We start from the raw sequence: 72,089 nt of genomic DNA on the forward strand, positions 1-72,089 counted from the left end.
TTCCCTAGATATGTATGTACTCCCATATATATATATATATATATATATATATATATATATATATATATATATATATATATATATATATATATATATATATATATAAGTAGATAGAGATATAAATATATTACAGTTACATTCATATTCATATTACATATAAGAAAGAATCGTGCAAGTGGAAAGAAGGTTTAAACCAATTATCACAGTATCAAATCAATATCAATCAATTAGACACTGTACTTACAATTATCATGTCTTAATTATGGATACATTTTCAACATAAATGTATAAAATATAATATTAATAACATAATTGTGCTAGTGGAGATGAAAGGTACTAAAAATAGAAAGCTTAAATCATATATCACGGATACAATTACTATTACACTTTTAGCACGGATATTATTTCGTGTTCCATTGTTAAACAGTGGCGGATAAAAGTACTCATAAAAATCCCAAAATTTTATATTAAGTATATTTATTTATTTTGGTCATTATGGTATAAAATTCGATCCTTAATTTGTTAAATAAAAATTACATCAATTGTCCCTCCCAATTCCGGGTAAAATATAAAAAGTGTTGAAACTTAACAAATAGTTCCTAAATACTTTTTTTAATAAGCCTAAAATTTATAGAACTCATTTTCGTATCACCGTTTATTTTAAAATTACCTAGTTTGAATTTAACTTGCTTAATATCAATCGAAACATCAAATGAGTATTAAAATCATTTAATATTTATTTATAATATACTTTATTTATATATAGAGTTATATTTTAAATAATAATTGTTATAATATCTTATTTTTATTTTTATTAATTTTTTAATAACAATAACATATAATACTTCAAATTATATTTTGAATTATTATTTATATATACATGCACACATATCTATTTACAATTAATTGTCCGTGAATCGTCGAGAGCAGTCAAAGGTCAATTGAATATATGGAACAGTTCGAACCTTTTGAGACTCAGTTAAATAGACTTTGCTTATTTTGTCGAAACCATATAAGAATAAAGTTTAAATTTGGTCGAAAATTTCTGGGTCGTCACAGTACCTACCCGTTAAAGAAATTTCGTTGAAATTTGGTTCGGATCGTCATGGTTGACAATAAGTATGTTTTCGTGACACATACGAGTTGATAAATGGAGTTTTATCATCATTGAGTAATATGGATAAAATAATTCGATTACTCGAAGAGTACAAGTGAAGCTATCACAAAAGAATGAAATGAGTAAGTGTAGGTTCGCATTAACCGGTGACGTAGTCACGGTTGATTTTCTGAATTGAAGGGATTTTAGAGGAAATCTTCGTAATAAGATTTGGTTCTTCGGTAATTAAGGAGATTAGGATTCTCTTTAGTTAAATGTGATAATCTGCCTTGATTGCTCTGTCTTATATTTCACTATAAATCCATTCTCTTCATTTCCTTTATATTTTGGAGTTCCATCCTTTTGTTTTCTCTTCCCGACTTTAAGTCAAGTGAAAAATAGTCCAGAATTCATAGATATGAATTTTAGAATGAATAGAGTTAATGTTCTAAGATAGATTTTGTAATAGCACGATCTTGATTGGTTAAATTACCAGAATTCAAGAGATAAGATAGAATTTGTCAAGAAAATTTATTCTTAATACGTTTGGAGATTGGGTAGAATGTAAGAGTCGTGTAAAATGGAACATGATGACGTTATGGTCTGTGAATCATCACGTTTCATTAGAAACTCGGCATGACTTACTGTAATATAATCACGTTGATCAAGTGTCATTATATTATACTAACTCATGCTTCAGTTCCCAACACTACTTCAATATCATTCATAATTCAAATTCGAATTTTTCAGAATTTTAAAAACCAAAACAGTTTCTTTTATGATATAACACAGATAGAGCGGAGAGATAGTTAATATCGGACGAGAATATTTATGAAGACATCTTCAGAAATATTGAGGATTTTTAATAAAGAAAGATACGAGGATATCTTAGAATTTCAGAATCAAATTGTGATGAAGAAATTCATTCACGATGATTTAGAGCGATTAAAGAGCAAGGTATTCGCTAAAGATTTCATCAGAAATAGAATCATCTGGATTCTTTATGTACAAGTTTAGTCCTTGTGATTTGTTCAGAGTCTCCTTCATGGTTTCCTCAATCCGTTTTCCAGTTCCAACTTTTTTGAGCTTTGTCAACATACTATTTTTATCATCAAACTTTCGACTGTTAAGGTCATTTATAGATTTTGCTGTTTCATTCAGCTTTTTCAACATTTAGAGTATTGATTTGTAGACTGGATGCTTTTCAGGATTTCAGAATGGAAGATCATGATTCAAAGAGATAAATGTTATATGTATACATATAACTGTTGATGTAGAAACGCTGCGAGATTTAAAATACTAATTGATGATTATCGGTAATTAGTATGGCAATTCTCATTATAGGATGCGGATAAATATACGATAAGGTTTTAATGAACAGATATACTGGTTTTTTTCGGAGAGGATTAAGTCAAAGATCAGTGAAGTTGTTGGTAAGTTTATGGCTAATGTGGCGGAATATAAACGATTCTCCAGTAACGATGGCGAAAGGTAAATTATATATCAAGGTTATAGTAGCGTTTATTCGAATGTAAAGTCGAAATTGATTTGCTGAAGCTGTGACAAAATTGGCTATTTTGGAAAGGGATTGCAAAGTTATTTTCGGTAATAATAACGCCAAAGGAGCTAGCACAGATACGTGTTAAACGTTTACTCAGGTTCCGAGTGTTTTCAAGTGCATAACTATATGCATCAATCTTTTCTTCTGTAGATGAAGTGCGGTTGATTCATCCTCTCGATTGAGGTGTTTTCAAGAATCATGAAAGGTTTGAACGTAGATTGTAATCGTCAAGATATAAATGAGGTTTAAGATGGAATCAAGTGGCAAACTTGAAAAATTGTTTAGTTTCATAAGTTATAATCAATATTTTAATTCATTTTTAATTGTCCAATGTTGGTAGTCCACAGTTTGTAGTTCACAGTTAGCAGTTCAATAATTCATATATAGTTTAATATATAATATTCGAATTAATTAATACGTATCGTGACCCATTGTATACATGTCTCAGACTCGATCACAACTCAAAGTATATATATTATTTTAGAATCAACCTCAACCCTGTATAGCTAACTCGATCATTACCGCATATAAAGTGTCTATGGTTATTCCAAATAATATATATAGATGCACCGATATGATATGTCAAAACCTTGTATACGTGTCCCTATATTTAAAGTGCGTAAAATAAATAACAGAAATTAAATAATGATAAATAAAATTGCGATAATATAAATTGCGATAATTAAATTGCGATAAATAAAATGTAATCAGTTAGCTAGGAACAGTTAGCTAGAACAGTTAGCGTGGATTCTTAACAAAATTTCTCATAGTTAATTTGTTTGTTTCTAACAAATTTTATTTTGTCCACTGTTTTCTTCATTATGCCACTTGTCGGATTCTGATAGGTCAAAATCCAAATATGAAATTGAATGAAAATGGTTATTCTGTGGTGAACGGATACGTGCATCGGTGGATGTAAGTAGGATAGTAAATGACTGTTGAATCAGATTTGAAAGAATGTACAGTGTAACTTATTAATGTGAAATCTAAATATTCCTCGGGTATAACCTACCCGTTAAAATATTTTCATCATTAACAGTTTGTACGAAAGAATTTTTAATTACAACCTTTATGAAAACATATATACATATATATTTTCTTCAGATGTAATCATGGATTTAATGAGTCAATATGATATTAGACTCATTTGATTTTCCGTTAGAATAAGAATATATAATCTCTAAAACATTAGAGATTACATAATCGCCATGTCGAACGAAGATAAATGATGTAAAACGTCATGTAGAACGATGATTATGTTTGAGGTACAGATCGTGATGTTGAGGCGTGTGTTGTTGATGGTACGGGTGCCGTTGTTAGTGGTTCTGTTGATGTCGGTGATGTTGCTGAAGCTGGTAAGTTTGGCACCATATTCTCCAAAGCTATTACTCGAGCGCGAAGCTCATTGACTTCTTCTATTACTCCGGGATGATTGGCGGTTGGAGCAAATAGATGAATAAGGTTTAGAATTGTGAATAGAATATAATCATGTCGAGCTACTCTGAAAATGAGAGGGAAAATAGTGTCTCGAACAGGTTCGCAGGTAAGTGCTTCAGGTTCATCGCCAAGAGGCCAATGTGGTGGATGGAAGGGATCACCTTCTTCTCGTCTCCATCAGCTAAGTCGATTACGAACTCATCAGATGAATTGGTGATGACTGATTTGTTGATCCATTCCGGTTATACTGCTTTCGGAGCTTGAGTGAAACTCCATATAGGAATAGCTATCGGAATAACTATCGGAATGGCTATCGGAATCTGAGGAATCAAACTGGTTGAGGGATTCATCTCTTACGATCAGATGAAGGATTTTTGATAAGAAATAAATTATAGGATGTAGATTAGTACCCTGCAATACATAATTTACATATGCATATATAATACTAAAATCCCATAAGTTACGGAGGAATCTACGAAAGTTATCAAGAAAAGTCTACAGTAACAGATACGCTAAGATATGAATTTTTATCTATACACTGTTCATGCAATCAATGCAGTAAGATGTGTCTAGACTAAGAATGATAAGCAGATAATTTCCGACAAGAAATGATAAGCAAAACTTTTGACATGCAGACACGGTCGAAGTCCAGACTCATTAATGCATCCTAACAACTACTAGTTAGACACACTAATGCAAGACCTGGTTCGCTAAGACCACCGCTCTGATACCAACTGAAATGACCCGTCCTAATCCATCTGGACGAATACATTACATTTAGTTACATCGTGAGGTACTTGACCTCTATATGATACATTTTACAAACATTGCATTCGTTTTTAAAAGACAAACTTTCATTACATCGACAGTTGACGGCATGCATACCATTTCATAATATATCCAACTATAATTGACTTAGTAATAATCTTGATGAACTCGACGACTCAAATGCAACGTCTTTTGAAATATGTCATGAATGACTCCAAGTAATATCTCTAATATGAGCAAATGCACAGCGGAAGATTTCTTTAATACCTGAGAATAAACATGCTTTAAAGTGTCAACCAAAAGGTTGATGAGTTCATTAGTTTATCATAAATAATCATTTCAGACAGTATAATAGACCACAAGATACTCATATTTCGAAAACAATCTGTGCAGGTCTGCTCACTGCTGGAAAATCATTCATACGATATATAAACACCTGGTAATCGACCTTAACAAGATTCATAGAATATCCCCCGCATACCGGCATTCCGCACGGTCATGTAAAAGCATACAAACAGGCTACTCTTTTAAATATGATGGTTGTGTACACCTCACAAATAGATCATATCTTTTAAAGCTGGCGGTTGTATACCTATTTCAAAGTACTAAAGCAGTTCAAATTCTCTGACTGGGCTTGTGAGTGCCCAGAGATCTATCTTTAGGATTCGTGTCAATTAGGAGCTCAGTTTCCTAATTCTTAGATTACCAGACTATAAAGGGGTGATATCCGGTGTACTCGTAACTCAATCGTAGAATGTTTTTAAGTACTTGTGTCTATTTCGTAAAACAGTTATAAAACAGCGCATGCATTCTCAGTCTCAAAAATATATATATTGCAAAAACATTTAAAATGGGAGTAATGAAACTCACTATACTGTATTTCGTAGTAAAAATACATATGACATCATTGAACAAGTGTAGGGTTGGCCTCGGATTCACGAACCTATATCATTTATATATATATTAACACACATAATTGTAATCGAACAAATTTATATATATATTTATTAATGATTACATCTTTATATTACTAACTTATATATTTCATTATTTAATTAACTATATTCATTTTATATATTTTAAATGAATAACTGTATTAGTATAGTTAAGTTATGTGTATTAAATATATTTTTATATAACTAATTTTTATGGTAATAAAAATAGTAATATTGCTAATAATAATATAGTTATAGTTATAATAATAATAATATTAGTAGTAAAAATGATAATAATAATATTACCATTAAAAATAATAATACTAACGTTAAAAATAATAATAATAATGATAATAAAAATAATACTGATAAAAATAATGATAATTCTAATAATAATAATAATAATAATAATAATAATAATAATAATAATAATAATAATAATAATAATAATAATAATAGTTTTAATGATAATAAAATAATAATTTTTGTAAAAAAATAATTTTAATGATACCTTTAATGAAATGATAATTTTAATAATAATAATAATAATAATAATAATAATAATAATAATAATAATAATAACAATAATAAAGAGTTTCACATATTTATATTTAATATTTTTAATGATCATGACCATAATCATAATTATCCTAGTATCTTAATAATATTATTATATCGTCATTTATATTATAATAGCTATAGCCATATTATATCGTTCTAAATTTTATGTCCTTAATCCATTTTGTAATATACTTATCATGTTATTGTATTAGTAAGCATATTGACCATAATTTTAATACTTTGATAATATTTAATAATAATAATAATAATAATTAATAATAAGAATAATAATAATAATTGTAGTAATATAAATAATACTACCTTTAAAGTAATAATCTCCAAAAAGGATGTCGTTGTCCGGGGTCGAACCCGAGACCTCTCGCCTAACGCCAAACACCCTCAACCATCCATCCGTTTCTATTTTTCTGATTTAATTACCATACTAAATATATTTAACTTGTATATCTCTGTTTCATCATCAACCCATGTTCATCATCAAAATAATCATCGAATCATCTTCCATGATTATCATCGACTCATCATCTTTAATCTCATCGTTACCATTATTATCATCTTAATATCCATCATCAACAACTTCATTATCATCATCAAATCATCATCATCATCATCGTCACATACTCCATTCATCATCATCCCATACGTAAATCATGAATCATCGTTATCATTATGATGCATCACCATAATCACAATCTAAATTGGACAGTGGACCAAATTCTTGAGCCCAGATAATGGCCCAATATCAACTATAAATGAATCAAGGATTAAATGAAGTCTAATAACCCAATAATATTATTCAACATGACAAGACCCAATATCTAAGATAAGCCCAAAGTGTTTTATGTCTTTGAATCGTGAATTTGGAAGCAGGATTAGCTCAGTATGTTGATGTTGACAGGAACCAAAAAAAATAACGTGTGCAAGAATTGAACATGGGACCTTTCTATTAGAGCAGCACAAGGGTAACCATCTAAGCTAACATGCATCTTCTCTTTATCATCATCGTTTCTCTCATCAAACACCAACATCATCATCGATCTTTATCATCCCCATCATTCTTTAATCTATTTTCCTTCTTATTTTAAGCAACAAGTGGGAACAAGTGGGAAAATTGGTTGGTAACTTTCGGCCAAAAGAAAAGAGAAGTGGCAACATCACTTTTTAAGTTGTAACATTAAATAATCAATCAAGTGGTAGTATAAATAAATCGAAAAACATGTAACTGTTTGGTTTGGTTGTGATGATTCTGGTTTAACTGTAACGATGAACAAGGAAAGTTTAGAAGTTCAAAGTGCAGCTGCACTTATTGGTAATGGTTCACGTACAGAAATAGTAACACGCTGAATGGTTTGCGATGGTGATTGGCGGCGGTCTTCAAACAGAAACAGAATAATTCGAGTAGAAGTATGCTGTGATGTGGTTGCAAACAGAAATCCATTGTAGCAGTTAGGTGTCTGTGGTGGTGGTTTATGAGTTCAAAGTGGTTAGGGTTTCACGAGGTAGAAAACAAAACAAGAAGAATATATAGCAATCGTTGTGATTAAATAATGGTGGAGACGGTTTAAGGTGATGGTTGTTTGATGAACAGGAACAATAGCAGTCATATATATGATTATGAGATGATAATAAATGATGGTGGTGTTGGAGAGGTTTCATCGAGCAGATTACTATTCGCAGGTGGGGATGAAAGGTACTGTACTTACAATTATCAATCAATTAGACACTGTACTTACAATTATCATGTCTTAATTCATGGATACATTTTCAACATAAATGTATAAAATATAATATTAATAACATAATTGTGCAAGTGGAGATGAAAGGTACTAAAAACAGAAAGATTAAATCATATATCACTGATTCAATTACTATTACACTTTTAGCACGGATATTATTTCGTGTTCCATTGTTAAACAGTGGAGGATAAAGGTGTAGTGACCCGAACTTTTCCATGTTTATATATATTAATTGAGATTGATATTTACATGATTAAATATTTCCAACATGTTAAGCAATCAAACTTGTTAAGACTTGATTAATTGAAATATGTTTCATATAGACAATTGACCACCCAAGTTGACCGGTGATTCACGAACGTTAAAACTTGTAAAAACTATATGATGACATATATATGGATATATATATAGTTAACATGATACTATGATAAGTAAACATATCATTAAGTATATTAACAATGAACTACATATGTAAAAACAAGACTACTAACTTAATGATTTTTAAACGAGACATATATGTAACGATTATCGTTGTAAAGACATTTAATGTATATATATCATATTAAGAGATATTCATACATGATAATATCATGATAATATAATAATTTAAAATCTCATTTGATATTATAAACATTGGGTTAACAACATTTAACAAGATCGTTAACCTAAAGGTTTCAAAACAACACTTACATGTAACGACTAACGATGACTTAACGACTCAGTTAAAATGTATATACATGTAGTGTTTTAATATGTATTTATACACTTTTTAAAGACTTCAATACACTTATCAAAATACTTCTACTTAACAAAAATGCTTACAATTACATCCTCATTCAGTTTCATCAACAATTCTACTCGTATGCACCCGTATTCGTACTCGTACAATACACAGCTTTTAGATATATGTACTATTGGTATATACACTCCAATGATCAGCTCTTAGCAGCCCATGTGAGTCACCTAACACATGTGGGAACCATCATTTGGCAACTAGCATGAAATATCTCATAAAATTACAAAAATATGAGTAATCATTCATGACTTATTTACATGAAAACAAAATTACATATCCTTTATATCTAATCCATACACCAAAGACCAAAAACACCTACAAACACTTTCATTCTTCAATTTTCTTCATCTAATTGATCTCTCTCAAGTTCTATCTTCAAGTTCTAAGTGTTCTTCATAAATTCCAAAAGTTCTAGTTTCATAAAATCAAGAATACTTTCAAGTTTGCTAGCTCACTTCCAATCTTGTAAGGTGATCATCCAACCTCAAGAAATCTTTGTTTCTTACAGTAGGTTATCATTCTAATACAAGGTAATAATCATATTCAAACTTTAGTTCAATTTCTATAACTATAACAATCTTATTTCAAGTGATGATCTTACTTGAACTTGTTTTCGTGTCATGATTCTGCTTCAAGAACTTCGAGCCATCCAAGGATCCATTGAAGCTAGATCCATTTTTCTCTTTTCCAGTAGGTTTACCCAAGGAACTTAAGGTAGTAATGATGTTTTTAACATCATTCGATTCATACATATAAAGCTATCTTATTCGAAGGTTTAAACTTGTAATCACTAGAACATAGTTTAGTTAATTCTAAACTTGTTCGCAAACAAAAGTTAATCCTTCTAACTTGACTTTTAAAATAAACTAAACACATGTTCTATATCTATATGATATGCTAACTTAATGATTTAAAACCTGGAAACACGAAATACACCGTAAAACCGGATTTACGCCGTCGTAGTAACACCGCGGGCTGTTTTGGGTTAGTTAATTAAAAACTATGATAAACTTTGATTTAAAAGTTGTTATTCTAAGAAAATGATTTTTATTATGAACATGAAACTATATCCAAAAATTATGGTTAAACTCAAAGTGGAAGTATGTTTTCTAAAATGGTCATCTAGACGTCGTTCTTTCGACTGAAATGACTACCTTTACAAAAACGACTTGTAACTTATTTTTCCGACTATAAACCTATACTTTTCTGTTTAGATTCATAAAATAGAGTTCAATATGAAACCATAGCAATTTGATTCACTCAAAACGGATTTAAAATGAAGAAGTTATGGGTAAAACAAGATTGGATAATTTTTCTCATTTTAGCTACGTGAAAATTGGTAACAAATCTATTCCAACCATAACTTAATCAACTTGTATTGTATATTATGTAATCTTGAGATACCATAGACACGTATACAATGTTTCGACCTATCATGTCGACACATCTATATATATTTCGGAACAACCATAGACACTCTATATGTGAATGTTGGAGTTAGCTATACAGGGTTGAGGTTGATTCCAAAATATATATAGTTTGAGTTGTGATCAATACTGAGATACGTATACACTGGGTCATGGATTGATTCAAGATAATATTTATCGATTTATTTCTGTACATCTAACTGTGGACAACTAGTTGTAGGTTACTAACGAGGACAGCTGACTTAATAAACTTAAAACATCAAAATATATTAAAAGTGTTGTAAATATATTTTTGAACATACTTTGATATATATATGTATATATTGTTATAGGTTCGTGAATCAACCAGTGGCCAAGTCTTACTTCTCGACGAAGTAAAAATCTGTGAAAGTGAGTTATAGTCCCACTTTTAAAATCTAATATTTTTGGGATGAGAATACATGCAGGTTTTATAAATGATTTACAAAATAGACACAAGTACGTGAAACTACATTCTATGGTTGAATTATCGAAATCGAATATGCCCCTTTTTATTAAGTCTGGTAATCTAAGAATTAGGGAACAGACACCCTAATTGACGCGAATCCTAAAGATAGATCTATTGGGCCTAACAAACCCCCTCCAAAGTACCGGATGCTTTAGTACTTCGAAATTTATATCATATCCGAAGGGTGTCCCGGAAATGATGGGGATATTCTTATATATGCATCTTGTTATTGTCGGTTACCAGGTGTTCACCATATGAATGATTTTTATCTCTATGTATGGGATGTGTATTGAAATATGAAATCTTGTGGTCTATTGTTACGATTTGATATATATAGGTTAAACCTATAACTCACCAACATTTTTTGTTGACGTTTAAAGCATGTTTATTCTCAGGTGAATATTAAGAGCTTCCGCTGTTGCATACTAAAATAAGGACAAGATTTGGAGTCCATGTTTGTATGATATTGTGTAAAAACTGCATTCAAGAAACTGATTTCGATGTAACATATTTGTATTGTAAACCATTATGTAATGGTCGTGTGTAAACAGGATATTTTAGATTATCATTATTTGATAATCTACGTAAAGCTTTTTAAACCTTTATTTATGAAATAAAGGTTATGGTTTGTTTTAAAAATGAATGCAGTCTTTGAAAAACGTCTCATATAGAGGTCAAAACCTCGCAACGAAATCAATTAATATGGAACGTTTTTAATCAATAAGAACGGGACATTTCAGTTGGTATCCGAGCGTTGGTCTTAGAGAACCAGAAAATTTGCATTAGTGTGTCTTATCGAGTTTGTTAGGATGCATTAGTGAGTCTGGACTTCGACCGTGTTTTCTTTAAAAATGATTGCTTAACATTTTTGTTGGAAACTATATATTTTTAACATATGAATATTATGTGATATATTAATCTCTTAACGTGTTTGATATTATGTGATAGATGTCTACCTCTAGAACAAGTCCCATTGACTCACCTAATAATAATGAAGAGTCAAATGTAAATTGGAATGATTTGTGGACTGATTCACAAGTTCCCGAAGAGGAACCGGAAGAAGAGTCGGAACCGGAAGAAGAATCGGAACCGGAAGAAGAATCGGAACCGGATGAAGAAATAGAACCGGTGGGGGAAATAATAAAACGGTTAAGTAAAAGAAAATCCTCAACCAACCGACCAAAGTTAATTATGGTCAATGGTGTTTCCGCCAAGGAAGCAAAATATTGGGAGGATTACCAATTCTCCGATGAATCGGATTCCGACGAGAATTCCGATGATGTTATAGAAATTACCCCAACTGAATTTAAAAAGGCAAAAGAAAATAATAAGGGAAAGGGCATAAAAATAGAGAAATCTAATTCCAACCCCGATGAACTTTATATGTATCGTCAACCCCCGAAGTCCTTAAGTTGTAACAATGACCCGGGAACCTCTAAACCACCAGGTTTTTCTAAACCAATGTGGACAACGACGGCTCGTATTAGGGGAACATCATATATCCCTAGAAACTTGGCAAAACGAACCAAAACCGAAGAAGAAGAAACGAGCGAGTCAGAATAAGATAGTTGTATTCGTGTGGTGTAATATATGTAATATAGTGTTCTTATGCTTTATGATATATGTAAAAATTGCTTGTATTAATAAGTATTTTTTTTATGAAACTAACTCTTGTCTATTTTACAGTTTAAAAACACAAAATGGATAGACAACCCAATATTTTAAGAGACCTACCCGGAGACATGATTGATGAAATCTTGTCTAGAGTCGGCCAGAATTCTTCGGCACAACTATTTAAGGTGAGATCAGTTTGTAAGACATTCGAAGAACGTTCCAAGAATGTCTTGGTTTATAAGAGACTTTCGTTTGAAAGATGGGGGATATCACATTGGGAAACCCATAAGTTACGATGTGTTTACTTTGACGCATATATTGCGGGGAACCCAAATGCTATTTTACGCAACGGGTTAAGAAATTATTTTGACTCAATATATCCGAATATTGGACTTCGTGATTTAGAAAAAGCGGCTAACATGCAACATAAAGAAGCATGTTATGCTTACGGATTAGTAATGTTCGCTTCTCACCAAAGTGAGAACAAGAACATCGGGCTACAACTATTAAACAAAACGTTTCCACAAGTGACGGAGTCGGTAATTGGGGTAAGAAATGAGGTTTTTAGATTATTACGGGACTGTTGGACATTACGTAACCCTCGTCCCTTTGATGACGTTACAACACGCTGTCTTATCAACGGCCATAACGGTTATGTTGCACAAGACCAAGGATGGGAAGTAGTCCTAGTAAAACCAGAATGCATGACTTGTTTCTGGACGTATGAATTACGTGTCTTTATTGCCTTTGCCGAACGACTTGTGTACTAGCTAGAATTGTCTTCACAACTATCTTGTATCAAAGTTATTGTGTGCTATATTTCATGCTTTATGTAAAATAAGCGGTATTGTAAGTTTGTAAAATATTGTATAAAAGTTTGAACGCGAAATATTATTATAATCAGTTTTTCATATAGAATTGTAGTAGTTGAATTGTATATTAGCTACTAAGTATGAACTTAACGGGTAGGTACTACCCGAATTTAAACTTATAAAATGCTAATATGAAGAAAAAGCTTTTATAAATGAGTTCATATTATGCTACGAAATACTATTAACTACTCTTAACATTCTGTATGATTAACTTGTTCCATTTAACTATTTTGAAGGAAATGGCACCGACTACTCGACACACCGTGAATATGAATGAAGAGGAATTCCGTACTTTTCTAGCTTCAAACATAGCCGCAGTACAGGCTGCGCTACATACCAACAATAACCTTGGATCTAGCAGTACAGGAAATCGTGTAGGATGCACCTACAAAGAATTCACTGCCTGCAAACCTTTGGAATTTGATGGAACCGAAGGACCGATCGGATTGAAACGGTGGACCGAGAAGGTCGAATCGGTGTTTGCCATAAGTAAGTGTACTGAAGAGGACAAAGTAAAGTACGCTACGCATACCTTCACAGGTTCTGCGTTAACATGGTGGAATACCTATCTAGAGCAAGTGGGACAAGATGATGCGTACGCACTACCGTGGTCAGCATTCAAGCACTTGATGAACGAGAAGTACCGTCCCAGAACCGAGGTCAATAAGCTCAAGACAGAACTTAGAGGGTTACGAACCCAAGGATTTGATATTACCACGTACGAAAGACGATTCACAGAATTGTGCCTATTGTGTCCGGGAGCATTCGAAGATGAGGAAGAGAAGATCGACGCGTTTGTGAAAGGATTACCAGAAAGAATCCAAGAAGATATAAGTTCACACGAGCCCGCCTCCATACAACAGGCATGTAGAATGGCTCACAAACTAGTGAACCAGATTGAAGAAAGAATTAAAGAACAGACTGCTGAAGAGGCCAATGTGAAGCAAGTCAAAAGAAAGTGGGAGGAAAACGGTGATAAGAATCACCAATACAACAACAACAGCAATTACAACAATAATCGCAACAATTATCCCAACAATCGCAACATCAATCGCAACTACAACAAACGGCCCAACAACAACAACAACAACAACAACAACAACTACAACAATCATCCCAACAACAATAATAACCGCAACAACAACAACAATCAGAAGCAGCTATGCCAAAGGTGTGAAAAGAATCACTCGGGGTTCTGCACCAAATTTTGCAACAAGTGTAAAAGAAATGGTCATAGCGCGGCGAAGTGTGAGGTCTACGGACCAGGGGTTAATAGAACGAAAGGAACAAATGGTGTCGGAACGAGTAATGGCGGAGCAAGTAGTGTCGGAGCAAGTTATGCCAATGTAGTTTGTTATAAATGTGGAAAACCAGGCCACATTATTAGAAATTGCCCGAACCAGGAGAACACGAATGGACAAGGCCGTGGAAGAGTTTTCAATATTAATGCGGTAGAGGCACAGGAAGACCCGGAGCTTGTTACGGGTACGTTTCTTATTGACAATAAATCTGCTTACGTTTTATTTGATTCGGGTGCGGATAGAAGCTATATGAGTAGAGATTTTTGTGCTAAATTAAGTTGTCCATTGACGCCTTTGGATAGTAAATTTTTACTCGAATTAGCAAATGGTAAATTAATTTCAGCAGATAATATATGTCGGAATCGAGAAATTAAACTGGTTAGCGAAACATTTAAGATTGATTTGATACCAGTAGAGTTAGGGAGTTTTGATGTGATAATCGGTATGGACTGGTTGAAAGAAGTGAAAGCGGAGATCGTTTGTTACAAAAATGCAATTCGCATTATACGAGAAAAAGGAAAACCCTTAATGGTGTACGGAGAAAAGGGCAACACGAAGCTACATCTTATTAGTAATTTGAAGGCACAAAAACTAATAAGAAAAGGTTGCTATGCTGTTCTAGCACACGTCGAGAAAGTACAAACTGAAGAAAAGAGCATCAATGATGTTCCCATTGCAAAAGAATTTCCCGATGTATTTCTGAAAGAATTACCGGGATTACCCCCACATCGATCCGTTGAATTTCAAATAGATCTTGTACCAGGAGCTGCACCAATAGCTCGTGCTCCTTACAGACTCGCACCCAGTGAGATGAAAGAACTGCAAAACCAATTACAAGAACTTTTAGAGCGTGGTTTCATTCGACCAAGCACATCACCGTGGGGAGCTCCTGTTTTGTTTGTCAAGAAGAAAGATGGTACATTCAGGTTGTGTATCGACTACCGAGAGTTGAACAAACTTACCATCAAGAACCGCTACCCACTACCGAGAATCGACGACTTATTTGATCAACTACAAGGCTCGTCTGTTTATTCAAAGATTGACTTACGTTCCGGGTATCATCAAATGCGGGTGAAAGAAGATGATATTCCAAAGACTGCTTTCAGAACACGTTACGGTCATTACGAGTTTATGGTCATGCCGTTTGGTTTAACTAATGCACCAGCTGTGTTCATGGACCTTATGAACCGAGTGTGTGGACCATACCTTGACAAGTTTGTCATTGTTTTCATTGATGACATACTTATTTACTCAAAGAATGACCAAGAACACGGTGAACATTTGAGAAAGGTGTTAGAAGTATTGAGGAAGGAAGAATTGTACGCTAAGTTTTCAAAGTGTGCATTTTGGTTGGAAGAAGTTCAATTCCTCGGTCACATAGTGAACAAAGAAGGTATTAAGGTGGATCCGGCAAAGATAGAAACTGTTGAAAAGTGGGAAACCCCGAAAACTCCGAAACACATACGCCAGTTTTTAGGACTAGCTGGTTACTACAGAAGGTTCATCCAAGACTTTTCCAGAATAGCAAAACCCTTGACTGCATTAACGCATAAAGGGAAGAAATTTGAATGGAATGATGAACAAGAGAAAGCGTTTCAGTTATTGAAGAAAAAGCTAACTACGGCACCTATATTGTCATTGCCTGAAGGGAATGATGATTTTGTGATTTATTGTGATGCATCAAAGCAAGGTCTCGGTTGTGTATTAATGCAACGAACGAAGGTGATTGCTTATGCGTCTAGACAATTGAAGATTCACGAACAAAATTATACGACGCATGATTTGGAATTAGGCGCGGTTGTTTTTGCATTAAAGACTTGGAGGCACTACTTATATGGGGTCAAAAGTATTATATATACCGACCACAAAAGTCTTCAACACATATTTAATCAGAAACAACTGAATATGAGGCAGCGTAGGTGGATTGAATTATTGAATGATTACGACTTTGAGATTCGTTACCACCCGGGGAAGGCAAATGTGGTAGCCGATGCCTTGAGCAGGAAGGACAGAGAACCCATTCGAGTAAAATCTATGAATATAATGATTCATAATAACATTACTACTCAAATAAAGGAGGCGCAACAAGGAGTTTTAAAAGAGGGAAATTTAAAGGATGAAATACCCAAAGGATTGGAGAAGCATCTTAATATTCGGGAAGACGGAACCCGGTATAGGGCTGAAAGGATTTGGGTACCAAAATTTGGAGATATGAGAGAAATGGTACTTAGAGAAGCTCATAAAACCAGATACTCAATACATCCTGGAACGGGGAAGATGTACAAGGATCTCAAGAAACATTTTTGGTGACCGGGTATGAAATCCGATGTTGCTAAATACGTAGGAGAATGTTTGACGTGTTCTAAGGTCAAAGCTGAGCATCAAAAACCATCAGGTCTACTTCAACAACCCGAAATCCCGGAATGGAAATGGGAAAACATTACCATGGATTTCATCACTAAATTGCCAAGGACTGCAAGTGGTTTTGATACTATTTGGGTAATAGTTGATCGTCTCACCAAATCAGCACACTTCCTACAAATAAGAGAAGATGACAAGATGGAGAAGTTAGCACGACTGTATTTGAAGGAAGTCGTCTCCAGACATGGAATACCAATCTCTATTATCTCTGATAGGGATGGTAGATTTATTTCAAGATTCTGGCAGACATTACAGCAAGCATTAGGAACTCGTCTAGACATGAGTACTGCCTATCATCCACAAACTGATGGGCAGAGCGAAAGGACGATACAAACGCTTGAAGACATGCTACGAGCATGTGTTATTGATTTCGGAAACAGTTGGGATCGACATCTACCGTTAGCAGAATTTTCCTACAACAACAGCTACCATTCAAGCATTGAGATGGCGCCGTTTGAAGCACTTTATGGTAGAAAGTGCAGGTCTCCGATTTGTTGGAGTGAAGTGGGGGATAGACAGATTACGGGTCCGGAGATTATACAAGAAACTACCGAGAAGATCATCCAAATTCAACAACGGTTGAAAACCGCCCAAAGTCGACAAAAGAGCTACGCTGACATTAAAAGAAAAGATATAGAATTTGAAATTGGAGAGATGGTCATGCTTAAAGTTGCACCTTGGAAAGGCGTTGTTCGATTTGGTAAACGAGGGAAATTAAATCCAAGGTATATTGGACCATTCAAAATTATTGATCGTGTCGGACCAGTAGCTTACCGACTAGAGTTACCTCAACAACTCGCGGCTGTACATAACACTTTCCACGTCTCGAATTTAAAGAAATGTTTTGCTAAAGAAGATCTCACTATTCCGTTAGATGAAATCCAAATCAACGAAAAACTTCAATTCATCGAAGAACCCGTCGAAATAATGGATCGTGAGGTTAAAAGACTTAAGCAAAACAAGATACCAATTGTTAAGGTTCGATGGAATGCTCGTAGAGGACCCGAGTTCACCTGGGAGCATGAAGATCAGATGAAGAAGAAATACCCGCATCTATTTCCAGAAGATTCGTCAACACCTTCAACAGCTTAAAATTTCGGGACGAAATTTATTTAACGGGTAGGTACTGTAGTGACCCGAACTTTTCCATGTTTATATATATTAATTGAGATTGATATTTACATGATTAAATGTTTCCAACATGTTAAGCAATCAAACTTGTTAAGACTTGATTAATTGAAATATGTTTCATATAGACAATTGACCACCCAAGTTGACCGGTGATTCACGAACGTTAAAACTTGTAAAAACTATATGATGACATATATATGGATATATATATAGTTAACATGATACTATGATAAGTAAACATATCATTAAGTATATTAACAATGAACTACATATGTAAAAACAAGACTACTAACTTAATGATTTTTAAACGAGACATATATGTAACGATTATCGTTGTAAAGACATTTAATGTATATATATCATATTAAGAGATATTCATACATGATAATATCATGATAATATAATAATTTAAAATCTCATTTGATATTATAAACATTGGGTTAACAACATTTAACAAGATCGTTAACCTAAAGGTTTCAAAACAACACTTACATGTAACGACTAACGATGACTTAACGACTCAGTTAAAATGTATATACATGTAGTGTTTTAATATGTATTTATACACTTTTGAAAGACTTCAATACAATTATCAAAATACTTCTACTTAACAAAAATGCTTACAATTACATCCTCATTCAGTTTCATCAACAATTCTACTCGTATGCACCCGTATTCGTACTCGTACAATACACAGCTTTTAGATATATGTACTATTGGTATATACACTCCAATGATCAGCTCTTAGCAGCCCATGTGAGTCACCTAACACATGTGGGAACCATCATTTGGCAACTAGCATGAAATATCTCATAAAATTACAAAAATATGAGTAATCATTCATGACTTATTTACATGAAAACAAAATTACATATCCTTTATATCTAATCCATACACCAACGACCAAAAACACCTACAAACACTTTCATTCTTCAATTTTCTTCATCTAATTGATCTCTCTCAAGTTCTATCTTCAAGTTCTAAGTGTTCTTCATAAATTCCAAAAGTTCTAGTTTCATAAAATCAAGAATACTTTCAAGTTTGCTAGCTCACTTCCAATCTTGTAAGGTGATCATCCAACCTCAAGAAATCTTTGTTTCTTACAGTAGGTTATCATTCTAATACAAGGTAATAATCATATTCAAACTTTGGTTCAATTTCTATAACTATAACAATCTTATTTCAAGTGATGATCTTACTTGAACTTGTTTTCGTGTCATGATTCTGCTTCAAGAACTTCGAGCCATCCAAGGATCCATTGAAGCTAGATCCATTTTTCTCTTTTCCAGTAGGTTTACCCAAGGAACTTAAGGTAGTAATGATGTTTTTAACATCATTCGATTCATACATATAAAGCTATCTTATTCGAAGGTTTAAACTTGTAATCACTAGAACATAGTTTAGTTAATTCTAAACTTGTTCGCAAACAAAAGTTAATCCTTCTAACTTGACTTTTAAAATAAACTAATACATTTTCTATATCTATATGATATGCTAACTTAATGATTTAAAACCTGGAAACATGAAATACACCGTAAAACCGGATTTACGCCGTCGTAGTAACACCGCGGGCTGTTTTGGGTTAGTTAATTAAAAACTATGATAAACTTTGATTTAAAAGTTGTTATTCTGAGAAAATGATTTTTATTATGAACATGAAACTATATCCAAAAATTATGGTTAAACTCAAAGTGGAAGTATGTTTTCTAAAATGGTCATCTAGACGTCGTTCTTTCGACTGAAATGACTACCTTTACAAAAACGACTTGTAACTTATTTTTCCGACTATAAACCTATACTTTTCTGTTTAGATTCATAAAATAGAGTTCAATATGAAACCATAGCAATTTGATTCACTCAAAACGGATTTAAAATGAAGAAGTTATGGGTAAAACAAGATTGGATAATTTTTCTCATTTTAGCTACGTGAAAATTGGTAACAAATCTATTCCAACCATAACTTAATCAACTTGTATTGTATATTATGTAATCTTGAGATACCATAGACACGTATACAATGTTTCGACCTATCATGTCGACACATCTATATATATTTCGGAACAACCATAGACACTCTATATGTGAATGTTGGAGTTAGCTATACAGGGTTGAGGTTGATTCCAAAATATATATAGTTTGAGTTGTGATCAATACTGAGATACGTATACACTGGGTCGTGGATTGATTCAAGATAATATTTATCGATTTATTTCTGTACATCTAACTGTGGACAACTAGTTGTAGGTTACTAACGAGGACAGCTGACTTAATAAACTTAAAACATCAAAATATATTAAAAGTGTTGTAAATATATTTTTGAACATACTTTGATATATATGTATATATTGTTATAGGTTCGTGAATCAACCAGTGGCCAAGTCTTACTTCTCGACGAAGTAAAAATCTGTGAAAGTGAGTTATAGTCCCACTTTTAAAATCTAATATTTTTGGGATGAGAATACATGCAGGTTTTATAAATGATTTACAAAATAGACACAAGTACGTGAAACTACATTCTATGGTTGAATTATTGAAATCGAATATGCCCCTTTTTATTAAGTCTGGTAATCTAAGAATTAGGGAACAGACACCCTAATTGACGCGAATCCTAAAGATAGATCTATTGGGCCTAACAAACCCCATCCAAAGTACCGGATGCTTTAGTACTTCGAAATTTATATCATATCCGAAGGGTGTCCCGGAAATGATGGGGATATTCTTATATATGCATCTTGTTATTGTCGGTTACCAGGTGTTCACCATATGAATGATTTTTATCTCTATGTATGGGATGTGTATTGAAATATGAAATCTTGTGGTCTATTGTTACGATTTGATATATATAGGTTAAACCTATAACTCACCAACATTTTTTGTTGACGTTTAAAGCATGTTTATTCTCAGGTGAATATTAAGAGCTTCCGCTGTTGCATACTAAAATAAGGACAAGATTTGGAGTCCATGTTTGTATGATATTGTGTAAAAACTGCATTCAAGAAACTGATTTCGATGTAACATATTTGTATTGTAAACCATTATGTAATGGTCGTGTGTAAACAGGATATTTTAGATTATCATTATTTGATAATCTACGTAAAGCTTTTTAAACCTTTATTTATGAAATAAAGGTTATGGTTTGTTTTAAAAATGAATGCAGTCTTTGAAAAACGTCTCATATAGAGGTCAAAACCTCGCAACGAAATCAATTAATATGGAACGTTTTTAATCAATAAGAACGGGACATTTCAAAAGGTACTCATAAAAATCCCAAATTTTTATATTAAGTATATTTATTTATTTTGGTCATTATGGTATAAAATTCGATCCTTAATTTGTTAAATAAAAATTACATCAATTGTCCCTCCCAATTCCGGGTAAAATATAAAAAGTGTTAAAACTTAACAAATAGTTCCTAAATACATTTTTTAATAAGCCTAAAATTTATAGAACTCATTTTCGTATCACCGTTTATTTTAAAATTACCTAGTTTGAATTTAACTTGCTTAATATCAATCGAAACATCAAACGAGTATTAAAATCATTTAATATTTATTTTTAAATACTTTATTTATATATAGAGTTATATTTTAAATAATAATTGTTATAATATCCTATTTTTATTTTTATTAATTTTTTAATAACAATAACATATAATACTTCAAATTGTATTTCGAATTATTATTTATATATACATACACACATATCTATTTACAATTAATTGTTCGTGAATCGTCGAGAGTAGTCAAAGGTCAATTGAATATATGGAACAATTCGAACCTTTTGAGACTCAGTTAAATAGACTTTGCTTATTTTGTCGAAACCATATAAGAATAAAGTTTAAATTTGGTCGAAAATTTCTGGGTTGTCACAACAACCTACTGATGCAAATCCAGAGGGTACAAAAGCTCGATTTGAGTTTGGGCTAAGAGGAGTTCAAGGGATGAGGAGTATCACTAAACCTGATTTTAGGAGGATCTTCAGGCTTCCTCTTGTACAGAATGCTCCTGCTTTCCCTGCTACTCAGCAGATGATGTCATCAATATTTGATTTTGGTTATGTTGGAGCAAACAATGTTCCACCGGCTAAGTTTCAAAATAAATACCTGCACTCAAGGTGGTATGTGATCTTCTCACTCATCAACAGATTCTTGTTGATGATAAGAAGTGGATCCGACAGCTTGAATGTGCCGATGCTGAAAGTGTTCTACTCTTTCATAAGAGTAGAGACTCCTGATTATGCAGAACTATTATGGGATTTGGTTCAGGCTCAAGTTGATAAGCTAAGGGGTTCATACATCCCTTGTGAAAGGTTTTTCTATATCTTTATCCATGATGCTATCACTGCTTGCAGAAATGCAAATATATTTGTTCCAGGTACACATGGATTACAGATGAAAAGATTTGGAGAGCTGAAGATGAATACCTCGATGGTATCTGACAATCAATTCATTGCACCGATTCCAAATTGGCTTGTGGGGCTAGCTTCACCCCAAGACGTTCGAATACGTTCTTATTTTGAGGCTGTAGGAATAACTCTTCCGAACCCGGCACAACAAGAACAAGTTGAACCGGCCGTGGTTCCAGCCCCAGAGGTTGTAGTGGAACCTGTAGTACAACCACCCGGGCCAGCTAATCCTCCACTTAGGGTGAACCTCAAACGTTTTAGGGCAGCACACCAAGCTCAACCCGTGAGGATCAGGGAACCTAGTTCACCTAGGATTGAACCAACCCTTTCAACAACACCCGAAGTGAGCAGTGACACTGATTCTTCAGCAACTGAATCATCTCCTGAACATTCTCCTAAGAGAACTCGATTTATACCTGATGAGATGATTCAGACTCCGCCAACCCAACGTGTAACTAGATCTAGGACTTCGACACCTATCGTCTACCAAACAGTTACTCCAACCGTTGGTGATACGGATTAAGACCTAGAGCCGATTAGGTCACCCTCACCCATCTCCGTATCACATCCAATAATAACAGTAAGCCCTACACTAAATGAAGCGCAATCTTCGGTAGGCAAGAGAGCTAAACGCACGGATGGTAAAAAGACCACTAAGCCCATCCAATCTAAACAGGACTTAATAATAAATCTTACACAGCAAGATGCTTCAGCATCTAAGGAAGTAAAGTCTTCCTCTGCAGTAAAGTCTGCGTTGACTCAATCGATTGATGAAACTCAATCATTGAAGTCCAGAACGGCCGTGTAGCGACCCGATAAAATCGTCATTGACGGCGCCGTTAACTTAGATCCCGTTACGTGGTCATAGTCCCTATATGAGATGCGTTTGGCCAAAATTATGTCGCATTCATTTGAACGGGCATGACATGCAAAGTTTAGTTTACCAAACGGTTCAACAACAAGTTTAAGTTTACAAAAGTTATAAAGTATAAATGAAATAACTTGCGACACAATTATTTTAAAATCACGGTTGCTATAAATAGCGTAAATATGTATGTAAACATTTGTTTGAATCCAAAGGTGCTATCACTAGCGTATGCATGTATGCTTGACTCCAAGCAAGTAATCAAAGTGTATGCATGTATGTTTGACCCCAAGCAAGTATGAGTGCACGCGGAAGCATGTATCAAATAGCCAATCATGAACCTGAGAAACATATAGAAAAACTATCAACGAAAAACGTCGGTGAAATCATAGGTGTTTGTAAACGTTGTTTTTGAACCACAAGATTTTTGTACAGTTGATTATCCAAATTGTTTGCATTCCAAAAGTTGTTGTTTGTATCGCGAGCACCCAATTATCAAACTTAACTGTTTTATACCCTGTTACGTAGTGTTAGAACATACACTATACTCAAAAATATATTTCATCCGCTAACGATAGCGAACCGTCCGAATGAGGCTCGTCAAGCCCATGTGATCACATAATATAAGTTCACGTTTACACCCTGCAAGTGTAACTAATGATAATTGAATTGAGGCTTTTTATTTTAACTCGCACGTGGAATGTTTGTTTTCGTACTTGTGTTCAAAGTATAAAGTATGTAGTATAAAACTGTATATGTTTTTCATCCCATGATTTAAAAGTATAAAAGTTGTTGAAAAGATGGGACTATGATCTCACCTCGAGTGCACGAGTATAAATGTACTTCACAAAGTAAACGTGTGAATGAAAGTTGTTTAGCCTTGACCTAAACAAGTAAGTTGTATCAATTAACCGATCACGACACAAGGTCGGGCGAAATGTGTTCAATTAGTCCTATGGCTCGTTACGACTCGATTATGTAGCATGTGAATCACGTTGTCAAGTTTCATGCAAGATATAAGTGTAAACGAAAGGTTATACCGTTTAAACAAAGTATTGGTTATGTTTGAATAAAAGTCAACTTTTGGTCCAAGTCAAAGTCAACGAAAAAGTCAACACGTTCGGGTCGGGCCCGAACTATTTTTCTGAGGTTTTTAATCATATATAAGCATGTTAGAACAAGTTACATGTGAATCAGAGGTGCGTAGCATAGTTAGAATTAAATGGTAAACGACCAACCAAATCAGAACCTGGTAGTTCATCTGGATGGCGTCCAGATTGGCTGGACGGCGTCTAGATGTGAAGGCCTGGATAGAGTCCAAGAATCTGGATGGCATCCAGATTAGTGCCCAGGTCCTGTTTTGCTGAAAACACACAAGTGCACGAACCAAACTTCAAACAAACACAAATTATGAACTGAAAACACTTAAAACATGTATCTTATATCGTTGGAAAGGTATTTTGATGAGGAATACAACTAATCACATATCATCAAACAATTACATCATTTAAATGACCAAATCCTCATCGAATGATCGTTAAAAGTTCATCATTAAAGTTTCAAGTTCGTAAAACGCATTTTATGATTCGGGAAATCCAATTTACACATACGATATGCCGTTTCGAAGGTAATTAAACATACATTGCAACTAAACACTTACTAACAATATTAACAAGCATTCAATGTATCAAAAGTTCATTTTAAAAGCTATCAAACCCTAACCAAGAATCACAAAATCAATAATCATGTTAGTGAAGTTTTCCAAGTCAACCTACACATCAAATTGAAGCTAATGATGCTAGTAACACATTTAATGCATGAACTTTAACATTTAATCATCCAAAATCAAAGATTAAGCACACCCATTTCAAGTGTTCATGCTAGATACTCAAAATAACAAATCGAGCAAACCAAACACATATTCATGTTAGACTTGAGCCATAGACACTAATTAACACCATTTCTAGTCCAAAACACTAAGAACATGAAATCTAGAGTTTTAAAAATATTACTCAAACGAGATGAAATTGGTACCAAAATGTAGAGGATGATGAGAGGATCACGAATATGTAATTTGTTTTGTAACAAGCTTCCTAGATTCGAAATGGATGATGAATTAGTGAAGTTGGGTGAAGATGGTGTTCTTGAACTAGAGAGGATAAAGAGATGAGGAGATGAAGATGAAAATGAATGAGTGGTGGTAAGTGGGTTGACTAGTTGACCTAGTCAACTAGTTTACCCACTTGGCAACTTCGGTCCCTCGTGTTTCAAAGCGGGTGTGTGAATTAACCAAACGAATATTTTAAAAACGCTAGACTAACCGAGAGATGTTAAATCAAATAACAGAAATATTAAGAACGTTAGTTAACGAAAGATACGAATTTAGATAACAAAAGATATCATCTAATAAAAAAAGACGGTGTTAAAAATAAATTTAACGAAAAAATGCGGGATGTTACAGGCCGAAAGGGAGCCGAAAAATCTTGAAAAGGCACCCTGGGTATTGGCTGGAAATCGTCCTGTGCCTCAACGTACAACAGGGTCTCAAGGTCCGGCTTATCTTGATGAGGGAGATCTGTCGCGTCCCATGGAAACGAGTCAACATGACAATCCTTCGGGATATTTATCAGACTTCCAGCAGACTGATCTCTTGGTTCATGAAAGTGATCCATTGGTTTAAACCACTTCTCTTTCAGATTCTGAAACTCAAGGTCTGGAGGAAGAGTCGCTAACTGAAAGAGATGTACCACCTCATGGTATATCAATGATTTCAGGAGTCGGAGATAGCAATATCTCTGCGAGATCTAAACCGACAGGTAGTTCTACTACTTTGTCAGAGTCCCATGAGACTAAAGTCATGGAGGCAGATGCTTCGAAAAAAACTTCGCCGGCGACAACTCCGGTTGTTGCCCAACCTCCATCAGAAGGGGATATCACGAATCTGACTAGTAGTATGTACAGCCCTACATATAAGAATAATACCGCACAAACATCCTTACCTGCCCTCATGGCAAATCAAACACTTCCACCGACATCGCCTACAACTGATGCTGTTGCTGCTGCTGTTCCTATTGTCACTTTACCATCATCACCCTCGCATTCACCAAATTTCTATGATGCTTTGGAGCAAGAATATTTCAGTCGTATGTTTTCTCGAGTTAATCTTGATGTTCTTTGACGCACTTCGCTTCAAGCATTGTTTCGCGCTCGAGTACGATATCCACTTACTTCCTGCTCTTCTCCACTAAGTCCTCACCGTGATAATGAGCATGACGATTCTGATCCTCAGAATAGTCATGAGGGGGAGATAGGAGTAGATGGAGATTATCTAACGGTGAAAATTTCAACTAAGGGTGGTAGTGTGAGGTCTTCATCAGCTTCTCAAGCTCAACAGGTTCAGACGGAATCAGAAATGATTTCTACTCATGATGAAATTGATGATAAGGAGCCTGAGCAAGTTATTATTCCAATTGTACATTCAGAGGCTGATGGTGGACCGGTAGATGAGGATTTGAACTTAAGTGATTTTTATCTTGAAGAAACAGATGATGATGGGTTTGTCATTCTAAGCAAATTATCTTCAGTATCTTCAATCCCGAAAAATGTTGAGATTGTAGATGAAGAGAATCCTGATCCAGTAACTGAAAGTGATGATGAAATGGATTCTTCTGATGACGATGAAGACAATCTTTATGTTAATCCAAATGATGATGATATCTTTGATCATATTGAAGATGATAATGTTCCAACTGATGATGCGACAAATCCTACTGATCATTCATCGAATTCTACACCTTCATCGAGTTCAAATCCAACAAATGCTAATGAAAGCTCAACTTCTGGTACATCTACATCAAGTGAAACAGTGAATTCCAGATTCAAATACAACCATGGTATATTCTTTAAGAATCGGGAACAAAGATTGTTATTGGGAGTTGAACATGATTTCATAACTTTACGAAACACATTCATCGAGGAGAATGCTTACAAGATCTTCCGCATTAACGAAACACCAAGGAGTAAAAGATTTACTTATATATGTTCACGATTGCTTCCAGCAAGTGAAAGAAATTGGTATGAGTTTATGTGGAGGAAACGCATCAACAAAGATGAAGATGATTTGTGGCTTCAAAGAAAATATCGTATTTCTAAAGTGTTGAATATTACTCGAGTCGGAGTAGAGATAAGTGAGAAAAAAGACGTCATCAGTCAGTTCCACATTATTAGAGAAGATGAGAAGGAATACAAGTTCACAGAAGCAAATTTTCATAATCTAGATATGCTTGATATGATTCACATCTACAACTACCTCCGTATCATCACCATTCTACCTTTTGCTAAGGCTCAAGCTTTGGAAGCTGTGAAAATATACATGATGGAGACAATCGAACTAATGAGACGTGAAGATTTTCAAATTGGTCTTGAAGCTAATAGGAAAAAGATTTGAATAACATGTCCGAATCAATACACAAAGGGGCTAAAGGATATGAGAATGTTTCAAATGCAATTCGAACCAGAAGGGTTTGTATTTGTGAATTCTCAGAAAGAAAAAGTGTTCATTCACACTGATGAGTTGAACAAATACTCAGATGGTACACTCAAGGCTGCACTGAAGTATCTTAAAATTCGTCAAAGCAAGTTTGATGACATTGACATGAAAATGGGTCTTGGAGAGTTTATAAAGCATATCAGAGATCGTCTGAAGCTCCGGATCCGTACAAGATAGTTTAAGATTCTTCGTGGCCAAAGAAAGAGAAGATATTTCAAAGAAATGAATGAATATCCATTACATGAGGGAGATCCAAGAAAAGCGTGGGGCGTCTGGAAACCTTCTAAGCAGATTTCAGAAAACCAAGTAGAAGTTTTGAAACCAGATGGCACACGATGGAAACTAACATTTGGACCTCTTAAGATTACTCAATAGGATTATATTGTAAAGTTCACATTTAACACTATGGAGGAGATTGTTAGGACCCCGAAGTTGTATAGTGTTAATGTGAAATAAGCTTAAATGATGGTTCCTTAAAAGAGGGCTATATAAGGAACCTAAGTAGTCCTAATTAGATAGCCATTGCATTGTAACTGAGTTCTAGAAGCTGTGGAATGTAAATCTTGTTAATTCTCTCTAATACCGAATCTCCTTCACACCTACCGAATCTCATTCTAACTTGTCTTTTTTCTTCTAATCTCAACATGATCTGACCTATCAATGACCCAGAGCGAGCAATATTGAAATAACACTTGAAATAATTACAAACAAACTATAACCACCAAACCTAAAACCTACAACAAACACTTAAACCTGATCCCGTATTCAACCCCGCAACAACACATCTCAAAAATCGCAAATCCAAATCATTCATCGGGCAGCCCAAGAACACCTAACCCGAGACCTATTTGCCAAAGTCAACTAAGTCAACAACGCCGACAACAACATCAAGCCCACTAAAGACCCGACGACGGGAAAAATGGAGTGAGTGAACGAAACCATCACCTACCGAACATAACCAAAATCTGAATCGAACCACAAAGGAACCAGTCATCTCCACAAATTTTCTAACAACATTTATAAACCCCCGATCCCAAACGGACAAACAAACAAACAACGGCCAACTACGGCTAGCAACCACCAGCACCACCTGGTTACTACCAACCGCAACCCATCACCATAAGCCACTGCCCACAGCCACCTGGAAACCAGCCACTGCTATGATCAGGCACCTAAGCCTCCAACAACAGCCACCGACCAACACTTATCATCGCCGGCTGTGACGATCGCTCCAAATCCATATGGACGAATACGTCATTCATCGATTTCATTGCGAGGTATTTGACCTCTATATGATACGTTTTATAAACATTGCATTCTTTGGAAAAGGTATACCATAATGAATATTTAAATCTAAGGTTTTCGACATCTGATGATTTTTACATATAGACAATCACCGTAAATAATAGTTTACAATAATACTTCCGTTGACAATGCAGTCAATATAGATACATGATGATGGTTTTGTAAATGCAACCTTTTCTTGAATAAAGCATGTATGACTCCATGCACAAAGCTTGTCTAACATATAAGCAAACAGTGGAAGACTTCTAGGGAACCTGAGAATAAACATGCTAACAAGTGTCAACACAAAGGTTGGTGAGTTCATAGTTTTAATGTATCGTATAATCTGTATATAAAGGTGGATCACAAGATTTCAGTTGTTTCATCCAGAAACGGTTATCAAAATATTCTACGGAATTGAGCACCCTGGTAACTAAACTTAACATATATATAATTTGTACCCTTTGTATAATCATCTTAATAATACACGCAAACTAACGTGTACGCTTCTCAAATAGCATACGTCTGTTAAAAGACTAGCGCTCTAGCTCGGACGAGGATATCAAGCCCTATGGATCCATATACTACTACTCGCGCCCACCAGTTTTTATAACCGGCAGTTACTAGTTACCAAAGCTAAGGGATTTTCGGTTCAAACTCGGTGTAGAATTTAGTATGTACTTGTATCCATTGCGTTTAAAATAAAGTGCATGTATTCTCAGCCCAAAATATTTAAAGCATTTAAAAAGGGATCTATAAACTCACCTTAGCAGCACATAAAGTCGTTCACCGAAATGTGACCGAAACTCGGAATACCAAATAATCGTAGATCTCAACCTAGAGAACATATGTTGGTCAATAAATGTCTATCAAGCTAGGTCTGGTCATAGTGTATCACAATCCTAATGCTCGAGATCGACATACAAAAGTTATCAAAAGTCGTTTCAAAAAGTCAATCTGACTCAATACTATAGTTGAATGATCAGGGCAATCGAAACATTTTAACATTTCACATAGTTTCCCAATTCTTGTAAAATTAAACTATAGTTTTTATAAGGCTTTAAAATATGATAAAATAATCAATTTTGACAATTGTTCAACAAAACGACACATGCCTTATATAGAAATTCATTTACTCGATTAGTAATATCTAAAATTCCAATTTATCAATCTCATAGACAAGTTTTTTAAATATTAATTTCAGATTCAAAAGCAATTCCAATTAACGTTGATCATAATTCAGTTGCCTATATCTTTTAATTCGTTCATCGAAATTTCGCGATTTCTAAATAAAAAGTTATTGATTTTTCGCCAGCTTTCCAAAAACATGCATATCATATACCTTTTATCAGTAATATATGTATTTAATTCGTGATTCATCATAAACTGTTTAACGACGAAATTTAGCATACTAGCATGCATAAACATATATACTCGAGCACTAGATATGTATACACTATTAATATATAAAAGATAAGATATGAATGCTCACGTATCAATATTGTGATTCAATATTGCAGGAAAGTACGTAGACGCAACGGAGATGATAAACACTAGTTTGACTTACTAGAAATACCCCCGAATAATACCCATCACCTCCTTAGCTATAACTCATAATTTTCTTAGCTCTTTCCCGCTCGAAAAATCATTTAGAAATCATTTGGACATAACCTCGTCGTAGTATTTTATGTATAATACTAATAATTATTATACTACTGATAATAATAATAATAAGATTAATAATAATATTAATCTTAATAATAATAATAATAATAATAATAATAATAATAATAATAATAATAATAATAATAATAATAATAATAATAATAATAATAATAATAATAATAATAATAATTAAAATATATATAAATTAGAGAGACAGAGAGATTGAGATGAGATTGATGATATGAACTGGCCAAAAAATGAGCGAGCTTTATAGTTATCTTCTGTCCCCAGCATCCATGCGATCGCATGGGAAATGTGAGGGGAACCCATGCGATCGCATGAGCCCCAGTTCCAGCTCACATCTATTTTTTTCTTTATTCGTCGACATAATTTTATATAATATATATAATATATTTAATTTATATAATTAATTATATATTATATTATATTCACGTGCATAGTTGACTTGTAATTTTTGGTCCGTTGACTCGTACGTTGTCACTCGACTTATGTCCCGGTTCCGGTTTCTCGAATGCATTTTCGTACACTTAGAAAACTAGTACTTTTCGTTACGCGACGTGTACCTTTATCAAAAATTAAACTTAATCATTGATAAACTATGTCACTCGAAGTGTAGCTTTAATCAATTAAGTGTTTTGGTTATTTGCTTCTATAAATCATCGTCTCGTAGTATATATATATATATATATATATATACACACATTTTCATTTTAAAATAGTGTTTTACTGTAGCAAAGTTACTGTAGCAAAGTTTTTTTACTGTAGCAAATAGTGATTTTCGAAAACACTGTAGCTTTTCGGGTACTGTAGAAATTCGAAAATACTGTAGCAAATTAGTGTTTTACTGGTTCATCTTAAACGTTTTAGTTAACTTATCTAAATATCAATCGAATCAATAATCGAATGTTACTATCGTTTACTAAATAACTTGAAATCATATATATATATATATATATATATATATATATATATATATATATATATATATATATATATATATATATATATATATATATATATATATATATATATATATATGCACATTAAGTTATATATATATTGTTCGTGAATCTTCGAGAACAGTCAAAGAATAATTGATTACATGAATATAGTTCCAAAACTTTCGTGACTCAACATTACAGACTTTGCTTATCGTGTCGAAAACATTAAATCATTTAAAGATAAAGTTTAAATTTGGTCAAAAATTTCCGGGTTGTCACACCGGCAGCAGAAGACCACCGGGAAACCGACAGATTTCACACACTACACACGCACCAAACACGATGTCTAACCAAAAAGGAAAGTAGAGCTCCACCGGAACTCGTCGCCTACCACCCCAAAAGAGGAGACACGACGACGACGAGAGAAGGAGGATGTACCAGACGACGTAACCAATGCCATCCACCTCCAAACACACTTGAAACACCCAGAATCCAAGCAAGAAAAGGTCGGATTCGTCGCCTGGACGTCGAAAGTGAAGTCGGAGAAGACAGTCGCCACAGTACGCCAAAAAGGAAGAAGGACGAAGGGTACCTTATTAAGAACGGAAAGCAAGAAAAATCCAAACCACCGACGAGATGGCGGTGGATGGAGAAAGGAGCAGCAGATGGGCTACAAACTGACCTGGCGACCGGAGAAGAGAAGAGATTTTTGTTAACAATATTTATTAAGGTTGTTATTCATAATTTCAAGAGTAAATTATAGGGGTGTTCACGGTCCGGTTTGGTCCGGTTTCAACTAAATCTCAAACCAAACCGGCATCCACGGTTTCAACATATATGAAACCAAACCAGACCGAGAAAGTTGTCTTACTGCCCGGTTTGGTCCAGTTTAGCCCGGTTCGGTTTGACCAGTTTGACGGTTTTAAGTTCTATTTTTCTCTCTTTGTTATCCATATTACAGTAGCATAACATGGTTGTAGGGATAGTAGGGAATGGTGCCAAAACAATTTGCATTTCATGGTTGTAGCGATAAACAGACTTGAATGCCTATACTGGAGATGTAGGGTTATGTGGGTTACAAGAGATTTGTTAAATGCAAAGTTTTTATTTTAGTTCAACCGTGTATCTTTGATCATTACATGAATATGGTAAACCTCTCATTCGCAACACTTCTGTATCTTCTTCAGGTGGTTTTGGCAAGTTTGAACTGGTACCCAAGTACAAGTCATAATATCATCAGCAATTAATAGATTTTGATAATATTATTTTAATGATTATTTAATATTTAATTAAGTGATTTTGTTTTATAATCCAAGAAAATAAGTTTGAAAAAGATCTAAATCAATTGAATAGCAGACAATCCAATTGTAATATTTGTCTCTCAGTTACTTTTATTCCTTACTGATCATACCCTCTCATTTTATGAGTTGGTTAGTCCGGTCCGGTCCGGTTTAACCGGCCGGTAGCCTAGCGAAACCGTAAACCGAACCGAGTTTCACGGTTTGGAAATTTTCAAACCGGCGACCGGCCGCCAATATTTAAAACCGGACCGAACCAACTAAATCGATACGGTCCGGTCGGTTTTTGCGGTTTGGCGGTTTTGTGAACACCCATAGTAAATTATACCCGTCTTTTTTGTTAATTTTCTAAAACTACATACTGGAATGTTTTTATATTTTAGATTTTACACCGATTGTCCCATTTAAAACTTACTTGGTGATCACCCATGTGATTTTATTGAAATAACTAGTGAAATGACCCGTGAAGACACGAGTTTGTTTAAACGAAACAATTTAATAATATGTTTTAGGTATTAAGTGAATGTAAATGTTAAAATCATTTAGTTTATTGTCTCGTGGAACTAAGGATTCCGACTAAGAAACTTGTCGTTGATTTTACAAACATAAAGTTCGCTCAAAGTTGAATATTTATATTTATATAATAATAATAATTATTATTAATAATAATAAATGCTTTTTAAATTTATTTAGGAAAATAAAATTACAATTTAGGAAAAATTAATATTTCCTACTATAAAAAATTTTGTATTATTGTTTTAATTAAATTAATATATAATTATTACATCATCATAATGAAAAGTAAAGGGTAATTTAGCTTAATGATGATGTTATCATTTTAGAGGTTTATTAGACTATATAGATTGGTCGTCCTTACTTTTTAAAGATTACACCAAATTCATGACTTACGTGCATTTTGATCACCCATATCTCATCGACAGGGCCGGGCATGGCATCTCATCGACAGGGCGGCACAGGGCATCACATTGATAGGGGCATCAAATTTTCTATGTTTATGTAGTTAAAGTCTTGAAGTTATGGAAGATAGAATAAAAGTTATGGGGTATTTTGTTTAATTGGGGAAAAATATTTGCAGAATTCTATGAAGAAGATAAACTGTTTCTCCATCGATAATAATTTTACAAATAATCCTTAACTGTTATACCAATATACATATAACCCCCTAACATTAACACTATATTGAAGTACTCGTATATTTCTTTTTTATTATAAAATATAAAATAGAAATAAATATAAGTTAAAAAATAGAAATTACTTGATAAAAAAACTTTAAAATATGCTTAAGTTCATGTACAATAACCGATCAAATTCTTTTTAAGGTAATCAAACTTCGTTTTATTGGTTTGAAAAAAGTATATAGATAGTAACGGCATTATTTTTGGAACATCTATTTTTACATTGTTAACGACTTGAAAATATGATGACATAATATTATATAAGTAATTAGTACTTTGCCCTCAACATCTACTATATAGTGACTAACGTTAAAAGAAATACCTACTTTAGATAGTTAACAACTACTCCATATGAATAAAGCCTAATAACATTTCAACACTCATTTTTGATATATCCATTCATCACTTACAACAATTTAATATATATAATACAAATACATCTTGCATGATATGAATTGATTTATATAACATCGAGTAAAAATATCATTGACCATTAACAACGGGTATTTGTGATAAAAAAAAAAACACACGTAGATAATTAAGGCAAAAAGTTACAAGTACAAACTATGAGAGGGCCATTTTATTTCAAGTCGCAGTGTGCATCAAAAAGGTCAGGACCGGCCCTGCTCATCGAGAACATTTATTTTTTTAGTTAAGTTTGGTCATGTGATTGTCCTAACAAAGTGAAGAAGATTTTTCGCCTTAATAAACAATTAACGTCGGAAGTTGTAGGTTACCGAAAGTTTGGATTGTCTACGAAGAAAAGCCACAAACAAAAATGTAGAAAATGCTTAACTGAAAGAGAAATGCAGCTCATGTTTACAAATTGATTTGTTAAAACAAAATGATAGAGCATGTGTCGATATGTCCGAGTGGTTAAGGAGATAGACTTGAAATCTATTGGGCATCGCCCGCGCAGGTTCGAACCCTGCTGTCGACGTTCAATTTTCTTTTGCTTTTCTTATCAATAAAACCTCAAAATTTCGTTGAATGTAACAATGAATGGCTCCGGTCGTCCGGATATGACTTGGTTCACTTTATCATGTTGAATTCTTTTGGTTTAGTTTTACTGTTTTTTACCAATGGGTAAACATGCAAAGAGACTAGTGTTTTTTTCAAGTTATTCGAATAATGCCAATATTATAATAAATATGACGTATGCGGCTTAACCAGTGATTTCTTTTTCCTTATCATTTCTTAGTTAACGAATGACAAAGAAGATATTCATGATAAAGATGATGAATTAACCTCGAAATCGGACTTCTACTTGGTGATTATAGTTGGTTTAGTGGATATTAGTTGTGGTCGGGCCACTTATTAGATTGTTGGAGTCTAAGTGATAATTATTCGAAATTTCGATTGAAATTTGTAATCTATTGTAGATCTTGGGTTAATGAAGTCGTGTTGATTGAAATTATGTTTACGAACCATTTTAGGTCGAATATACAAAGGGCGAGGTTAAGAAACATAAGAGATCTATTGTAGATCTTGGGTTAATGAAGTCGTGTTGATTGAAATTATGTTTACGAACCATTCTTTTGGTTTAGTTTTACTGTTTTTTACCAATGGGTAAACATGCAAAGAGACTTGTGTTTTTTTCAAGTTATTCGAATAATGCCAATATTATAATAAATATGACGTATGCGGCTTAACCAGTGATTTCTTTTTCCTTATCATTTTCTTAGTTAACGAATGACAAAGAAGATATTCATGATAAAGATGATGAATTAACCTCGAAATCGGACTTCTACTTGGTGATTATAGTTGGTTTAGTGGATATTAGTTGTGGTCGGGCCACTTATTAGATTGTTGGAGTCTAAGTGATAATTATTCGAAATTTCGATTGAAATTTGTAATCTATTGTAGATCTTGGGTTAATGAAGTCGTGTTGATTGAAATTATGTTTACGAACCATTTTAGGTCGAATATACAAAGGGCGAGGTTAAGAAACATAAGAGCAACCAAAAAATTTGAGACAACAAAAGAAGTAAAAGAGAGAATAACACTTCATGCAACTGAAACAAGTAGAGACTTGAAGAAAGAAAAAATTGACAAGGTTAGGATAGTGGTTAAATATTATGGACATGTAATTGGGAAAAAAATGCCCTTGACATTTACTAGTATCCAAGGGAAAAAATCAAGACAGCAAGTACATTATCATTGTCCATTTCAACAAGAAACTGCAACTACAGCAAGTACATTATCATTGTTCTAACTAAAATACCAGAAACATGTAAAAAATGGTAATCGGATAGCAACAATAATCAAAAAATGAAGTTCTTTACTCAAACAAACAGTCGCTCAAATTGATTTATTACAGAAAACCTAATTGCCCAAATTGGGAGAGAAACATATAACCTAGGGACTCTAAAATTGACCTAAAACTCGTTTATATATACTATAAGCTTTAAACTACCAATTTACATAAAGGACCCTAGAAAATAAACTGAGCATAACTAGTCCTTGTACTTTTGGTAGAATGGCAAAGTTAGGTTGAACTATTTCCCACCTGTGTGCAACCTTAATCAAGCCCAATACCAGGTATGTTACTCAATAAAAGGTTACGAGCGATTCACAAACAACCTAACCCTTCAATCTTCTAAACTGCAACTCTATAAATCTTCATGATCCTAGCACAATACCTCCATGTACATCAACACTTAAACCACCAACACATCAACATTTTTTCTCGATAAGAACTCTGGAGTCCTTGACTCCTTTCACTTCAAACTGCCATCATCAAACACAAAAAAAAAAAAAAAAAAAAAAAAAAAAATATATATATATATATATATATATATATATATATATATATATATATATATATATATATATATATATATATATAAAATTAATACAACTATTATTCAACACTAAGATTACTCACTACAGATTATATGTATTTTTTTTTTAAAAAGCAACCCAAGTAACAATTAATTACATCTTCAAGCTACGGATTACTAACAAGTCTTCATACTAGTTTGTGGATTGAACAATTCCAAATTTGTTGTCATCTGATCTTTTATAAATTGGTGGTTCTGCCCCATCCTATCAAACCACACTTCTTTAAATCCTGTACAACGAAATATAACGAATTAAAATTATATAGCAAAACAGAACCAATTAATTTACGCAACTTACCACTTCCAACACAACAGTAGAACCTTCTGCTGGAGTTCTTTGATGTCCTTGAAGTTCGAATAGCCGATTGATTTCCATAAACACAATAGACACCCATGAAATTGTATGTGATCGATGCTGATATGGGTGATGAAATCGATTAGGGTTTATGTCTAACTAGATCCGGTAATCGTTTAATATAAAGGGAAATTGTCACGTAGTTTGCACATGTTGTGTAATTGACAGAGAGTTAACAAACGTTAGAAAGGGAAGATATGGACGTTTTTATTCATTTAAGGATGAGAACTGCAAATTTGTAAAACAAGGACTAAAACTAATAAAACCAAAAAACACATGGAGAATTTGATAATTTTATCAAGAGGTTATTTTCCAACACCAAAACAAAAACAATAGATTTAGATATTATTAATAAAAAAAAATAATAAAAAATCAAAGACCAATTCATTTCTGGTTGTAATTCATGTACGGCCCCTTAATTTATTTCTTTTTTATTTTACGTTTGGATCTTGGTCTTCTTAAAAAAGAAAAAAGAAAACTAAAACCATAAATAAAGCGATCAAAAAATATCATATTTCTCCGAGTCAAAAAATAAAGCGATCCGATGTTCTGAAGTTCGTGCATCGTTTGAGTCATCCCACACCACAACACACACCAGGGTCTGTATATATAAGTTCGGGAAATTTCAGTGGTTATAAAAAGTTTGAATCTCGTAATCGAAAAAAATTAAAATAATAAAAAAATAGATAGAAAAAGAAGAAAAGGGATGGGAGGTTCAAAAATCGATGGAGGAACCTCATCTGCAACTGCTGCTGCTGCTCCAGTTGTTAACCGTAGAGATCCTTATGAAGTTTTAAATGTTTCTAAAGAAGCTTCTGATCAAGAGATTAAATCTGCTTACAGAAAACTCGCCCTCAAGTTAGTTCTTTATTACATTCATTTCTTTGTTACTATTACTATTGCTTAAACTTGTAATGTTAAAATTTAGTTTTGTTTGTAATATTGAATATTAATGTTTTAATCTATTTGTTATATTGGAGTTTTAGGTTGTTATAGGGTTATCTGTGATTCCTTATGTATATTGCATATATGCTTAGAAAATAAGCAAGTATCAATGGCTCCGTTGTAATTGGCCTGGGCATTTTGCCACCAATTGGCGTGTAAGGTCAGGTGTTCGAGGCCGAACACCTCATAGCCGCAAACATTAAGTGAGTCGGACATGCTCTACACTGGGTTACGGGTTATCAACCTCTATGACCAACAAAAAAAAGTAAACGGGTACCGTTTACCTGTTCGGCTTACGAGAGATAGACCCAGTACTCTCGATTAATGGCGATTACTCCTTTTTAGGAACCGACATATCCGGTTTTCAAAATCTGAATAAGTAATTGGTCAACATCAGTTAATGGTTCAAAATTGAATTTAGTTTGGTCAAAGTCCGATTTAGTCCATCCAAAATGGTCAAAGTTATGATCGGTCAACATTTTTATATGAACTAAAATTAGAATTTTAGCGTTATTGAGCAAATGAGGATTATGTTTATGTTTCTAGACAATACGTTTATGTTTATGGATTTCTTGGATATTTACAAATATATAAGCGAGCCCCATATTGAGAACTTAGTTTGCTGATGTGTTAATTTGTATTCTTTGAAATCGGTCTTGTGGGTTTTGAATTCACCTCTGCTGATCATTGTCCCGAAAGAAAAAGCCTGAGTACCTCTTTTTGTGATTTGTTGCTCGTGTAGTTAGTTCATCAGTTATAGTAAAATTATGGTTATACAGATGTTATGTTGTTGGAATATGTGGATATAATAATATCAAGTGATTAAATAGAATAATTGATTAATTAATAGGTATCACCCGGACAAGAATGTTGATAATCCTGAAGCTTCAGAATTATTCAAGGAGGTTGCATTTTCGTACAACATTTTATCTGATCCGGATAAAAGAAGGCAATATGACAATTCAGGGTTTGAGGTAATTTTCTGCAACATATATTATATAATTTTTCTGCTACTCTAATGTTAAATTTAAAATTTTCTATGTTTTTAATCCAAATAGGCTATTGATGCTGATGGTACAGACATGGAAATTGATTTATCTAATCTTGGAACTGTGAATACAATGTTTGCAGCGTTATTCAGGTAAGTTTTTTATTTCAATTCTCATATAAGAATATAAGATTCATTATGAAACATGTTTTTATGTTCTTTGATTTACTCTTTTTTATGTTTAAGTAAGCTCGGGGTTCCTATTAAGACGACTATTTCTGCCAATGTTCTAGAAGATGCTTTGAGTGGAATCATCACAGTCAAACCCCTTCCGCTAGGATCATCAATCAGTGGAAAGGTGCACATAAGTTTTTGTTCAAAACTTTATTTTAGAGGTGGCAATTTTGACCCATTTATGTTAACTAAACTGAGTTGTAACTGCAGGTAGAGAAACAATCTGCTCATTTTTATAGTGTCACTATAACTGAGGAGCAAGCTAAGGCAGGGATCATAGTTAGAGTTACTTCATCTGCCCAAAGCAAGTTTAAGGTGTGTAGTGTTTTTTGAGTATTTACTAAAATAAAAAAATAAAATAAATAAATAACTAAAAGGATAAATAAATGTGTCTAATATTGCAGCTACTTTATTTTGAGAAAGACAATGGCGGGGGCTATAATTTGGCATTACAGGTACCATCTTTTCCCCTTACGTTCACGAAGTTTAAATCATAGTTTATCTTTATTGTTACATATTTATCATTCATGTTATGATTATGACATTAGTAACCTGAATTTTACGTCCAACTAATTTTTTTTAGGAAGACAGTGAAAAGACGGGAAAAGTGACATCAGCAGGGATGTATTTCTTGCATTTTCAAGTATATAGAATGGATTCAAGTGTTAATGCGGTATGTATCATCAACTTAAATGATCATTTTAAGTTTAACCCTTGTATTTTCATCAATACAATTGTTTCATAAAAGATATAACATTTATTGTCTTGACAAGCGCTTGTCAATTGTCATCATTGTTACAATCTACAAAAATGTCAAGGTGGCATAACGGGCGGGTTAGAATATGTCAAAACGGGTCATGTCTAAACCCGATAATTTTTTAGATTGTATATTGGTCAATAGTCAATGGTCAAATGTATTTCTCAAATGATGTGTTATGTTATGTTATGAGCAGTTAGCAATGGCTAAGGACCCAGAAGCTGCCTTTTTCAAAAGGTTGGAAGGTCTCCAGCCATGCGAGGTGTCGGAAATAAAAGCTGGGACCCACATATTTTCTGTCTATGGTGTGAAATACTTCTGTATTTAGGTAGCTTCTTAAGTAGGGATAATCTATATGTGAAATTAAACTATACTTTTTTTGTAGGTGATAATTTTTTCAAGACTGCATCATACACAATAGAAGCTGTATGTGCAGCCACATACGAGAGCTCGACTCATAAGCTAAAGGATGTCGAACAGCAGATTTTAAGAAAGAGAACCGAGTTACGTCAATTCGAAACAGAGTATAGAAAGGTTAGTTTAGTAAATTGTACAAAGTATTCAAACGTTTGTCGTCTATATTAAATGATTCTATTTTTTGTTTACCTTTTGTTGTTTTTAGCATTTTCTATTTTTGAATTGGTTTATACGTATACGTGCTTGATTTTTTGCAGGCTGTGGCACAATACCAAGAAGCGACCAATAGATACACCCAGGAAAAGCAGAATGTGAGTACACCATATGATCAATTTAGAGTCACATAGACACATGAATATTTTAAACATATGCATAGGGCACAAAATATGAGTATAAATGTATAAAAAGATTGACCTAACTTTCACCAACTTTGACTTTGACCATGTTTGACCGACTTATTTGACGTTTTTGAGTGAAACGGGTCGGGCTAGGCACCAAACCGACTAGTCGGTCAATACTGCCGCCGTTTACTATACTTTTAAAATCTTTGTACACATTGGTTATATATTGACTTTAAAGTGACAGTTGTACAACCATTTTAAGGACGTTAATGACTACTCTTTGGGTTGTCGTTAGAAAAATCTTCAAAGATTTTTTCAAAAGGAAATATAAACAGGCTAACATCCGATTAAATAAACTAGTTTGGGCTACGATTTGCTTTTAAGAACTACAAATAAACCATTTAAATTTTGTTAAATACAGGTGGATGAGCTTCTGAAACAAAGAGACAACATTCAATCATCTTTTACGGCCAACAGGTCAGTAATTTTTGGGAGTAAGGACAGTAACGGAGGTAGTAATAGCCGTGACGAAAGCAGCCCAGTTGAAGATGGGAAGGATAAGTCTGCTAAGAAGAGATGGTTTAATCTTAGCCTCAAATTATCTGCTGATAAAAAATCAAGTTCATAAAGATAATCAAAGTCGCCTTTTTGGCTCATATGTCGGTAAATGTTTATTATTTATTATTTATAATCTGTTGTGTTTATAATTGCTATGGATGTTAGGGATGAAACAATGACTTTAAATTTGATGATATCTTATACTTTGGTTCCTTCAGAAACAGCAAATTTATTTGAATTTGGACTTTATTTTTTTTTTACTTGAGACATGTATATAGTGAAATTTGAAAGTGTAATTTTGGTGAACTTTTACTTGTGGTTTGTTGGTTTGCATTGATCACTTTTTTTTTTTTTTAACAGCAGATGTCAAAATTTATATTAAAACTAGCGAGGAGCTAGAGAAAACAAAACAATACAAAACCAAAACAATACAATACAAAACTAGAACAAAACAACGCTCCGTTCAATGCTACATGGCGTTTAGAGGGTTTTGTAACTTTTTTTTTTTTTTGGAGGTTTTGTAACTACACAGTCCAGTTATTACTACATTTATTAAAATGCGAATACAACCAATTAAAAGTCGAAACTACTATGCTATCATAAACGTGAGACTTCTTGAACTTAGAATCGTTGAAGACGTAGCTATTGGGAAGGCACCAAATGTATTTTGTTGTATACTGTATAAAGAATACTAAAAACTGTAAACAATTTCTTTATAAAAGATATTTACAAAAACTAAAACCTATAAGCAAAAGTGTCTATCTTGCGAAAACTGGTGGATGAAATAAAGGCAAATGGTGAGTTACACAGTGGATGAATAACAAATAGTGGGCTATTTGTAGACAAAATTACGCGAGGGGTCCCTGTGGTATATCACAAAAAACATGTGGAGTCCAAAACTTTAAATTAAACGTGGGGAGTCCCTGTGGTATCCATTTTAAACGTGGGGGGTCCAAATGGTACAATGGCTTGGCACATGACATACATGTAAGGCTAATAACGTAATAAACCACTTTCTTTTACTAATTTAATCCCCCAAATGCAATTTGCTTCAACCAGAAAACGATCCACCAAAGAACCCTAATTTGGAGCAGCAAAATCAATCGAGCATTACCTCCAAAATCGCTACAATTCAACATGCTCACTGGTCGTTGTGGAGGACGTGTTGTTATGCCAAGTTATTCAATAAAAACGCGTATACTTAGAGCTAATCAATTCAATATATACCTACACAATTCTAACAATTGGAGCCAAGTTTATTCAATAATTAATAATAATAATTAGTGCTTACAATCAATTCGATAGAATCAAAATCAACAATTAAACTAACAGCTAATGAATTCCATATATACAGACACAGTACTTGCTCTCAACATATTTATAGACAAATTAATAATTAATAATGACAAATAAATAAAATATAAAATAGTAATAATAATAAATAAAAAAAAGAAGTTAAATCACATTTATACCTGTTTAGCATATTTATTGCTATTAATTTGTCTAAGGGTTCTAGCAGCTCTTTCTAAAGCTTCAGCATCAAAACCTCTTTTCAAATCTTCTACTTCGGGTTTAGGATCAGAATTTGAAGGAACAAAATCGGATTGATTGGTTGTCGGAAATGGAGGACTAGTAGACTGAGCAAACGGGTTGAACCGGTTCGAGGGAGCGTCAACGCGGACGATATTGGTGGTGGATGCTGCGGCCGCAGCCACCGGCATTGCAGCTATCGATGCTAACTTCGAAGCCGCCATTAATGGACTAATAGTAGGTCAATTGGGCTTTTATTCCATTGCTACAATTCAACAATTCTTCCAAAGAAACTGGTTTATACCTTATTACCCTCACATGTATGTCATGTGCCAAGCCATTGTACCGTTTGGACTCCCCACGTTTAAAATAGATTCCACAGGGACTCCCCACGTTTAATTTAATGTTTTGGACTCCACATGTTTTTTGTGGTATACCACAGGGACCCCCCGCGTAATTTTGTCCTATTTGTAATAGCAAGTTACTACCTGACAAAAATTGGATTTTTTTTTCTTTTTCTTTTTTGTTTTCAACCAAATAGTGGGCTATTTGTAATAGCAAGTTACTACCTGACAAAAATTGGATTATTTTTTTTTTCTTTTTTGTTTTCAACCAAACCTGTATAAAAAACGAGTACTTAAAAAAATAATTGAGCATACGAATCCTGGTTATAGCTTACATAAAGCACACATAGTTCCATTCCCACTCCTATCCACTTACAAATCCCACAATTTAAGCTTTATCTTGAGTTTATAGAATCTCCCCGGCCCTTGGCAATCAAATCAAAAATAATTGTCTAAAAAATAAAAATACAATACAGAACCACACGAGAACATGACCGATTGAATACCATGTTACTTATTGGGACCGAGACTTGATAGAGTCCAAGTCAACGTCAACCGAGAAGTCATTTAGGTGACAATCCAAACCCTTCTAGCAAACCATGTCACATGTGTTGCATATATCCGGAGAATGAATGTTAAGTGGCACATAAAATATTCAAGTACACACTACAGGCTATCGCCAATCACAATCATCATATAAGTTGTTGACTTTGTTATATGCAGTGAAACATGTATTATGTATCTCGCTTCAAAATATAAAGCCAGCCAAAGAAATGAAGAACCTTGATCACACAAAGTATCAAACCAACACAAAATATCAAACCAAACAGACGTAATTTGGCCAACCCCGATTTGATGAAACGCAAACATCTTAATCATATTTCTCATGTGCAGAATTTTTCTCTACCTAGCTAGCATCGGCCATAATAACAACTCCACGCTGTGTGCTTATAATTCTTTTTTAAATTGTCTCGTATCAAGTGTGCACTTTGTGTTTTAACCATTCAAAAATGTTTGTTGTTAGAGAGTGAAGCTAGTGAGGTTTCATAAATTTTGTTGAGTTTATATTTCAATGAAGAGAGTACTTCCCTATAATGCGGTTCGGGTTACAATCCAAAAGCGGGTGCGTGCGTGACAAATAAGAGTATTCGATGCTAACAACTTGCCTTTAAAAAAAAATGAAAGAGTACTCGGTAATATGTTTTATAGAAAGATTAAAATTTAGTATGACAAATTAAATTAAATTATACGTTAATGATTTGAAAAGTCAACATCGTATATCTAATTGATCACCTATGGGTCATGGTGGCCGGTCTTATAAAAGTCATTAGAGCAATATAAGTTATATAATCACAAAAGGCGAAGCTAAGTGATGTTGTCATAATAAGTCACCAAAAGTCAACAATAGTCAAATTACCATTTTAGGTAATGGTAATTTGACTTATGGGATGAGAAGATACTCTTCATCATTTTCTCAATTGGAAGCTACAAAACTGGACAGATTCAACCGCTACAAGCACCAGGCCAAAACAGCATATTCCCTTATTTGTAGAGGTGGTTCCAAAAGTATAATGAAGTCTTACCTCAAACTAGAATTAGTTGTTATGTTCTTAAGTGTATATAAACACACTTGCCCTTGTAAAAAAAGGCAGAACAATTTTATATCAATTCAAGCTCTTATGAAACTGATCAATACAAATCAAATTTACAGCCTTCAATTATCGTAATTAACATGGTATCAGAGCTAACGGTGTAAGATCGAGGGATCAATACATCTGTTTTTAGCTTCAATCTTTTACCAGATTTTTTTTTTCAAACTGCCATGTCAAGAATTGACGATAGCTTGATAAACATAGTTGCCATGTCAAATAATGACGGAAGCTCAATCAATCAAACAAGCTACAACGATTTGAGCGTACAAAGTATTAAACACAGTTACCTGGGTGCTCTCTGTCAGCCTTTAAAACAGAAACCACCTACTTCCATCACCAAAACAGAAACAATCACTGCAAACCACCATCGACCATCACAAGAGCTGAGTTGTGTTTATTGTGGTAAGTCACAACACACAATAATTCAGTGCTTTAAGCTAATTGGGTATCCCGAATGGTGGAGCAACCAGAAACATGGCAAAGTGGTGAACAAAGTTGCAACAACAATAGCGGCAGCCGGCGGCAACCATATGGCTACCTGCAATGGCACTGCAAGAGGTAAAATTTTACCTTTAAATCCTTGGTCACTGCAAAAACCGACCAAATGGGTGAGGGTTAAACCCTCAAACCCTAGTTTATCACCTCAACCATCGATTGAAGCAAAAAGGGAACACCCTAACCACAATCAGTCGATCTTAGCAAAAAACTCGAATTGGTTTCACTGCCTGCAAACAATAGAAGAAGAGGGATTAAACCCCAGTTTTCGATTAAAACCTATGCAAATAAAGAACACTAGAGTAAAAGGGATGAATCCCATTACTCCTCAAACGGCCGCAAAGGGAGGGTTGAAAAACCCTAATCCCAATCTGAAATCAAACTTAATTTCAAAAGAATTAAGGGAGATAGAGGATGCGGCTGAAAAAAACAAGAGCAACATGAACCCTAATTTTGTGATCACGAACTCTATTACAGGTTATAAAAAAGGGAAAATGGGTGGGATTAATAGTGGGCTGGATAGAAAATACTTGGCCTAAAAATCTAATATTGAACCTGTCCATAATCATGATATTAATAGAAATTATTTGGCCCAAAAGTCAAAGTGTTGTTTTGATCAGGCCCAAAATTCTGATATTAAACTAGTCCAAAATCATGATATTAGTTTAGGAAAGAAATATTGTTTTACCGGAGAAGCTAACATTATTTCAAATAATATAAAAACAATGAGTGGATTTTTGATTGTGGTGCTACTCACACCATGACCTTTGAAAAATCGGATTTTTGTTCCAAATCAAAACCACGAATTAATAAAATTCAAACGGCCAATGCAGATACGGTACAAGTAGAAGGGGGTGGGGGAATTGAAATTACTCCAACTATGAAATTATCTAATTGTTTATATATTCCAACCCTGTCTCATAAACTTTTATCCATTAGTCACGTTATAAAAGAATTAAATTGTTCCGTTTTATTACACCCCACTTTCTGTATTCTTCAAGACATTAGAACTGGGGTAATTATTGGGCGTGGTACTGAACGGGGTGAGTTTTACTATGTGAACGAAGTAACCCAACAATGTACCGTGATGCTTGCTCACGGAACACCTACGATGGAAGCTTGGTTATGGCATTGGAGGTTGGTCACCCATCAGTCAGATATTTACACGCGTTATTCCCTAGTCTTTTTTCGTCTAATATAAACTTAAATTGTGAAACTTGTATTTTGGCTAAAAGTCACCGAAGTACGTTTAAACCTAGTAACACTAGAAAAGAAGTTCCTTTTGCTTTAGTCCATTCTGATGTGTGGGGTCCTGCGCCAGTTGTTGGGGGAAGAAATTTTCGGTACTTTGTCTTATTTATTGATGACTATTCACGCATGACCTGGATTTATTTATTAACTCACATGTCAGAAGTTTTTGAAATTTTTTCTCTTTTTTATAAAATGATACAAACTCAGTTTAATAAAAATATACAAATTTAAGATCCGATAATGGGGTGAGTTTGTCAATACGTCAATGAAGCAATTTTGTGAAGATAAAGGGATTATTCACCAAACATCTTGTGCTCATACTCCCGAACAAAACGGAGTAGCCGAACGGAAAAATTGACTACTCCTAGAAATGACAAGAGAGTTATTAATTGAATCGAAAGTTCCGAAAAGTTTTTGGCCCGAAGCTCTTGCTTCCGCTACCTACCTGAAACAACCCAACCCGTATTCCATACGATAGATTTTTTTTAAATAATACACATTTACGCGCCAATTAAATATGTAAACCATTCCACACGTTTCGTTAAAACATACAACAAGTTTAGTGTTTACAAAAGGCACAAAGGCCATTAACGAATGTGATACAAGTTTGACCAATACAAAAATGATAGTTTTAAACCAAACAACACATCGAGCATGGTTTGGGACTAAACTACCCAAAACGTTAGGCCAACTTCCAAAAGCTCCAACATAACATCATCAAGGGACACCTAGTGCCCAACAACCCCCTTGCCCTTGTCCACACCTGCATCTAAAAAGATAAACAACGAGAGGGGTAAGCTAATGCTTAGTGAGTGCAACTATTATACGTTTACATATACAACCTACTTACTTGCAATCACTTACGCATTTACCGAATACATGCTAGCATTATAAGTAATCATACCATTTCAAGTATAACACTAAACCTTCCACCATACGAGCTAGCATAACAATAGCATATAGTTTAAACAATATAATATGCTACAATCCACACACACACAACCATGGTTAACCAAACGAACGAGGGAACAGTGTTTAAAGACCGTCGGAGTTCATAACAACCATTAGTGCACTTAACACTTCGTACACTAACCCCACGGGTGGCATCTTAACACGTCGATACTTCACCCCGAGTGGTGCCTTAACACTTCGACACTTCACCCCGAGTGGTGTCTTAGCACATCGACACTTCACTCGTTACATCTCTCGGAGTGGCATCTTAACACATCGATACTTCACTCCCGAGTGGTGTCTTAACACATCGACACTTCACTCGCCACGTGAGGAGTGGTGTCTTAACACGTCGACACTTCACAACTCAACTACACAAATAAATACATCATATATGCACGCATATAATTATTCCACTCACCTTAACACTTCGGTGATGATTGTGCACTTCCGAGCTTCAAAGCAAAGTACCTAATACATTAAGTACAATTTCAATACACAACTAGTGGAATTAACCACATTACACCCACTTGAGCATTTAATGACCCAACTCGCATTAAATGACTCAAACACACCACAACCTCCCCTTTAATGGCCAAGACTCGACTTTAATCACTAAAGCTAGTGAATTAAAGTCTAGTAACTTCAACTAGCACTAACTTAGGGTAATCCATACCCAATTCACCCAAACTAGGTCAACATTACTCTTTTGATCCATTTTAATTCTTACACTACCAAACTTGTCAAACATGACCCATTTACCATTTCAACAACATGTTAACAAGTGTTTAATGCTTAATAACACCATTAACACTTACACATCCTATTTTCATTAGACCAAACCCTAGCTTGTGGCTATTAGGGTTTCATTACAACAACATAACCCAAATTCACCCATTTTATCCTCAAATGTGTCAAACAAGTCTCTAGTAACCAAAACCCTAGCCATTAACCAATTAAACTCAAAACTTAGAGTTGAAACTTACCGAGACTATCAACGCGTAGCTAGAGACAAGAGGAACAACTTTAATTCTTGCTCCAAAGATCAACCCTCAATCCTTCACTCCCAAATCTCACCTTTAATTCAATTGGGTTTTAAGTTTTGGGAGAGAAAATAGAAAGAAAAGGGAAAAGAAATTAAATGAAATGGATGAGTGGTTGGGATTTAATGCTCCCATCAGATTTATACGCCAAATTACCAATTTGCCCCTTAAAGTCATTTAAATTGAGCTAAAACCGGAGTCTGTCCAGCAGCATTGCCGCGGCGCGGCCCATTTGTCGCGGCGCGACATATTGAAGGAAAAATGATCCTTGTTAACCTGACTTCTGATCTGGAAATGCTTGCAATGCCGCGGCGCGGACCCAATTGTCGCGGCGCGGTATAAGACTGCATTTGGACAGTTCGACCATCATAAACAAGTTTCGACTTAATTTAATTTGTACATTCCAAACCCGCTTCCTATTTTCACCTAGCCTTCAACAATAGTCTCACAAGACTTAACGCTAACTAAACCCACGTATAGACTTGCATATGCATACATTATCAAGTATACATATATATATATATATCTATACGTATATTCATACATTTACACATAAGCTAGCGAGTTATAAATGTACAAATGATTTAGTATGTACCTTTCAATACGTACGGGAAAAACGGGATGTTACAACTCTCCCCCACTTGTATCGGAGCGCGTCCTCGCGATCCAAGCCTCATGACAAGCCGGAAGATAGACCAATACAAACTCTTCGGAATCCCATGTAAACTCGGACCCCTTTCGATGTCGCCATTGCACCTTGAAAGTTCTAACTTCCTTGTTCCGCAACATCTTAACCTTCTCATCAAGGATTGCAACCGGTTCTTCCGCATACTCTAGCTTGTTATTCAACGTAATCTCATCTAAAGGCACCCAAGTCGAGTCATCCGCAAGACACTTACGAAGATGGGAAACATGAAACGTGTTATGGATTCCCGCAAGTTCTTCGGGTAACTCTAGTCGATAAGCAACCTCACCAACACGTGCCAAAACCTTGAAAGGACCAATAAACCGAGGAGCTAACTTTCCTCACTTTCGAAACCGAATAACACCCTTCCATGGAGAAACCTTAAGCATCACCATGTCACCTTCTTGAAACTCAATCGTTCTCCTACCTTTATCGGCATAAGACTTTTGTCTATCTTGTGCCGCTTTAAGTTGAGCCCGAATCATTTCAATCTTACTATTCGTCTCCAAGACCAAATCGGAACTCCCGATCTCTCTTTAACCCACTTCTCCCCAACAAATGGGAGTTCGACACCTACGCCCGTAAAGCATCTCATACGGTGGCATTCCAATACTAGTGTGGTAACTATTATTGTACGAGAATTCCACCAATGGCAAGTGCTCATCCCAACTTCCACCAAAATCAATAATACACACCCTTAACATATCCTCCAACGTTTGGTTCGTACGCTCGGTTTGACCGTCCGTTTGAGGATGATACGCCGTGCTCATTTTCAATTGAGTACCCATATCTTCATGAAACTTGTTCCAAAACCGGGACGTAAAACGAGTATCTCGATCCGAAACAATAGATATAGGAACCCCATGTCTTGATATCACCTCCTTGATAAACAACTTGGATAAAGTCTCCGATGATATCGTTTCCCGAATGGGAAGAAACAAAGCACTTTTCGTCAATCGATCAACTATCACCCAAATCGTATCATATTGGGTTCTCGCCGTCTTCGATAACTTAGTAATGAAGTCCATGGTAATGTGCTCCCATTTCCATTTCGGGACTTCCAAGGGTTGTAACTTACCATACGGCTTTTGGTGTTCGGCTTTAACTTGCAAACATGTGACGCATTGTTCAACATACTTAACCACATCACGTTTCATACCGGGCCACCAATAATCTTTCCTCAAATCATAGTACATCTTTGTTGCACCCGGATGAATGGAATACTTTGACTTATGTGCTTCATCTAGTAGCACTTGTCAGTTACCACCCATCTTAGGTACCCACACTCTTCCTTGAAATGACAACAAACCACGCAAGCCCATAGTAATAAACTCCGTTTGCCCCACAATCCGCTCTTCATGCTTGTTGTGAACATACGCTTCTATTTGAATCTCACCAAGCTTTACAAGGAAATCGTTAGTAATAATCATGCGTAACGATCCTACTCGTATCGCCGGATGTTGACTCTTTCGACTCAACGCATCCGCGACCACGTTCGCCTTTTCCGGATGGTAAAGTATCTCACAATCATAATCCTTTACCACATCCATCCACCTACGTTGACGATAATTCAAATCTCGTTGAGTAAAGAGATGTTTCAAACTCTTATGGTCCGAATAAATCGTACACTTGACACCATACAAGTAGTGGCGCCAAATTTTTAACGCATGAACCACCGCCACCAATTCAAGATCGTGAGTCGGGTATCTCTTTTCGTGTTTCTTTAATTGTCGAGAGGCGTAAGCGATGACTTTACCTCTTTGCATCAAAACACACCCGAGCCCATTTAAAGAAGCATCACAATAAACTGTCATGTCTTCTACCCCTTTCGGCAACACTAACACCTGAGCTTGACACAATTTCTCTTTTAACAATTGAAAAGCGATTTCTTGCTCGTTCTCCCAATTGAACCTTACATTCTTCCTCGTCAATTTAGTCAAAGGAGAAGCAATCTTAGAAAAGTCTTGGATGAACCGACGATAATAACCGGCCAATCCGAGAAAGCTTCGGATTTCCGTAGGCGTAGTCGGTTGTCCCCAACTCTTCACCGTTTCTATCTTCCCCGGGTCTACTTGAATTCCTTCTCGATTCACAATATGGCCAAGGAATTGAACTTCCCTTAGCCAAAATTCACATTTGGAGAATTTTGCATACAACTTCTCCTTCCGCAATGTCTTCAACACTTCACGCAAATGGTGCTCATGTTCCTTCATACTCTTAGAATAAACAAGTATGTCGTCGATGAACATAATTACCGACTTGTCCAACATAGGTTAGCACACTTGGTTCATAAGATCCATGAATGCCGCCGGTGCATTCGTAAGACCAAAAGGCATAACTACAAACTCGAAATACCAATAACGCGTTCGAAAAGCCGTTTTCTCTATGTCTTCCTCACGGACCCGCACTTGATGATAGCCGGACCGTAAGTCAATCTTAGAAAAATACGTTGCACCTTGGAGTTGGTCAAACAAATCGTCAATCCTAGGTAATGGATAACGATTCTTGATCGTCACTTTGTTCAACTCCCGATAATCGATGCACATCCGCATACTTTCATCTTTCTTTTTCACAAACAAGACCGGAGCACCCCATGGCGAGGAGCTCGGTCGAATGAAACCCTTTTCAAGCAACTCTTGGGTTTGATTTAACAACTCTTGAATTTCCGTCGGCGCTAAACGATAAGGAGTTTTAGCAATGGGAGTAGCTCCCGGAACCAACTCAATGCGAAATTCTACTTGTCTTTCCGCCGGAACACCCGGTAACTCATTCGAAAAAACGTCTTCAAACTCATTAACCACCGGAATTTTACGAATGGGTGGTGGCTCATCACGAGTATCAACTACATGAGCGAGATAGCATACACCACCAATCTTGAGAAAACGTCGTGCCCGTGCATAAGTGCATAATGGTACGAGTCTTCTTCGTTTATCACCATGAATAATCAACTCTCCCCCACTTGGGGTTCTCACACGAATGAACTTATCATGGCATGCAATATCGACTCTATAACGATCGAGCCAATCCATGCCAACAACAATATCAAACTCACCCAAAGTCATCGGAATGAGATCGATTTTAAACGTTTCGGTACCAAACACAACATTACAATCTTTACACACATCAATCCCTAGCACCGTCTTACCATCCGCTATTTCAACTTCTACCAGATGACTTAACTTAGCTAGCGGTTTGTTAAGCTTAGACACAAATTGAGGCGATACAAAAGACAAATTAGCACCGCTATCAAATAATATCTTTGCCGGATTAGAGTTAACCATGAAAGTACCTGAGACAACTTCATTGGAATGCCTGGCCTCATCATTGGACATCAAATAATTTCGCCCCTTAGCCGTGCCCGCTGCCTTTTCTAACCTCTTAACATGATCACCCCGTAATTCAGGACACTCCAGCCTCTTATGCCCTTCTTTACCGCAATTAAAACAAGTGAGCTTGGTTGTGGTTGATTGTTTCGGGCACTCACGAGCCATGTGCCCCCTTTGTCCATAATTGTAGCAAGTATAAGTAAAATCACCGGAAGCACCCCTCTTAACACTACCAACACTCTCGGAGCCCTTCTTGTGCTTCTTGTTAGAAAAGTTCGAATGACTAATAGCTTCAAACTTCTTTTTACTGAAGGTAAAGCCACTCTTTCTCAAGATGAGCGACTCAAACCCTTTGGCCATATCAAACAACTCATTAAAACTCTTCACCACGTTCACACTAATCTTTTCTTGATAATTGTCATTCAAGATTCGGTAAAAGTCTTCCTTCAACATCTTATCATTCCCGACATACTCCGGGCAAAATTGAGTTTTTGACAAGTAAACGGATTTAAGAGTATTCAAATCCATCGACCCTTGCCTCAAGGAACGCAACTCGTCCTTAAGCCTAGTAAGATCGGCCGAAGTTCGGTACTCTTGGAAGAACTCCGTTTTGAACTCGTCCCAAGTAAAATCCATGCACTGTTCTTCGCCATAAACTTGGATTTTAGCATCCCATCATAGCTTAGCATCACCTCTTAACATGCTACTACCATACCTTGCCTTTTTATCAAGAGGGCATTCACAAGTTCGAAAAGCCCCCTCCATATCGGTGATCCACCGGGCACTCTTTAACGGGTCTCTTTCGCCCTCAAAAGTAGGAGGTTGAGTATCTTTAAAATTCTTATAGAAAAAGTCTCGTCTCCCGACATTGTCCCCTTGAAGGACGACTTTAATTTGCTCCTTTACTACGTTGACTAATTGCTCGTCAATCGTATCTAGAAACATTTTCTTAACATCTTCAAGGAAAGACGCATGATGACTTTTCAATATGGCCTCGACTTTAGCCGTGAATTCGGGGTCCTCACTAGTGCCCCCATTTTCGGTGTCGTGTCTGTTTCTCATCTTCATTCTATAAAATGGAAAAGATTAAACAATGCACGAAACAAAAGGACGTAACACGTATGCACATACGTATACCCCACACTACTCCATCTTACTCAACAATCGTCGTACATTACTTGTTTGACACGATTTGTACCCGTAACAATGGTAGCTAATCATTGTTATGCGAGCACGTCGCATTAACTTATTAGTACACCGTCCATCTTGCTTGATGATTGCTAAACACAACACAAATCAATTAGCACGAGGTAAGTTCACATAACCAAAACACTAACAATTCCTGATTAGACTCAAAATTCTACAAGTCCCGCATAAAAGCGCATACACAATAAAGTCAAAGTCTAGGCACCTATCTCAAGTCGCCTAAATCCCTTAGACCATGCTCTGATACCACTTGAAACAACCCAACCCGTATTCCATACGATAGATTTTTTTTTAAAATAATACACATTTACGCACCAATTAAATATGTAAACCATTCCACACGTTTCGTTAAAACATACAACAAGTTTAGTGTTTACAAAAGGCACAAAGGCCATTAACGAATGTGATACAAGTTTGACCAATACAAAAATGATAGTTTTAAACCAAACAATACATCGAGCATGGTTTGGGACTAAACTACCCAAAACGTTAGGCCAACTTCCAAAAGCTCCAACATAACATCATCAAGGGACACCTAGTGCCCAACAACCCCCTTGCCTTTGTCCACACCTGCATCTAAAAAGATAAACAACGAGAGGGGTAAGCTAATGCTTAGTGAGTGCAACTATTATACGTTTACATATACAACCTACTTACTTGCAATCACTTACGCATTTACCGCATACATGCTAGCATTATAAGTAATCATACCATCACAAGTATAACACTAAACCTTCCACCATACGAGCTAGCATAACAATAGCATATAGTTTAAACAATATAATATGCTACAATCCACACACACACAACCATGGTTAACCAAACGAACGAGGGAACGGTGTTTAAAGACCGTCAAAGTTCATAACAACCATTAGTGCACTTAACACTTCGTACACTAACCCCACGGGTGGCATCTTAACACGTCGATACTTCACCCCGGGTGGTGCCTTAACACTTCGACGCTTTACCCCGAGTGGTGTCTTAGCACATCGACACTTCACTCGTTACATCTCTCGGAGTGGCATCTTAACACATCGATACTTCACTCCCGAGTGGTATCTTAACACATCGACACTTCACTCGCCACGTGAGGAGTGGTGTCTTAACATGTCGACACTTCACAACTCAACTACACAAATAAATACATCATATATGCACGCATATAATTATTCCACTCACCTTAACACTTAGGTGATGATTGTGCACTTCCGAGCTTCAAAGCAAAGTACCTAATACATTAAGTACAATTTCAATACACAACTAGTGGAATTAACCACATTACACCCACTTGAGCATTTAATGACCCAACTCGCATTAAATGACTCAAACACACCACAACCGCCCCTTTAATGGCCAAGACTCGACTTTAATCACTAAAGCTAGTGAATTAAAGTCTAGTAACTTCAACTAGCACCAACTTAGGGTAATCCATACCCAATTCACCCAAACTAGGTCAACATTACTCTTTTGACCCATTTTAACTCTTACACTACCAAACTTGTCAAACATGACCCATTTACCATTTCAACATGTTAACAAGTGTTTAATGCTTAATAACACCATTAACACTTACACATCCTATTTTCATTAGACCAAACCCTAGCTTGTGGCTATTAGGGTTTCATTACAACAACATAACCCAAATTCACCCATTTTATCCTCAAATGGGTCAAACAAGTCTCTAGTAACCAAAACCCTAGCCATTAACCAATTAAACTCAAAACTTAGAGTTGGAACTTACCGAGACTATCAACGCGTAGCTAGAGACAAGAGGAACAACTTTAATTCTTGCTCCAAAGATCAACCCTCAATCCTTCACTCTCAAATCTCAACTTTAATTCAATTGGGTTTTAAGTTTTGGGAGAGAAAATAGAAAGAAAAGGGAAAAGAAATTAAATGAAATGGATGAGTGGTTGGGATTTAATGCTCCCATCAGATTTATACGCCAAATTACCAATTTGCCCCTTAAAGTCATTTAAATTGAGCTAAAACTGGAGTCTGTCCAGCAGCATTGTCGCGGCGCGGCCCATTTGTCGCGGCGCGACATATCGAAGGAAAAATGACCCTTGTTAACCTGACTTCTGATCTGGAAATGCTTGCAATGTCGCGACGCGGACCCATTTGTCGCGGCGCAGCATAAGACTGCATCTGGACAGTTCGACCATCATAAACAAGTTTCGACTTAATTTAATTTGTACATTCCAAACCCGCTTCCTATTTTCACCTAGCCTTCAACAATAGTCTCACAAGACTTAACGCTAACTAAACCCACGTATAGACTTGCATATGCACACATTATCAAGTATACATTTATATATATATCTATACGTATATTCATACATTTACACATAAGCTAGCGAGTTATAAACGTACAAATGATTTAGTATGTACCTTTCAATACGTACGGAAAAAACAGGATGTTACACTACCTTATTAACCGACTACCTACTAAAGTTTTGGGCACAAAAACTCTAAAAGATACTGTAAGTAACTAGAGGGGGGTGAATAGTTACTTGATACGTTTTTAACACTTTTTCGATTGATCACCAAATTCGATTAACTTTGATCAACCAATTCAACTCAAACTTGATGTGTGTAGTGTATATGTTCAAAATGATAAATGAAGTAATGTAAAGAACATAGACACAAGGATTTATAGTGGTTCGGGAGGATGTTAATTAATCCACCTTAATCCACTCCCCGATTACACTAATTGGGATTTGTTGCTTCATTAAGCACTTTTTTTCAAATCCGGCGGAGATTCGATTTACAAGTCTTCAACTTCTTTGGTAGACAACAAACCTAATCTTTCTATCCCTTTGAAATATCAACTTCAACCTAGATAAACTTGTCTTCACCTTGGACAAGTATTAATCTCCAAATAAGATTAATCAACTTCCTTAGTCCCTTTAAGGAAGTAGATCGCTAAGCTAGCCTATGCTTCTACTAATTGAAGTTACAAGACTTATACACTTTGTAATGATGATCCTAAGACAATACTAGGAAATACATTACACTAAGTAAACTCACAAGATTAATGATTTTGATTAGTAAGTTTACAACAACCAAATTATATATCTATAAGATCATATAATCTTCTCTTGCTTAATCACATTTGAGTAGTAGTTAGAGCCCTTGTGATATCTGAAAATAAGCCTTTGAAATATGCAAGAGGGTCAACTTCAAATGCTCTTCAATGCTTGCCTTTTATAGTAGGATTCGAAATATAGCCGTTGACACACGGTTGCCAGCACGGTCGACCGTGGTTCGACCGTGCGTGCTCCAGTCCAAAATTGATATCCGTTGTATAGCCGTTTGACTCAAATTTGAACACCACATTTTGGCACCTTTACTCCTTCTAGCACCTGCAAAAGAAACCAAACATCCTATATAAGTACTACATGCATTAAGTGTGTGAGATTTGGTCTTATTGCATGAAAGTGACATAACACTCCATTAGTGGTGAACCCAACATTCTTGGAGAAGTGTCTTGATTGATATTTTGGGAAATCTCAGATTGGTCAAGACTTAGTTAGTTACATTAATGCCTTTGGTTCAATTCTAAAGACTAGTCACTATGTCATTAACTTTCTAGTTTCAATTAATCACAAATCATGTTCCATTTGGGTTTAGGTAGAGATTAATTGAATGATGTCTTTATAAGATAATCATGAAGTATGTAGAGACATCAAAGTTAAGTCATTCTTGAATAAGCAATCACACTTAGTTACTTAGACCAAATAGACAATTGACTATAATTTCATTGTGAACCATTTTACACTTAATTTATTGGAGTAGGTTAGTTACTTGAATCTTAACTAGTAAGCACATAGCAAGCATGTTAATCAAGTTGATAAATTTATGAGTATTAAACATTTTAGCAAGTAGCAAGTAATACTCATACATCGCAAGAGATAGTTACTATAAGATCAATCATATAGATATTTGCACAACTTGTAATTTAAGCTTTTAGCAAGCTTACTTGCAATATAACATATTGCGTGATTAATGTGTAAGCACACATTAATGTCCAACACATGCACAAGGTAAGAGCAATCTCTAGTTGGAATTTGGTGACCATCCTAAATGTATCTAAGTGTATTTTAGGATTACAAGTCTTTACTAGTTACACTTGAGAGCATTGTTCCTCATTTAGCCTTAATTAATCACTAAGTCCTTTTTAATAACAATTATTGTTCTAGTGATGTTGGCTTAAGTGTGTTGGTACATGATGATCATACTAAGGATGTCTAGATAAGAATTAAGATCACAAGTTGTTGATTAACACTTATGTGTTATGCCTAATCTTGGTTAATTTGTCATTAAGATGTCATTAGGCGTAATTAACCACAATTAGTGTTTTTATGACCAAAAATCAATTAAGTATGGAGAAGGCATCTATTCTAAGCTTGTTGAGAAAGGTTTCATGAATTATAGATGTCGGGAACTAGTCAAACTTTATTTGGTCAAAATTGGTAACAGAGAAAACTGTGGTCGCACTGCGATTGACCGTGGTGGCGACTGATAGTGCTCCAAATGAACATATATTTAGTGGCAATATCATCCCAATATGTAAAGTTTTTAGTTGCAATTGTTCTAATTCCAAGTAATATTCGTTTAAATAAATAAGTGCGAAGACTGAAGATGCAAATGAAGATTTGAAGACGCAAATGACCAAAAAGCTCAGATGTACAAGATAGAAACCAAGTGGTTCAATTTGTTGATGAGAAACGTCTAAAAATTACAAGAGTACAAGTCGCGGAACGCAAAGTACAAGATATCTAAGGACACAAAAAGACGTTCGAAAATCCAGAACCGAGACATAGACCGGGCGTAAACGAGCGAGACATCGGAGCTAAAATTACGAGTAAACAATGCACAAGAATATAATATAATATATATATATAATTATATAAAATTATATATATTATATTATATATTATTAAAATCGAGCAGCCCATGTTTTGAAAAGCAAAATATCTGTCCCAGCTGGCCATGCGATCGCATGGCCTGGAAGCACAAATCTCATGCGATCGCATGAGCCCAGAATCCTGGCCATGTCCTATAAATTGCAATGTTTTCAGCCGAATTTTACACACTCTTTTCATTCCTTCTTCTGTAAACATAAATATATTTATATTATAATTTTAATATAAGTTAATTTTAATAATAAAGTTATGGTTTAGTTGGGTTATTGTAAGAAATATTTTATGGGTTTTAAGTCGAAACTCTGTCCGGGTAACGCTACGCGATAAATAATCACTGTAAGCTATGTTCTTCCTTTTTAAATTAATGTCTTGTAACTAAGTTATTATTATGCTTATTTGAGCCGAAGTAATTGTGATGTTGGGCTAAATATTAAGATGGGGTTATTGTATTTTGTACCATAATTCGGGTTTGGACAAAAGACCGACACTTGTGAACATTAGACTATTGACTATTAATAGGTAGGGGTATTGTCTAATTGAATGACAACTCATTGGAACCTGTCGAACCTATCTTCAAATTAGTTAATCTAATAATTATTAAATTGATTACGAATGTCCTATTTAGTGACGTTTATACGACATCGTTTACAATCATTTAATTAATCAATTGGATTGGGTAATTGATTATTCATTTTGGCCAAGTGGATAAATTAATATATCATGGACTAATTAAAACAGGGGTGGATTACATACAAGGGTAATTGGTGTAATTGTTAACAAAGTATTAAAACCTTGGATTACACGCAGTCGATAACCTGGTATAATTATTAACAAAGTATTAAAACTTTATTACAGTTTAAATCCCTAATTAGTTGGAATATTTGACTTCGGAAATAAGGTTAATTTGACGAGCATTTTATAATTATGACCGATGGACTATTATGGACAAAAGCCAAATAGGTATCAAATAATCTAGGACAAAGGACAATTAACCCAGGATAATAAATTAAAATCAAAACGTCAAACATCATGATTACGGAAGTTTAAATAAGCATAATACTTTAATTTCATATTTCATCGTACTTTTATTTACTGTCATTTTAATTATTGCAATTTACTTTATTGCAATTTAAATTCTGTCATTTATATTATCGTCATTTATCTTTACGCTTTATTTAAAATCGACAAACCGGTCATTAAACGGTAAAAACCCCTTTTATATATTATTATTACTATATATAATTATATATATTTTGTATAAATATAGTTGTTAAAAATATAGTACTCAATAAGCCAGCTCCCTGTGAAACGAACCGGACGTACTAAAAACTACACTACTCTACGATTAGGTACACTGCCTATAGTGTTGTAGCAAGGTTTAGATATATCCCATTCTATAAATAAATTAAAACTTGTGTAATTTGTATCATATTTCGTATTAAAAATAATAGTATTTCGTATACACCGCTGCACACATCAAGTTTTTGGTGCCGCTGCCAGGGACTCGGTAAAAAAAAACGCTATATTTATTAAAACTATATTTTTGTAAAAATATTTTATTTCTTATTTCTTAAAAATATTTTGCTTATATGTTAAAATATATATATATATATATATATATATATATATATATATATATATATATATATATATATATATATATATATATATATATATATATATATATTTTAAGAACTTTATTTATAAAATTAAAAAGTACTTTTATTTTTAAGATTTTAATATATAAGTTTATTATATTTTATATAAATATTCTATAAATATTTTGTAATTTAAAATCAAAAAAAATATATAATAATTAAGATTAAAAATTGGGCCGAACCCGTCGAAGCCCAAAACTATTTCTGAAATCCAGGCCCATGCGATCGCATGAGCTGTATGCTTTATTTCCATGCGGTCGCATGGTTGTGTCCGACAGGAAACCTAGTACGTATTTAATGCTGAATTAGGATTTAATTTTTATTATTATAATTTAATCTAATTAGGGTTAGGTTTATATATTATTATTATTAATCACTTTTAATTAGTTTAGTTATTTTAATTAGTTTTTAAGTTTTAATTAAATTTGTACTACGTATTAATTAATAATAATATAAAAATAATATTTTTATATATAATTTTTTTTTATCATTTTTCTTTTATATCTTTTTATTAATTGTATCTTTGTATTCGTTTATTTCGTAATTTGTATATTTATCGTTCGTAATTAGTTTTAAACTTAGTTTTTGCCGTAGTTATTTTATATTCCTAGATTTTTAGGCTATGCCGTAAAATCCGTTAAGTGCTTTTTCTTTAGATTAAGATTTAGGCGCTTTAGAATTTTGCGACGCAGTTTTTAGATTTAAGTGCCTAATTAAGTTATTGCCGTTTTGGATATAGAATTCCTTTTAAGCTTTAATACCTTTAGGCGCAACTTTTTAGATTTAGTTTTTTAGACTTTTAAGTTCCGATGTTTTCCTTTCTTATTTTTATTTTGCTACGTTTTTCGACGTTCTTTTTCTTTCTCATTTATACGCTCTAGTTTTTAGGACATAGAATTTTCTTTATTTTCAAAATTTCGACGAAAAATTATTTTAAGCGGTTAAATTGATAGACATCCAAATTTTCTGGTTCGTAGTAATAGTTGGATTTGTTAGTGGCGAGTTGTGGGCTTCCGATTTAAAGGATCCTGGCTACCTGCTGCATCTTTTGGCTATTCAAAATGTGGGCAAAATCAGAAAAATCTATTAATTTGATAACTTATATAATTTTTATCTTTATAACTAATAGGATATTCTGTGAATGCACCGAGCAAAACGTTCACCACCTTTCATACGTTCACCACCTGTAACCCGATCAAGACATGTGGCCAATATTATCGCCGTTGATTTTTCTTTAGAATCATCGTCAAGTCGAACAAGTACTCCAATTCAAAAATTCGATAATCCATTTTTTGAACCCGACTTCACAATTGAGAACCCGAAGGATATTCAAGGACAATTCCAAGATCCTGAACCACTAATCATTCCTCCTGAACCACAAACCGTTAAATCAGAATCTTCCAGTGATTCGGATTCAACAATTTTAAATATGGAAATAACGGAACCTCAAAGTATGGAAGATCGAATGAGAGCCACACGCACTGGCCAAGGTCACGCCATTATTAAGCCAGATGTTAATGCGCCAGATTATGAAATCAAAGGACAAATTCTACACATGGTAACTAATCAATGCCAATATAGTGGTACGCCAAAAGAAGATCCAAACGAACATCTTCGAACCTTTAATAGGATTTGTACTCTATTCAAAATCAGAGAAGTTAAGGATGAACAGATCTATCTCATGTTGTTTCCCTGGATTTTAAAGGGAGAAGCCAAAGATTGGTTAGAATCGTTACCTGAAAGAGCGATAGACACATGGGATGTTTTAGTTGAGAAATTTCTTAAAAGATTCTTTCCGGCATCTAAAGCCGTAAGACTTCAAGGAGAAATTTTTACGTTCGCGCAAAATCTAAATGAAACATTATATGAGGCGTGGACAAGATTCGGAAAGTTGTTGAGAGGATGTCCTCAGCACGGTTTAGACACTTATCAAATAGTACAAATATTCTTCCAAGGTGTTGACGTTGCTACACGAAAAGACATCGACACAGCAGCTGGTGGTTCCATTATGAAGAACACTGCTACCGAAGCTCACAAGATTATTGATAACACAGCATCCCACTCACATGAGTGGCACCAAGAAAAATATATTTTTCGTTCATTTAAAGTGGCTAGAGCCGATTCTAGCCATGACTTTGATTCCGTTTTCGCAAAAATAGATGCTTTCGAGAGACGAATGGAAAAAATGACTAAAGATATTCACGCAATACGAATCAGTTGTGAGTAATGCGGTGGACCACACTTAACGAAAGATTGCCACATTGAGCAAACGATGGAACAACGTGAGAATGTTTCCTACATGAACCAAAGGCTGGGAAATAATTATCAAAATAATTCTCAACCACCAAGGCCAAACTTTAATCGAAATCAAAACATTCTTTACAATTCAAATGGACCCAACAATAACTCGTATAACCGACAAGGTCCGAATAACTAACCAACTCAAAACAACACTTTCAATCAACAAAGACCTAGCTTGTATAAACCACCACAACAAACCGAAGAGAAAAAGTCAAATCTGGAAGAAATGGTACAAAAGCTAGTTGAATCTCAAACACAATTTATTGCAACTCAAACCCAAACGAATGAGAGGTTTGATCAGTCATTAAGAACTCAACAAGCTTCCATTTTGAATCTAGAAAAACACGTAGGTACTCTTGCTAGCATGATGAGTGAGAGGGAACAAAGAAAGCTACCGAGTGATACTGAAGTAAATCCTCGAAACGAGAATGTTAATATGGTATCAACGAATTCTGAAAAACCAGCACCAGAAGATGGAAAAGTTTTAGATGTGAGTAACAATGAAGAAGTTACACCACCACCACCCGAGTATGTAAAGCCTGTGGTAGCACCATACAAACCACCCATCCCGTTTTCAAGAAAAGGAGTTGAGTATGAGCAAATGATAGGTAATAAAATTTGTGATACCTTAGGAAAAAAGAAGAAGAATAAGAAAGTGCAAGAAACAAAAACCGTAAAAATAAATCCGGAGAAGACAGTTCCACCAAAACCTCCACCCAGGTTAGGTGATCTGGGTGAATTTATTGTTCCTTGTCTACTTAGTGATTGTGTCATGTATGATGCACTAGCAGATTTAGGTGCAAGTGTAAGTGTTATGCCTCTTTCATTATATAAGAGATTAGGAGTAGGTGAGCTAAGTCCAATGAAAATGAGTGTTCGACTCTTAGATCAAACCATTAGGCACCCAGTTGGAATTGCTGACAACCTACCCGTTCAAGTGGGTAATTTAACCTTTTTAGTCGAATTCATTGTCATTGACATAAAAGAGGACTCAAACATTCCTCTAATTTTAGGTCGACCATTCTTAGCGTCCACTGGGGCGTTATTTGATGTAAGAAAGGGTAGAATGACACTTAGTGATGGTGACAAATCAATCACCTTTGTGATTCAAAAGGCTAAATCTCCACCAACCAAAACCGTTGAACCAATAAAAATGATCGATGAGAAGCATATTGTGTTACCAACTCCAACGGTAGTGCTTAACAATAATAAAACGCCTAAGTGTGGGGAAAATAAAGTAACACCTAATGATGACCTGATAACAAAGAACCCCGTTGTTGATACGAAATTAAATGACTCCGTTATTAACAGTTCAATGAAGAAACTTATTAAACGGATTCGCGATGCTAGAACCAAGGGGAACTTTAAGTTATGTAACTGGTTAGTATCCAATCTATCGCCTAAAGAAAAGGCGAAACTAGTTGAATTTGTAGATATTACACAAGAATTCGACCAATGGCTTAAAGCAAAAGTCACAGATATGCAAGTTGATTATGGTCCAAAAGAAATTGACGATGAAGTTAATCACAATTTCGACACCACAGCTACCTAAGTGTGGGAAGATTCAAATATTCTAAAAAGAAAATGTTGTCTAGAGTTAGTTGTTCTGCTCTCGTGTAGTTCCGAGAATGGAATCCGATTGGTCTTTTCCACTAGCAGACACTAAAGAACTAGTTTTCCCCCCTTTCTGATTTTTTTTGTTTTGTAGGTTTTGTATAAAATTAATATGCATTTTAAATTTAAGTTTTGTGTGAATTTAAAAACAAATTTTACTTTATTTCATTAAGTTTAAAAAAATGATTTCTAAAATTCGTCAGTTAAAGACTAGATCATAGAATCGAAATTGCTTTACCCAAAGACGGGGCGAAAAATTTTGTTATCATTATTTTTTAATATTATTGATCTAAAGTATGCCAAAAAAATTAAAAAACCCAAAAATCTTTGCTTTTAAAATAATTGCTTTAAAATGAAAATTTTAAAATTTTGTCGAGGGACGGACTAGGTAAACGTACCGAAACTACCTCTACCTAAAGTAAAAGGAAACAAAATTTTAAAAATTATTCATTGTTTTAATAAATAAAGGTTTTATATAAAAAAATATTATGTATATATATGTTTGTAGTTTATCTTATGTACAACAGGGTAAAACAGCGCACTTTCAAAGACTGGGATCAAGTTCAGCAAAAGCTACTAATTTTGACGATAAGACGCAAAACATATGTAAAATTACAATAAAAGGAATGAACGATGAGGCGCGCCATGTATCATTCGACAAGCTTAGTAATTACAAACTTGGTATTTTTAATCACTTTTCTACACTAATCACCCTCATGAATTTATAATTATAGTCTGATTTTATGCAAATGAGGGCATTGCATGATCTCAAGTGTGGGGAAGGGTTATAAATTCTCTCGAGTTTACACTTGGTTTAATTGCCAAATTTTGTGAAAATTTGAAAAAATTTCAACTAAATGAATTCAAAATCATGTTTATACATATTTATGAATGATAAAACTAGGTATTAACACCGAAATTATTGCTACCTTGGAAAGGACATAAATTGAGAAACAACTCAAAACGCTTGAATTCATTTAAAATGGAATAGAAGAGAATAAAAAGGCAAAGAAAAGAATAAATAAAAGCTAAGTGTGGGAAGAATTTATCAAGTTTTTTAAAACATATATCACATATTTTTGTACAAGATTATTGCAGGTACTTTTGTTTTGGACTAAACTAATCTGTTTTACCCGATTTACTGTAATATATTTGAAAGAAAGATGGATCTACACGATGAATCAATTCCATCATTAAAAGGAAGTAAAGTCTTCCGAAAAAGACACGCGCTTCTTGATTTAGGTCAGGAAGTTGTCGTCCAGACCAGCTGTAGGTTGACGAAAAATCTAGAAAAGTCATCTCTAAAATCAGCAGGAAATCCACGGACCTCAACATCAAACAGGGTCGCCATGTGGTCAGACTTATCCTAACCATGAGAGGATCTGTCTCGTAAAATGGGGAGGGTGCCGTGCAAATTAGCTTGATAAGACTAATGAATCATACCTCCAGAAAGGATAATCTCCTTAAAGATCAAAAATCAGCTTTTAAGCCTGATATTACTCAATCCTTGAGATTGACCTTAAAGATTGAGAATTACAAACTCATGAAATTAGATGATATCTAAACTCGAGCTTGAACGAGAAAATATTTTGATCAAAATTAAAACCGATTTGTTTTCTAAAAACCTATTTTCAATGCGTTCATTACCATTGAACGTAAAATCCTAAGAATTCATCAGAATTCATTAGGTCACCTGAACCAAATCGGGTGTCAACCGTAAGAACGGTGGTTGCATAGCATGGTCGAAGACAGGACCTTGTGCTAGACCGAAAAATTATAGGGTGATCTTTACTATTGCTCCTACAAAGGATAGTAATTGCATCTGACACATTATGGACCATGAACATCTGCATGTCATTTGACATTGCCTTAACAGTTGCTTGTTCAACGCTTTCCTTTACAACCGGACGGTAGTTTACCGAAAGGTAATATAGGGAGCAAGTATACTGGACGTGTGTTTTCCTAATACAAGGTTAGCAAGTGGGTGACATAAAACCGCAAGTTTTGAGCTAAAATTTTAAAATATGAAACCCACAAAACCTACAAAAATATTTTGCAAACACCGGTGAAGGGTTATTCTGGAAAACTTATCTAGGGTAAAAGCTAGCTTAAATTTTCAAAAGATCAAAAGTTTTCATAAAGATCCAATTTCCTTAAGGATCTAAATTTTCATAGTCACGTGGGACTTTAAACCGCCTTTCAAATGTGCACTTTGCTTTGGAAACCGAAAGTAAATAAGCTATTTGATTGCAAGTGTCGTTGACCTAAACCCAAGGTAAATATGGATGGCACACCCACCTTTAACCATGGTTCTATTGTTACTATCATTGTTTATACCGCCGTATCAAAATCACTGATGTATAAAGTGTGAGAATAAAAAAGTGATTCGAGTGAAGTGTGATTTTATTTCAAGTTCTGTATTGCTTGAGGACAAGCAACGTTCAAGTGTGGGGATATTTGATAGTGCTCCAAATGAACATATATTTAGTCGCAATATCATCCCAATATGTAAAGTTTTTAGTTGCAATTGTTCTAATTCCAAGTAATATTTGTTTAAATAAATAAGTGCGAAGACTGAAGACGCAAATGAAGATTTGAAGACGCAAATGACCAAAAAGCTCAGATGTACAAGATACAATCCAAGTGGTTCAATTTATTGATGAGAAACGTCTAAAAATTACAAGAGTACAAGTCGCGGAACGCAAAATACAAGATATCGAAGGACACAAAAAGACGTTCGAAAATCCAGAACCGAGACATAGACCTGGCATAAACGAGTGAGACATCGGAGCTAAAATTACTAGTCAACTATGCACAAGAATATAATATAATATATAAAAAATTATATATATTATATTATATATTATTAAAATCGAGCAGCCCACGTTTTGAAAAGCAAAAATATCTGTCCCAGCTGGCCATGTGATCGCATGGCCTGGAAGCACAAATCTCATGTGATCGCATGAGCCCAGAATCCTGGCCATATATATATATATATATATATATATATATATATATATATATATATATATATATATATATATATATATATATATATATATATTTTCCTATAAATTGCAATGTTTTCAGCCAAATTTTACACTCTTTTCATTCCTTCTTCTGTAAACATAAATATATTTATATTATAATTTTAATATAAGCTAATTTTAATAATAAAGTTATGGTTTAGTTGGGTTATTGTAAGAAATGTTTTATGGGTTTTAAGTCGAAACTCTGTCCGGGTAACGCTACGCGATAAATAATCACTGTAAGCTATGTTCTTCCTTTTTAAATTAATGTCTCGTAACTAAGTTATTATTATGCTTATTTGAGCCGAAGTAATTGTGATGTTGGGCTAAATATTAAGATGGGATTATTGGATTTTGTACCATAATTCGGGTTTGGACAAAAGACCGACACTTGTGATCATTGGACTATTGACTATTAATAGGTAGGGGGTATTTTCTAATTGAATGACAACTCATTGGAACCTGTCGAACCTATCTTCAAATTAGTTAATCTAATAATTATTAAATTGATTACGAATGTCCTATTTAGTGACGTTTATACGACATCGTTTACAATCATTTAATTAATCAATTGGATTGGGTAATTGATTATTCATTTTGGCCAAGTGGATAAATTAATATATCATAGACTAATTAAAACAGGGGTGGATTACATACAAGGGTAATTGGTGTAATTGTTAACAAAGTATTAAAACCTTAGATTACACGCAGTCGATAAAATGGTGTAATTATTTACAAAGTATCAAAACCTTGTTACAGTTTAAAGCCCTAATTAGTTGGAATATTTGACTTCGGGAATAAGGTTAATTTGGCGAGCATTTTATAATTATGACCGATGGACTATTATGGACAAAAGCCAAATAGGTATCAAATAATCCAGGACAAAGGACAATTAGCCCAGGGTAATAAATTAAAATCAAAACGTCAAACATCATGATTACGGAAGTTTAAATAAGTATAATACTTTTTTTTTCATATTTCATCGTACCTTTATTTACTGTCATTTTAATTATTGCAATTTACTTTATCGCAATTTAAATTCTTTTATTTATATTATCGTCATTTATCTTTACGCTTTATTTAAAATTGATAAACCGGTCATTAAACGGTAAAAACCCCCTTTTATATATTATTATTACTATATATAATTATATATATTTTGTATAAATATAGTTGTTAAAAATATAGTACGCAATAAGCCTTTGGAATTTCTATTACTCAATTAACTATACTAGCACAAAGGTGTTGGAGCCACGACAACAGTTCACAAACCTTCAAAAGATCTATCGAACCATTCCATTACAACCATCACAACCCACTTGTGATTTATGTAGACGAAACCATCCCACTCTCATTCACACTCTCTCAAAACCGCTTTAATCGTAGACAACCACCATTTCAGACACCACCGTGAACCTGCGCACTGCTGCAACTCCTACTGTTTTTTTTCGGAAATGACCAACCATGAAACCACCAATCCAAACTCATTAAAACCCTACTCAGACTGCTGCTGTATGCACCACCACCCGACGGGATACTAAAGTTCTTTTATTTTTTTTGATGTTTTGTCTGAATGGTACAACCATCGAGCCTACTGCACAGTCGATTGCAGCTACCTGGTATGCTGCTACATATTTCATTTCGTGTTGATGCTACTGCGAATTCTTTTTCTTTAGTAAGCAGTTTAAATACATAAATTGAGTGGTGTTTGTGCACTTTTAAAAGTTGCCAACTTAAAGGCATATGATATTATTATAGAGTTTTGTTCTAGTATGCAAATGGAAACTAAGTGGAACATGTTGCAACTTTGGTGGCCGACATTTGGGTATGCTACTTTAAAAAAATGATAAAGAAAATGGATTAGAGATAGATTAATAGATTAGATATATGCACTTGATTATCTAGAAAATCCCACTTGTGGTTTAAATAAAGTTTAATTTAAAGTGGAGGGGGACAATCATGAAATAAGTGGAAGCATGCGTTCCCTTTTTCTTTTTATACTATTTTTATCGAACTCCTTGTGAAAAACCAAACAACATACAATTAATACTCCTTATTGGATCCATTTGATTAATGTTAACAAATGAATGATGCACGATGATGAGTAATATGATAATGAGTGATCATGGCGAGGTAAATGATGATACGGTTATGATTACGATGATGAAAGTATTGATGATAATCAACGATGTTGATTACATTTATGTATGAATGATATGATGATGATGTGATTATGATTATGGCGATGAGGAGAGTTATGAAGTACAGATCGTGTAGATGAGAGTATTAAGATCATGATTTTATGTAGTGATTAAGTATATGATGATGATGTTGTTATGTTATTAGATGATGATGATAGAGAAAATTAAATGGGTTTTGAAGTAGATGAAACAGAAATATTTGTTTAATAGGTTAGGAATTTGATTTATTTTAGAGAGAAAATCACAAATGGAGTAATGGCTAAGGATGTTATCGGGTTAGCGGGAGGTCACGAGATCAAACCCGGACTTGAGCATTTTTTTTAAGAACTACTTCTATGAGGTAGTTTACTTACTACTCGTTATTATTATTATTATTATTATTATTATTATTATTATTATTATTATTATTATTATTATTATTATTATTATTATTATTATTATTATTATTATTATTATTATTATTATTGATATAATTATTAACACAAAATTTCTATTATTAAAGATGAGTATTATTATTACCATTAACAATATTATCATTATAAGTATAAGTATAAGTATTATTATTTTTATTATTATTATCATAATTATCATTATTATTATTATCATTATTTTAGTAGTATTATAATTATCTTTTAACAAACAAATGATATTTATATAAAAGTATATATTTTACATACAACTATATAAATATTACCTACTAATATGTTAATTGTTATTATTTATAATAATATAACACAATATCTATATATATATAACATTTGAATTAACAATTATATTACTAAAATAAAATAAGTAATATGGTATATATATATATATATATATATATATATATATATATATATATATATATATATATATATATATATATATATATATATATAATTTGTTGGATTGTGATTACATGTTTTAATATACATAACTGATATAGGTTCGTGAATCCGAGGTCAACCCTACATTGTTCAGTTTCGTCGTATGAATATTTTTACTACAAAATATTGGATTGTGAGTTTCATTACTCCCTTTTTAAATGCTTTTGCAATATATATTTTTGGGACTGAGAATACATGCGCTGTTTTTATAACTGTTTTACGAAATAGACACAAGTAATTGAAACTACATTATATGGTTGAATGATCGAAGCCGAATATGCCCCTTTTTTCTTGGTAGCCTAAGAATTAGTAAACCGATCTACTAATTGACGCGAATCCTAAAGATAGATCTATTGGGCCTAACGAACCCCCATCCAAAGTACCAGATGCTTTAGTACTTCGAATTCTTTTTTTATCATGTCCGATGGATTTCCCGGAATGATAGGGGATATTATTATATGCATCTTGTTAATGTCGGTTACCAGGTGTTCAATCCATATGAATGATTATTTTTGTCTCTATGCATGGGACGTATATTTATGAGAAATGGAAATGAAAATCTTGTGGTCTATTAAAATGATGAAAATGATTGTTTATGATAAACTAATGAACTCACCAACCTTTTGGTTGACACTTGAAAGCATGTTTATTCTCAGGTATGAAAGAAATCTTCTGCTGTGCATTTGCTCATCTTAGAGACATTACTTGGAGTCATTCATGACATATTTCAAAAGACGTTGCATTCGAGTCATTGAGTTCATCAAGATTATTATTAAGTCAATTATAATTGGATATATTATAAAATGGTATGCATGCCGTCAACTTTCAATGTAATGAAAGTTTATCTTTTAAAAACGAATGCAATGTTTGTAAAATGTATCATATAGAGGTCAAGTACCTCGCGATGTAACCAATTGTAATGTATTCGTCCTGATGAATTAGGATGGGTCGTTATAGGTGGTATCAGAGCTGGTTTAAGCTGTGTCGTCGGCTTAATCGTAGAGGGGGTTCTCACAGTGTTACATGTGATGAAACATTGGCTCTTACTCCTCGCGGTCCGAATATGGTTGGCTTTCGTCGAGAGGAGGGCTGTAAAATCAGTGTCTGAGGTACGCTCAGTGGTTACCAGGTGGTTAGCTGGGAAGGCACTGAGTGAGATGCGTCCCCACATATGACAGGTGGTA

At 34.3% G+C, this 72,089-nt stretch overlaps 1 protein-coding gene and 1 non-coding gene across 2 annotated transcripts; both read left to right on the top strand.

Annotated features, from left to right (window-relative positions):
* Positions 1–35,242: 35,242 nt before the first annotated feature.
* TRNAS-UGA (transfer RNA serine (anticodon UGA)) lies at positions 35,243–35,324 on the top strand. Its single transcript has one exon. It is a non-coding gene; the product is annotated as a tRNA-Ser (tRNA).
* A 2,719-nt stretch (positions 35,325–38,043) lies between these two features.
* LOC139846625 (chaperone protein dnaJ 15-like) lies at positions 38,044–42,112 on the top strand. The gene is made up of 11 exons (XM_071836099.1): positions 38,044–38,440; positions 39,378–39,501; positions 39,586–39,668; positions 39,762–39,873; positions 39,960–40,064; positions 40,154–40,204; positions 40,333–40,422; positions 40,703–40,811; positions 40,892–41,040; positions 41,181–41,234; positions 41,686–42,112. Exons 1-11 carry the CDS (start codon positions 38,289–38,291, stop codon positions 41,890–41,892), a joined length of 1,236 nt encoding a protein of 411 aa, XP_071692200.1. The 5' UTR covers positions 38,044–38,288; the 3' UTR covers positions 41,893–42,112.
* Positions 42,113–72,089: the final 29,977 nt, after the last annotated feature.

This window comes from Rutidosis leptorrhynchoides, chromosome 5, assembly GCF_046630445.1.
Source record: "Rutidosis leptorrhynchoides isolate AG116_Rl617_1_P2 chromosome 5, CSIRO_AGI_Rlap_v1, whole genome shotgun sequence".
Lineage (NCBI taxonomy): Eukaryota > Viridiplantae > Streptophyta > Magnoliopsida > Asterales > Asteraceae > Rutidosis > Rutidosis leptorrhynchoides.

Excerpts from the sequence above, each read along its gene's own strand:
- LOC139846625 (XM_071836099.1), top strand. The coding sequence starts at position 38,289 with ATGGGAGGTTCAAAAATCGATGGAGGAACCTCATCTGCAACTGCTGCT. Across the intron at positions 39,502-39,585 it reads ATGACAATTCAGGGTTTGAG|GCTATTGATGCTGATGGTAC; the intron begins GTAATTTTCTGC and ends TAATCCAAATAG. Across the intron at positions 40,065-40,153 it reads CTGCCCAAAGCAAGTTTAAG|CTACTTTATTTTGAGAAAGA; the intron begins GTGTGTAGTGTT and ends CTAATATTGCAG.